Here is a 72089-nt window from a genome sequence, read left to right as displayed (position 1 = left end):
GCCACGACTGGGGCTGTGGGTTCATACCAGCTCTGCCCTCCACTGGGCACAGCCAGCATCCAACCAGCCCGCAGTGCCAACTGTCTGAGGGAAAAGCAAACCAGGAGACTGTGGCTATGAGCACATTTCTGCTCCCAACCTCAGGAGACCGCACCGTAAGGTGCAGCCTTGGGTCTTCTCAGCAGATGGATTGCTCCAGGCTCCACTAGTAACTGGCACTGGGAATAACGACCAGAATGACAAAAGGCTGACGATAGATTGGAGGTTTTAGACAGGATGAAATGAAAAGTCACAGTCCATACGTCTCAGGTCTTGCACTGGGTTAGTGTTGCTGTAATTGATTAAGGAATAAATTCACAGCTTCAGCAGGAGGTGGAGACACTTCTGGACTCACTGAAATTCTTCTCAGTTTTCAAGGCCTATTCGTGGTCCCATACAGAAATAAATAGACTGTAAGAGTTTGGCTTAGCTAGCAAAAAATCATTAGCAATATATGTTAAAGAAAATCAGAACACTTTATTTCGTACCTCTGAATAAAACTTTATTCACATATTACTAGCATGCTTTCTTACAAATAAAGGGTAGAAGCTGGTATTAGGCATGCATAAACAAAACTAGTGTTAAGAACACCATAGCCTTTGTGAAGATCAATGAAAGAAGCTTTTAAAGCCCAAGCAGTGTATTTAAGCACTTCCATTAACTGACTTTTTAATCTCTTTTTCCTGATTAGCTTTATTCATGTATGCAAAATTAGGGTATGAACAGCTACATGCAGCTTAAGATTTTTCCCTCCTTCTGAAATTCTTATGGGAAACTATTTGTCAAAGAGTTTTTTGCCTGACTGTTTGGTCTCCAGCATTTTCATAAGTGGCTTCTTGTTGGGATGTAGTATGCTACAACTGAGACCAACCAGGTGCAACCTGCTGTGAAGAAGAATTCAAAGCAACTGAATGAGTATAACGCTTAGAGTCATATTAACAGTGAGCATGTTTTTTTTGAATGGGAGCATTGCTTTCCATAAACTTCCTTTAAAATGCACTTAGTCCTTTTTTTTTTTTTCAGTGGTGTGCAGTAGACTGGTAGTGCTGTTGCTGCTGTAGCACTGAACCCAACCCTGTCAAGGAAGAAAACAGTTTCCTCCCTGTCCCAACGCTCCACATGTGCCACCGCACACAACTGCACCCAGGAGAGGCTGTACCCATCAGCGCGCTGCAGAAGTGAGTGGAAACGGGATACGAAGATGGGCAAATTCAGCTTCCTTTGCTCTTCAGGCAGTGGCTAGACAAACATATCTAGATTTAAAAAACTTTAGTAAGTTTACCTACACACAGCTCAAAACCCCACCTGCTGATTCATTTAAGCACAACAGAGAAGTGGGTGAGGGAAAGGAAGGTAAGGAGGAAACACAGGACACAGGGTAAATGCAGGTCAGCAGGAGAAACCCTCCGGTGCTCCAAGGAATTAGAGCAGGGTGAGCCGTAGCCCCAGGAGCATTGACCGGTACAGGAGTCACCTCTGGGGAATAGTAGACAACGCTGGCTACCCACTTACTTTATTAGCTGCTGAAGCTGAGAGGTATTTAAGCCTTGTTTGCACAAGTTATGGTAGAACTTTACATATTTTGATATAATTAACTGGGCACTATTCCCACCTTTCCCCCTAGCAGGGGTGCTGTTATATCGATAAAGCTTCATACGTAGTGAGGTATCTGGTGTGCCTAGTTTATCAACAGAGCTTGCACTGTCTGCCAAAGATATGGTTTTGCATCAGTAGAATTACAATGCTGTAAATCTGAGGGTAGAAACCATTTTGCTACTATACAAGTAGGTTTTATTGGTAATGATTTTCCTCAGATTAATCTGCACTGCTATTAATGCCTTTATAGCATAAACTGCTCATTGAAGAGATGATGCTGTTATTTCAAAAAAAGTCCTCCTCGTGACTGAAATAAATCTGTGTAGATTCGCTGTAGAAAAGTCTTGAAAACTTCTGTATAAAAATTGGATTTCATTTTGCATTAAAGTGAATAGCCTTGAAACTTCCCATGCGGTCAGGTTAAAGCCATTAAAACATCACACAGCTACACCAAGTACGCAGCCTGTAAATCACTTACCCTCTTCAGCTGCAAGTGCTTCTCTGCCTTCCCCCACAGCTGTCTTACCAGCACATGCATTCAGAAACACCCAAGGACAGAGCTCCTATTCACATTTTTCACAGTGCTACAAAACAAAAATGCAACAAACCTAAACCCAAACCAAACAACGGCATCTTTTGATGGGTGTTTGCAGTCTGACCTTACCTCTGCCTGCCTTATGCTTGAACGAGCTTGTGTGTGGAAATATTAACTGCCACTTAGCGAGACCACGTCCAACCAACATTACTTGTCAAGGGAGGTGACAATATAGAGCCACCAATGCAATCGGTGTTTCAAGCTGCCAGTTTCCTGCTTGAAGGAGAAAGGAGCGACGTGAATGGGGGTGCTGGGGGAGCCGAGTTTGGGGGTGACTCTGGTTTGGAAGGCAGAAATGCCCCTTGGTTCAAGCTGAATATCCTGCTCCGTGAGCCCCACCTCCTCCTCAGTCAGCTGAACATCACACATGCCCCTTTTTTCTAATTTGATCTAGCCTCTTTTGATGACTAAGGGAAGAGGAAGATTATAGTTTAAGTATATAATTTTCATTTGATGTGACAGGTTAAAGCTATGTGCATTTAGAGAAGGCTTAGATTATTTTAGTTCAATTACAACACTGATTTAGGCCCTGACTCACTCTTTGAGGCCTGACTTCATGTAGACATATGTTGACTTAGATTTACTGCTAATGAAATATAAGCATATGTTTACATTACTCTGCTTAAACGCTTTGCTGGTGTAGGGGCAGGCTTACACAGCAAGCGCAATCCTGAATCAGAGGTATAGAGAAGTTGATTTTGCACCTTGGTTTTTTTTCCAGCACAAAGGCTAGATATTTCAGGATTTATTTTTCTTCCTCTTCTGCCCCTCCCAGACCTTAGCCTGTGTAATCTCCAAGCGCAATGTGTGTTTTTCAGCGTGCAGTCCTGCCAGAGACCGAATGCCCTCAAGTCTCCCTGGCTTTACCGACAGCTGGGCAGGAGAAGAGCTGCAGAGAAGCAAACTGCTAAAACTCACAAAGCAAGCTGGGAGCGGTAACCTGTCACTGGCACGGCTGAAGGGAGCTGAAACAGGTTTTTTATGAAACGGCAACGCATTCCCATTTCAGTACGCTCTTTGGCTAGGACTGCCCCGAGGGCTGCCGGTGAGTGATGTGATGGGCAGCAGCTGTGCGGGTGGAGGTGCGAACTCCAGCCCTCTGCTGGTTTCCCATTTCTTATGGGAAAATGTCCCACGTCCAGCTGGAGGGCAGGAAATTTGGTTGCAGAAGCTTTTGTGTGTCCAGTATCTCTCGGACTTTGTAGGTCAGACTGTGACAAAGTTAGCAGTTTCCCAAAACTAAAGGAAAGGGGGTTTTAGGAACTTGGAGCGCTGGAGGTAGATAGTCATGCATGCAGATGGAGGCGCAGGCTTTCTAGGTGCTTTAGCTAATGCTTCCTCTTTAGAGGAAACTAAAGTTACCTGGGTTTGGTTTTTTGCCTTTAAAAAAAAAAAAAAGGCAACCCTCCATGCTTTTTTGGAGCAGTTATCTCTGCAGTAAATTTGGAAGTAGATCTGAACCTGTCTTCTTACTTGTATTTCTCCTGCAAAGTAGAACAAGCAAACAGCATTTTTTATGTCTCCTTCACTACATCTATCCATCTCTAGCCTTGGAGTGGAGGGGGAGGAGAAAGGGAGCTGCCAGCAACCCATAGTGATTGATTCCTCTCTTGTTTTTTATGCTGCGCTAGAACAACCTGTTTCAGAATGACAATGACAAATCAAAACGAATATTTCTTGCTAGAAATTCAAACTCCCTGAATTGTTAGTGGGTATTTTGCTATTAAAATGGGGTGCTTTACCCATAACATCTGTTTGGAAATATTCTTCTCTGTTTGAGCTTGCAGCCCTTAGGAGAGAAATGTGTTTCCCTGAAGTCGTTTCCTCCAATACTTGTTGTCATGTGAAACTGCCAGTGATTGCTATTACTGGGGGACAGTTTGCATATATACGAAGGTAAAAATGCTGCACTTCTCCACTTGCACCAAGAAGTATTGAAAGTGGCCCTGGAAAGGGATCGGACGTCTCGCCTGGACTCGGACCAGCCCTAAAGCAAAGGCTTGACTATGCCCGGGGCTGAGCCCCGTACTGAACCTGAGCTGGTGCCTGAACAGCAAAGTGTCAGGGATCAAGCAAAGACAGGGATCTGAGGAGAGGGGCGATGAAGTGGCCGGGCAGAAAGTGGAAACCGAGGACTGGGAAAAGGGTGCTGCCACCCTGCCGACGCTGCTGCGCGGGGGGCACGCGCAGGGTGGTATTTGCTCCCCTTTGCCCTTTTCACCAGATTGCCATTCCTCACCAGGGAAAATCCCGTGACTCCAAGGGTGCCTCAATGCAGCCTTTTTCGTAGAGGGAGATTCCTCTCCCACTGTGCAAATCAAGGCAGCGTCGCTTGTAATTGGGAGCGCGGAGCTGAACTTTCCCGGCGCTGGGAAGGGCTGGCTCTGCTCTGACACGATTTCCAGCTCCGTGAGCACCGCTCACGCGGCTGGGAGGCCATTGCCTTCCCCCCCTCCCATCCAAAATATTCAAAAGAAAAACATTTGCAGACAGCTCCTAACTTTCCCTTCCCTGCCGATGGAGCTGCGGCGGCACAGTTGGTCTGTTACCTACGGGAGAGAGGGAGGGAGGCAGAGAGAGGGAGGGAGAGAGGGAGGGAGGCGGGAGAGAGGGAAGAGACAGGCGGCGAGCTGAGCTCCGGTTACCGCTGCGGCATCGCTGCCTTCCCTCGCTTCTCGCTCAGGAGACACAGGCGATCAACGCACCGCTTCGCTCGGGATGGCCGGGCTGCGGGGGGATCGGGGGAGACTTCCCAAAGTGTAGCCGGTGCCCCCCGGTAGGAAGGGCAGCCCGCCCGCTCGCTGCAGCTCCCGTGCGACATGGCCAGAGCCGCCGGAGGAAGCGTTGCAGTGTCGGAGGTGAGGAGGTGCCCGTTCCTTTCCGTAACTCCAACCGCAGGTATGACCGCGGGCAGGGGACTCCGCTTGCCCACGGAGGCGCCCTTGGAGCCCCGTCGCCGACTTGCCGAAACTCGCTGACCGCCGCGGCGGGGTTAGGAGAATAAACTAAGAGGGGGCGGCAGGTGGGACAACCGGGATGGAGGTCCAGGAGGTCCAGACCTCCCTGCCCAGGGACGTCGCTCGCCCGAGCCGAGCAGCGTGCGGCCCCACGGCGCCTGGGGCTCGGCTGAGGGCTCCGCACCGCAACGCCCGTCCGCTGGTAAGACGGGCGACGAGGTGCATCGCGCTAATGGGCACGAGGGGTAGACTGATGTGATGGTAAGAAGGTGTATTAATAAGGAATCGCGTTTGCCAGAGGATTTGGTGTGTGCTTTATCACGGGGAAATGTTTTGGCAGCCTGTGAACCTGTCCCCAGATAAAGACCAGGATTTGTTAAGACAAACACAGGGCAGTGTTTTCCTCGCTGTCCTGCGTGTTTGTTGAGACCTTGGATAAAATACTTAAAAAGAAGAAGATCTATGAGGTACAAGTAAGGAATTAAAAAAACAGCCATTGGGCCTGATCCTGCAAACGTTACTGTGTATAATCAGCACTTTTAAAGCCAAGTAGTTTTTTACAAAGTATTTGCCAGCGCGAGGGCCCCACAGTGGGATTTCTGTTCCTCTGCTTTCTGCCTTAGTCCTGCTAATCAAAAGAGAAGCTGGACACCATCCCTCCTGGTTAGCATTTGGCACAGAGCCGGGGCGGTGAGGGGAGTCTGAGTGGCTGTCCCTGGGCTGTCTCTGCCCTGAGTGGAAACTATATGATGGCCAGGAACGTTATCCTCCTAAAGTACCAGACTGCTTCTTTAATAGACATGTAAATGCAATGACTTAGTTCAACTGTTGTATTGACAGGGGAAGAATAAAGCTGCAAACACTAAAAAATGAGTGTGCCAAGTGGCAGCATGAAACAAAAGGGCACCAGGCTTACCTACTCCGTGCAAGTGTTGCCCCAGCTTAAAATAGGGAAAAAAACATCTGAAAGGGAGTATCCTGACAAGTCCTTATCCTACAATGGTATTGGCAGGGCTGATCAGCACTGTCTTTATGAAAGATTTATGAGTGACGTTGGAATGTCTTTATTGGTAATTTTTTCCTGTTTTGAACACTTTTTGTACAATCTGCATAGCTATCTTGTCTCTGCAGTGCTCTTTTACTTCTTACTCCATGTATCTTGAGTTTGCTTCCGAGGGAGAAGAGCAAGACCCTCATCCTGTCTGAAATACTATTTTAAGGTTGATTTTTCTTTCTCATTAAGATAAAAAATCCAATGAGTAACACTACTTGTAAATGAGGGTGCAATAAATAATTTTCAGGGGACACACAGACATACAATTTCTGAAGAACGGTGCTTCTATAGCTCAGAGAAACAGGCTTTTGGAGTCCTAGCATTGACAGCAAGAGCTTAAAGCAGAATTTTTCTCATTGCTTTATTTGTTTATGAAGAGTGTGGCTGTGACCCGGATTTTTCTTCCTGTTCAGCACAATGAGCCATGGGTTTATATAGGGTAAAGTTGCTCTGATTCATCCCATCGTGGACAATTGCTCATCTTTGGTGAGATCTGGAGTTTGGAATATAGCAAGTAAAACAGTAACTAGTAAAATTGCTGATTCATGAGGCAATTCTTATAAAAGTTAAATATGCTCATTAGCATCAGTGATAAACAGGGGGAAGATTTTTATTGTAGGAATAGAGGGAGCATTAGAAGAAGCGAGTCTATTAGCATTGAAGGGAAACCCAGAAAGGGACGTTTGGTACACAGGGGGTGAAAGGAAGACAGAGACAGAAAGAGAAGACTTTTAGGCTGAATGTTTGGAAAAAGTGACTACCAAGACAAGGAAAGGTCCTTCTGGGAGAACAAGGAGGGAGCACCCCAGAGGCATTGCTCTTTTCTCTGCCTACGAGAGAGGGTGCCTCATTGCTGGTTGGCTGCCAGCTGTGTTTGGGTCGCCTGTAGAAGTGGATTAAGTCAAAACTGTCCAAATATGCTCCTAAAAAGGACAAAAAGCACCTGCACCGGGGGCTGGACTCTAATGGCTGTCCTGTACAGTTTCTCTGCATTGATAGTCTGAACTTTGCAACAGGGTGCCTAACAACCCCTATGGCAACCTCCACTGCAACATCTTTCTCATCTTTCTCCTTCCTGGAAAAGGGATCTGGCCTTACTACATATCCAAGCTGACATTTTGGTGGGCTTTCTAGGGCCAGGATTCATCAAGAGAATTTTGCAGGCAGCTTGGAAAAGCAAAATTATATTTTAAAATAGAAGTAAGCTTTCTTGACTTGGCTAAAGTCCCTGGAAATACATTTCTTTTTGACTCTTCAGATGCAGCACTTCTTTCCTGTGACATTATGGGACAACCTCACCTCCTGCCAAACGTTTTGCTGGTTTTCAGGGAAAAACTGCATTTTGGTCTGAGGGTGTTGTTTGGCTTTTTCAAATGGATGTAATGAGCAAGTGGTCATGGTTGGGTGGATGAGATCAAGGTGCATCGAGAGCTAATGGCTCTTGATAATTTTTTTAATAAAGAGGAAGATGCAGTCTCTGATTCAGAAGATCCCTATGCCATAAATGCCTTCCCTCTGTGAGAATACGCTCACCATGATCTTTATTCTCCTTTAGGCATTGGTGGCCTGGGTAGTCTCTGGCAGAACCCAGAGGCCATGTGGACCTCTGGTCTGGGCCATTGCAGCCATTTTAATAATGGAAATCTCCACACCTGAGGTGACACTTCTGTATCTGAACTGGAAAGACTGTGTTTTCCAGTGGATGAGACACACAAATCTTTGTTTCCCTTGTAATAATAACGGTGCACCCTTTAATGGGTGAGTGCTGCATGCAAAACCGCTTTTACACCTCTGCGTTACCTCTGAGAGAGCTGCCGTGTTAAGGTTATGTTTCTATGCATGTGCTGGCACTGTGGTTAACCACAAGTACATTACCCTCTGTAGTACAGAAAATGTGATTCAGAGAAGGAAATGGTGGAAACTTTTCTTTGAAGTGATAAGGTTAAGAAGTCACAGCGTGTCAGGTGGCTCTTCCAAAACTGCCTCTGTCATAGCGTGATGGGAGGAGATCTGGGGCGTGCAGGTGAACCTTTCAGGGACCTTTACTCAGTTACTGAATTTTAACTAGTTTATATTTTAAAGTCTCTTTTTTTTTTTTGGTCATGGTTTTTCTTTGATTGCTGGGAAAAAAGATTCTTTGCTTGTTATAAGTATACCAGTGTTAGGCTATGTTGGTCATGTTTTTTCCCCTAGAACTATTAAATTCACAGCTTGACTTGTTTCTACTTTTCATCTTTTTAAAAAAATTATTTCTTTTCTTTTCTTATTAAAATCTAAAGTAGTAAATAAAACCAGCACAACCTTCTACAAAAGAGATTCAATCTGCTGTTAAAGTTACAGGGTCAATCAGCGAAATGGGTATTAGTAACATAATGACAGAGCACAAGCCAGGCAACATAGTAGGATTTGCAAATCAGTAACAATAATGCTCCTTTTCTTTCTGTTGTCTAATTGATCGCTTAGGATTTGGAGACGGGGACTCCTGCTGTGGGTCTGTGACCGTGGGGGAATGGCTCACCCACTCCCCAGAGTCAACTCCCCGTCTGTAAAATATTGTGGCCTTTCTGGAGAGCCAGAGGCTTATTTTAAGCATCAAAAACACCCACTTCCCAGAGCACCCCTCCCCATGCACACCCCATCATGGCAGGCTGGGGGTAGCACAGAGGTGCCTGGGGAATTGCTGGGAAAGCTAACTCCCCAAGCAGCATTGCAAAAAAAAGTGACAAAAAACCCAAAGAGACAAAAAACGACACACCCCCCCAAAGGAAAAAAAAAAGAAAGAAGAAAAAGGAAAAAAAGAAAGAAAAAAAGGGAGAGGATTTGGCTGTAAATAAAGTGCATAGCAACTCAGTGATTAAATGATAGAAACTGGCATGTATGAAGCAGAGGAACAACGTCTTGCTTTGACTCACTGACAGACTGACAAGGAGAGACAATCCTGATAGCAGAGGCTGGTGGGAGGTAGCAGAGGGAAAAAGGTTTTCCATGGTCTGACAGTAAGGGCAGCAGAAAAAGTTTTTCCCTTGTCCTGTACCCTTTTTAGGTTTCCATCCCTCTTGCCTGCACATTTTGGCATTTGGTTTGGGCAAGGACATTAGCCTCATCACCTCGGTAGCTGTTGGCACGCAGTTCTTTCGGTTGGAAATGGCACCACCGGCTCGCAAGGCTCCGCGGGATGCTGCCACCGAGCGCATGGGACAGGAGGAGCCAGCCAGTGCTCCCAGAGGACGAGGCAGGGTCCGTCCTCGTATGACCCCTTATTTCAAGTAGAGGTTCACCACCACTGTTTTCGGTATTCCTGTGTGGGACCTGAGTGGGTGCTGCTGTTCCTGACAAGCGTCCTGCTCCAGGAGTGTGGGGACAGGCGAAAACTGGTGGGCCAGAGGCACCTGGTCATCCCTCCTTGAATTCCGAGCTTGGGCTAAGGGGGAAACCCAGCTACCCACGTGTCTCCCTGTAAAAACAGTGGCCCAGCCACTGCTGAACCCACCGCCTTGGCAGAGACGTCTGTGACAGTCTGACAAATTACAGTCAATGTCTCAAACATTCGTTAAAGAGCTTTGGTGGACAAGACGGCCTCTGTAAAAGTGCTGGAGTTGTGTGAACAGGAAAATGTGGCTGGAGGAGAGGGTCCCACGGAGGGTGGGACCACGCTTCTCCAAAGACGCAATTCCTTATCTTAAGCAACCATGAGAAGAAGCACAGCGTATGCGCCTGGAGGAGAAGACCCCACAGAGGATGGGACTGTGCTTCTGTCTTAAGCAGCCATGCCAGCAGGGAGAGAGTCAACTCCCCAATGACCCCCCCAGCTCCAGACCGATTCCAGAGAACCCCAGAAACGTGAACTGTGCATGTCGAGACCACCGACTATAAAAGAAGGGAGAATGAGTTCTCAGTGCACTCCCTCTGGAACTGGATCACTAGGCTGGCTGGACCAACACTGGACCCAGGACTGGTGAAATCCTTTTCCTCTTTCTTTCTTTCTCTTCCTTCCTTCCTCTCTCTTCCTTCCTTCCTTTTCTGTCTTTCTCTTTCTTTCTTTCTTTCCCTCCCTTCCTTCCTTCCTTCCTTCCTTCCTTCCTTCCTTCCTTCCTGCCTTCCTTCCTTCCTTCCTTCCTTCCTTCCTTCCTTCCTCTTTCTTTCTTTCTTCCTTCCTTCCTTTCTTTCTTCCTTTCTTCCTTTCTTCCTTTCTCTCTCTCTCTCTTCCACAGTCCCTACACCTCATCCTTTTAAACATAAACCGATGACCAAGTCTGAGACTAGGAGTCAATCCAGCCGCCCCGGGCTCCTCTTTGAGAAGGAGTCCAGAAAGCAAGGGGGTCTGCTCTGAACCTCCTGACTCAATGGGAGGGCTCTCCTTCTGACACAGTTTAATTTTCCTTTTTCTGCTTCTTTTTCTACACCTCCCTTCTCTTTTCAAACAGCAGCTTAATGACAAGATGCAAGGTTCATATTGATAAGTTCACTTGTACTTGGACAAGGTCAGCTAGGCTGAATGAATGTTGATTGTTGTTTAAACTTCCCTGGTGTCGTTTCACCTTAATTCTGACAAAGAAAAGCCATGAACCTGAGTCACTCTAACCTTGGGACACGATGACGTCATCTTTGAGAGCTCCAAGCTGGCTGCTGCTCCTCTGAAATGCTTGTATTTAGGAAAAAAATAAATGTTTCCTGCTGTACTTGACATTTTCTTATTATCTATGCATGTTTAATCCCTCTTTGTGTCCTGCTGAGCTTCTGAGAAAGCAATTTAGAGGCTTTATTCCAAGGAAAATCAAAAGTTAGCAGGTATAATTAGTACTTATACCAGGGCACATGTTACCTTTGATTATTAGGAAAGGAAAATGGGAATATCGCTGCTGACCTTAACTGTGCAGTATTTGAGGACATAACTCCTGTTTACGCACTTAGGTCACGCCTCTGCTTTTGGTCTGCCTTGTCGCAGCTGCTTGTGTCTCTGTTGACAAAGCAGCAACTCTTGCAGATGGTCAGAAGAACTTTGGTCATTGGCAGTTCACGTCCTTCCCTGGCTGATGTGTGTGACCTCAATGCAAAGCCAATGCCAATCGTCCACTGAACTCAGTGGCATGACTGTAGCTTTGCCCCAGAAAAATTAAGAAAACTTTATTTCTTTAAATTGATATTTTGAATCTGTTTCTCAGGGGGACTCTAGACCTACTTACCTCTCTCCGCCTCAGGCCAGATTGCTTTTCCTGATCTATGTGGCTTTATGGTCTTGATCTCTTGGTGTTGTTTAGATAATTATTAACAGACTTAAAGGAGGTGTCGGATGAATTTTGATGTAATAACTAGGCCTTGTCACAGGAGTTACCATGGCCCTACCACTGTGCGATATGAAGGAGTTACACAAGGGTCAGTGGTATGAACACAGACACTAGAGCCAATCTGCTTACCATGGCAGAACACAGGAGGAAGTTCATGCCACTGGTGGAAATAGGTACTTGCAAAGTAGAGGGCTGCAGTTCGACTGATTTGGATCACAGACCTTGACTACCTTCTTTTCTTCATGTGTTCTTTTCAGGCGTGTGTGAGAGGAGCACCAGGCTGCAGGCTCCTGTAGCCCACGTTGCTTGGGTCCCAGGCTTTTGTGTGAACTTCGTTTGGATCTGTGCAGAGCCATGAGTCACCGTGCCAGTCAGGTTAAACAAACCGCTCTCTAGGACACGAAGCAGGTAATTTTTTGGCAATGCCCTACATAAAATATTTTGCAGTTGGAACAATAGGAGATAGAAAAAGCTTTGAGATAATTACAAACTGCAATTTATGACTGAGATCAGAGAGAAAAATCAAGTATGCCATCATGCAAAAGGATTTTCTATAAAACCAGAAGATTTGTTTTGATGCAAAAATACAGGATGCTGTTCAAAATGACCTCTAGAAAAGTGATTGGTTGCTGGTAATTCTCCACTGCTTTCTGGACCACCTCCTGTAGACTTACTGTTCCCTCTGTATTAACATCTCCAGGACTGTTCCATGGAGATATGTGCATGCAGGCTGGAAATCTTGAATCACAAGATTGTTTGTCAGATGCAGGCAAAAGAGGAAAGATACAGTGACAGATAATTTAGAAACCACAGGCTTTTTGTCACACCTAACCTATGTTCATATCTGCTGTAGAGCAAGATACTTTAGGTTGGATGGTGATGGTTTTGCTAAATGCAGTCACAGCCATGTTGTCTTGTTGAAATATAACAGAAGCCTTTGTTTTCCATATGTACTTCATATATAGCAGTTCTCTCAGGCAGTAGGGGCAGGTAGAGAATTTGCTTCACCCAGGAATCTAAACCTGCTGTTTGCAGGTGAGGGGAGGGACGGGACAAGGGCTCAGTGTAAGTCCCTGGAGCAGGGTGCGGCATGTTATCTGGATGCCTCCCTCGTAACTGGGAACGCCCAAGGTGCTACTGGTGTGATCTGGGTCCTCGCAAGCCCCCCCCCCCCCCTCCAATCCCTTCCAAAAAATCTCTGTGGGTAATTGCAAATGTTTCATTTGAGAAAAAAAGAACACCATTCCTACCAGTTCCAGATAAGCCTGAATGTGCTTTTGGTGATCAAACCAATGACAAAAGCTACTATTTTCCAGCCTTCACGCTGTCAAAACCAAATGAGACTTTGCTCTGGCAAGTGTGTGTTTTTTATTAAGGCCACTGCCTACCGGCTGGTGGTAGGCAGGGACCTGCTGTGAAATGATACATGTACATATGTGTGATTTGCAAAATTTATAAAATATGTTTTACAATTTACATAAATTGTGTGTGTGTTTTTATATCTGTATAAAGTATGCTCCTTCATACATGGAGTGAAAAAGGAAGACATTCTGGCTCTGGATAGGCAGAATGGTAAACACGTGCCAGAACATTGGGAGGTTGCTCTCCCAGCCATCCAAAACAGGGACATTTTAAATTTTTTTTTTAGCTCTGTTACCAGTACAGAAACCCAGAAACAAGAAAGAAGTAAATATGGTCAAGTGACATCAGTCTGATTCTACTGAAATCTGGTAAAATGAGCATATTATGTTATGGTTTCTTGCTCTTAAGTATTTCTGGAAAGGTTTTAATACAAAATTGCTCTCAATTACTTTGTGACTTCAGTATTCGAAGGATTTCTGTTTGTACACGTTCTGGAATTCCTGTGACAGAGAAATGTCAGACCCTCAGACAGTCTTGTGAGAGCTGGTGACAGGAGCAAACCTCTTCTGCAGCTCTGTTGTCAACCTCAGAACATCAACCTTTCCTGAAAACACTATTTTCAGGATATTCATGTTCTTCCTCCCAGGCCACTGAAGAACATGAGAACAGATGCAGAGCAGATTTTTGTATAATCTTTTGCGTGTGTGTGTGTGTGTATATATATATGTATGCATATGTATATTCTCGCACAATTTTACATAGGTATTTAATTAAAGCAATTTTTTAGTTAATTGCAAGACTACTGTGAGCTATACATATGAGAAAAAACAGATCTGAGGAACACTCTATTTAAAGACAAAGTTAATTTAAATATAAATGGCAGAAGAAAGGTGAACTTTTGAAATATTTTCAAAAATCATTAGTGAATCATTGCAAAAATGCATTACACTGTGGGAGGAATTTCAGTAAACCAGGACTCCAGTTCTGTTTGTTTCATGCTTTTGAGAATAGCGACTGAAGTTAATGGGACTATTCTTGTGGGTAAAATGAGCTGGATTTGGTCCCAGGAACACCTGGCTGGACTTTAAAATGAACTTAAGCCTGCAACACAAAACCTTTTCATTGCTTGGAAAGGGCAATTTGAGCAAAAGGAGGGCACTAACGTGGTTTTGGGGAGTCTAGGCAGAACGTTCCTGGTCGGAAGGCAGAGATCAAATTTCCATGAAATCTACAGCTCTGGGGATTGTAAACTTGGTTTGCTGTATTTTTAGATGGGAAGCCAGATCCAGCTCTTCATTAAGAAAGGGGGAATGCCCTTCCCCCTGGTAAAAACTCCCCCATCCTAGTGCTCTAAAATAGTAGTTGGTGGGCCTGTGGGTTAATGGAATGAGTAACTGAAGATTTATAGTCTTCCCACCAGGTAAATTTATGGTGATGTGTAATTTTTTTGGCACTGTGACCTTTTTGGGTTTGCTTTGATAATTTTTCTCTCTCAAAATTTATACTAGATTTGTAACCAGATACGCAGCACATATAATCTGTTACAAGGATGAATGAATGAACATTGTTGTTATTGTTTGGATTTCTTTCACCTAGAAAGGAGAGGAGGGTACAGATAACCCCTTTCTCACCTCAGCATACCCTAGTGAGTCACCTAAACTCTGAAAAAGGTGAAACATCCAAATAATCTGGCCCACTGTTGTTTTTTTTTTCTGAGCAGCTAACCCAACGACAAATATGTGACTCATGGCCCCTCCAGCAAAAAGATCGGGAGAAGTTTCTGGGTTGCTGCAAGAGCCCCACAGGATGCAAAGAAGATGAAGATGGGAGGAACCTGGCTGGGTCTGCCAGCTGGAGAGCACTTGCTGGCTCTGGGACAGAGGCACTTTTCAAACAAATGGAGAAACATGGTATTTGAAAAAAACCCTCTTGCTGTTATTCTCTCTCATCTGATATGGGCACATACCTACTTCTTCTCCATTCTGGCTTGTGAGAGCCCTGGTGGGTCTAAGTCATGGTTTGTAAGATGCTGAAAATGGGGAGGAGGTCTGAGGCATCAGCCAGGGTAACCTGGTATCAGTGGACATGCTTGTGTGGATTTTTGAGGATATGCTGGCTTGGGGGGCAGATTCAAGTAAGCGTGAGTGTGGATTTGATTGCCAGCAGAACATCTTGTGGGAATGATACTAAGAGAAAGGCGTGTGGGCGAGTGCCCTGAAATAGGTAGCTTTCAATCAGAGATGACCTGCCTTTAAATCCCTACGCTGGGAGTTTTGTATACGGCACTGAAAGGAACGAGATTTTTTTTTTTTAAATGTGCTGTTCCTTCTTGTTTCTTTCAGATGGATTTCACAAAATTCAGGCTGTTTGTTTGCCTCATAGGACTCAGCTGTGCTAGCTTCTGGGTTTTTTACAACAATTTGACTGAATTCTGCATATTCTGTGAAAACAGCCAGGATTACATATTCCCCACAGAGACTTTTAGGAGAAACGGAGGAAACTTCTTGCAGCTCCCGGATATAGATTGCCAAAAGAACCCTCCTTTCCTCGTCCTGCTTGTGACATCCTCGTACCACAACCTTAATGCAAGGATGGCCATCCGGCAAACCTGGGGGAAGGAGAGAACAGTCGCCGGCAAGCGCCTGGTGACATACTTCCTCCTGGGAAGCACTGTGAATCTCAGCCAGCAGGCTGATATTGCTGCTGAAAGCCGGCAGTTTAAAGACATTATTCAAAAGAATTTTACTGACACGTATTACAATTTGACTTTGAAGACCATGATGGGAATTGAATGGATTCACAGATTTTGTTACCAGTCCAGCTTTGTGATGAAGACCGACACAGATGTGTTTGTCAATGTTTTTTACCTCACTGAGCTTCTTCTAAGGAAAAAAAGGACCACTAGGTTCTTCACAGGCTTTTTAAAACTGCATGAATACCCCATACGGACAAGAGGGAGTAAGTGGTATGTGAGTAGAGAAGAGTATCCAGAAAAGACCTACCCACCGTTTTGTTCCGGGACTGGCTATGTTTTATCCACCGATGTTGCTAGTCAGATCTATAATGTTTCAGAGAGTGTTTCGTTCATTAAACTGGAGGATGTATTCATAGGACTGTGCCTTGCCAAATTAAAAATTCGGCTGGAGGAGCTTCATTCAGAGCAGACGTTTTTTCCAGAAAAGATTAGGTTCTCTGTTTCTCGCTTTAAGAAAATTGTGATGTGCCATGAAGTAGAACCATCTGAGCAGCTGAGCTACTGGAATCACTTAGTGACAGAAAATCACGGAGGAAGGCTCTAGCACCTTCCCTGCTTGAAATAAAAAACTGAAATGCTCTGCATTTACAGGGCTGCCCTTGACTCCAGCAAAACTCCCAATTAACTGTAGATCCATCACATTAAAGACATTTTTAATGGTTATTTTAAACTCTATTTCTGCCCAAGAACATGCAAACCTCTTTTGCTCCCATTCACTCCCACCTCTTCGCGTCCCTTCTCTACATGTTGCAACTATTATTTTTATCTGAAAGTTGCAGGCCTGCAAACCTGCTCTCCAGATCTTGCTGTCACAGGACTGGGAACATTTCTGCGGTGCCAACCCAAAAGTGAAAGTACTTTTGTTCAGAGAAGAAAATTTGCACCACCTTCCTGGTCCCCTTCGGTAGATTACTGAATTTGCGCCCATCTGTGCAGGCATTCGAGAACAGGTAGCTGTCAGGATGTTCCCCTGCTGGCATAGGGAACTGCAGCCCTGCCCTTGCAGCCAGCTCTGTGTGGGCAGAACTGCGTACTGGCACAGATCCCTCCATCGGTCTACACAAATTTTTTTGCAGAGATGGAAGAATTTGCCCATGCAGAGCTCTTGGGACAACCTTTGGTACTGCAGGTCACCTGGTGAATGTGTGAGGCTACTGCAACTGTTTCCCTATATGTGCCTCCTGCTGAAAATGATATGTGGTAGAGCCAGATCCATGCTCAGTGGAGAGTGTCCTGGTCTTTCTTCTGAAATAGACCCCGGAGACATCTTTTACATTTGTGCCTCACTTTGATTGTTTGCAAGCTGCTGTAAATGGTTTGCCAAGGCTAAACAAGAGTCACTTACAGTGAGCTAAACAGTACATCTGATTTAGACATTTTTCCCTATGAGGAACTGGGTGTGTAAGGGAGAAGGCAGGAGGATTTTTCTCTTTTAAACAACACCTAGTGGGAAAATATACCCAAGTAATCATTCAGGCTCGGAGCCTCCTTTCTTATTACCAAGCAAAGACTCATGAAATCACTAGGATGTTTGTAGGTTTCAGAGATAAGGAATCAAGTCATTAGAGTAGATGCTGTTAAAAATACATTTGGGCTATGGGGAGGGAGAAAGGAGTTCATCAAATCATGCCTTATGCAATACTCCTATTTCATTTACTTTCACACAAAGAAAAGGCCAGTTTTATCAGGCAAGAAGTATTGAATGCCTATACTATGTGTGAAATGTATTTTTCAGAAAGCAGCAAAAGTGGGGCTGCTCCCTAGGGGAAGATAAGCCAGGAGCTGAGGGGATCCAGCGGCCGAGAGGGCTCAGCCCCAGACACTCATGCGAGGGAGCAGTTCAGACTGACAGATAGTGGCCACGTCCAACCAAGAGTCCCGATCATAAGGCAGTAACATGGTGATGAGGTAGGTTTGAGGTCAAGCCAGTGATGGCCGGGCCCTGGTGACGACAGATCGGGGTCAGGATCAGGCCCAGTGAGGGGACCCAGGGCCAGACACTGCACCGGGATAGCAGGGCAGGGCATTGGGGATGGGGACGTATACTGAATGTGGTAAAAACCACAGAGGAAAGACAGGGAAAGATATTCTATTACTTTGGGGTTATTTGTTTTTTGTTATTTCTTTTCTTTTTATTGAAGTTTGTGAGGACTGTCCAATGGTCTTTTTTTACTTGCCTGTGTCTGAAGAGCAGGATAAATATTTTCAGCAGGAATATGCCTCATCCTGAATAGTGTTTAATAATGGTAATAATATATTATTTATTTTCTTCTGATGTAGAGTAACCTGAGCTCATGCACTTATTTTTGAACAACTGATGATGAAAGAAATAATGTTTGTTTATTTGGTAATATAAGTTTCCCATTCAGAAAATAGCTGCGTATATGGTGTTTGCAGGGATATGGCTGTCCTGGTGGTCGGATGGGTAACCAAGGAGGTGTTTGCCTTTCCCTAGCGCATACCCTGTGCCAGGGGGTGGGCAGCCCAGCTCCGGGTTGAACAGCATCTTTCTGCCTCCCATGCAGGTGTATCTGCCCTTGGACTCAAAGCCCTGCTGTAGCACATCTGCTTTTGCCGCTGCCTTTGGTAGGTGCAATGGGTCAGACTGATAAAGCCTCGCAACAGCATTTTAATCACTATTCTTTCCAAGTAACCCCCAGAAATGTCTTTTTGCCATTCATTGCTATTGTACCCAAGGTGCAAGCTGGCTATTGCTTTAATTTATGGAAAGATGTTGAGCTTAAAGGAATGCTTCCTGGCCTCGTCTAGCTCCCTCTTTTGTGGGGTAGAGGGTCTCTGAGCTGGGACAGCATAATGCAGTGTAATGTTCATCCTCACTTCTTCTTGTTGTGAGAGAAATAATCCTGCGGTCCCTTGTGGGTCTCACTTCCACCTCTGTGCCTGATGCCAACCTTATCTCAGCTGGCAGGACCAGTCCAGCTGTGCAGTACCAGGGAACCTGTATCTCAGCAGAATAGCTATTCTTTTACATACAGATGTGTTGACTTGTTCACCTCCACTAGGTGTTGAAATCCAAGAAGTATGGTGGCACGTGGCTCCTGGGATGGTGCAGCTGCTGGTCTTCTGTCAGGCTGAGTTCGTGGCCAAAGGGTAAAGTCTCCCATCAGGAAACAGTATTTTGGGTTGCTTCCCTGAACAGTGGCTGCTTGTGAGTGGCACTAAAATATGTCTTACCTGAGCAATTTGTAGCTTTGTATCATCATAAAAAAAGTTACCCTTGAGGGGCAAGTTCTGCCAGACTTCCTGACTGTGGCTTTTATTTTAGGTCAGGAGTGTTCCTAATTACTTGGATATACCTACTGACTGGGAAGGTGGCACTATTCTTTGTTAATCACATTTGCAGATGCTACCACTATATTTTGGGGGCTAAATTCACAGCTACCATGGAATTGGGAATAAGTTCCTCAGGCATGTTTTAAGAAACCATCCCATTCTGGATACTGTTTCCAGGGAGTCTACTTGTAACTTCAAGTAGCTCATGCAAGATGCCTCTCTTTATTACTGTATTCGAAATATTTTGTCCCCACTGAATATATGTTGTTAAGCGTCTAATGGCCTGCCTATCATCTGAAGCATTTGGCTTAACACTGCTAAATCTCTGATGAGGAGGAAATAAGTACAGCTTGAAATGTTATGGATTCAGATAGACTGTTCCTCTCCTTTTTTGCAAATTAGCTTCCCAAGTGAATGCTTTAGCTTGCTGCACATTATTTTCCTCAACATATGATTTTCTTTGTGCTCACATGAATTAGAAATTGATTTCATAATTCTCTCCATTCAGTAGGCTGCTCTGAATAAGAATATAGTAAATGAATAATTAATTACTTAAAATATAAAGTTATCCTGCTGGAAAAGGTGATTTAAGAAAAGTAGATGATTGCATGTAAGGCAAATTCATTTATTTAAACAAAGCCACTGTGCTAATGAGTTTATATGTATCAGCTAAATGAAATTAGCTTTTGCAGCTTAGGCCTCAGATCATGACTTTTAACACAATCAAAAGATATTAGTGGCCTTTTGCCAAATTATGTGTATTTTCATACAAAAGACCATCACAAAAAGATTGGAAATATAACTACAACTGTAAACACAATACTGCAGCGTACATATACTTATTTTTAAAATTTTGTATAGGCTAATAAAAGAATTTAGGTAATTTGGGGGCAGTTTATCTGTAAAAGTAGTGCACTATCCTACATTTTTATGTTTTCTGGGTCAGATGATCATTATATCAGTTTTTTATGAATAGCTTTGAAAAGTTACTCTGAAAAGTTACTACATTGCTTCTCATTTAGTAGGAAGGAGTGTGAAAATCAGCAGAGCTGATAGTGTCTTAGAGCTGGTTAGAGTTGTGCATTTCAGCATACTCTTTCTTCCAACACAAGGTCAGTTTTTGAATATAGAAAAATGAATGCATTTTTCACAACTCTAACTCATCAACTAACATATTCTTAGTTTAGGTTAGGATTTTCAAAAATGTCCATGAAGGATTTGGTCACACATCTCATCTGGTTCGGTATTACTGAGGAGGTATAACCCTTCTAGGCACTTTCGAGAATACAGACTTTTGTAACGAAACATTTGCCTTACGTAAAAGCTGAATGGAATACAAGGGCTAACTGTCTGCAATGGATCTGTCAGGAATGCTGCTCTTCTTGGATTTTTGCGGGTTACTATATAATGTAAATATAAAATGCGTGACAATATTTGCATTATTTGCATAGAACATGAGAATGTTGAGCTAGCTATTCAATGTATGGTATTTTAGTAAACTATTTTGTTACCACAGTTTTGTGTGCTCACTTATCTTTTTGGTTGTGAATGTATTAACATTATGGGATGTAGGCAAGTTAGGAGGCTTGCTCTTTCTCCAGTTAAAATGAATAGAATCATAGAATCATTTAGGCTGGAAAAGATCTTTAAGATTATTGAGTGCAACCGCAAACCTAACACTGCCAAGTCCACCACTAAACCATGTCCCTAAGTGCCATGTGTGCACATCTTTTAAATACCTCCAGGGATGGTGACTCAACCACTTTCCTGGACAACCTGTTCCAGTGCTGGACAACACTTTTGGTGAAGAAATTTTTCCTAATATCCAACCTAAACCTCCCCTGGTGCAACTTGAGGCCATTTCTTATCCTATCACTCATTACTTGGGAAAAGAGACCGATACCTACCTTGCTACAACCTCCTTTCAGGTAGTTGTAGAGAGCGATAAAGTCTCCCCTCAGCCTCCTTTTCTCCAGGCTAAACAACCCCTGTTCCCTCAGCCGCTCCTCATAAGACTTGTTCTCGAGAACCTTCACCAGCTTTGTTGCTCTTCTTTGGACACACTCCAGCACCTTAGTGTCTTTCTTGTAGTGAGGGGCCTGAACCTGAACACAGTATTCAAGGTGCAGCCTCACCAGTGCCGAGTACAGGGGGACAATCACTTCCCTAGTCCTGCTGGCCACACTATTTCTGATAAAAGCCAGGATGCCGTTGGCCTTCTTGGCCACCTGGGCACACTGCCGGCCCATATTCAGCCGGCTGCTGACCAACACCCCCAGGTACTTTTCTGCCAGGCAGCTTTCCAGCCACTCTTCCCCAAACATGTAGCATTGCATGGGGTTGTTGTGACTCAAATGCAGGACCTGGCACTTAACCTTGTTGAATCTGAATCTGAATCTGTTGAATATTCTCCCCTTCTCTAAAATGCCTTAGTATGTGCATCCTAAAATGACTGGTTGGTTCCTCTTCCTAAGGCAAATATTAATTCCCATATAAAAGAAAGGGATTAGGAATGGGAGTGCTTTCCCAAGTATTAAGCATGCAATCTTGCCACATTAGTCACTCTTGCCATTAACGGTCTACACATGGTACACCTTTAAGTCAAATGCACCTTACAACAAAACCTTATAAACAGGCTGTGATCTGAATTCAGAGCTCTTTTTCCAAATGACAACAGTGTCAAGTGCAAGATTGCTAAAACCATAACAAGGCAATTGATAAAAGGCAAATTTAACCACAGTTGATACCTTTTGGAAGATCAAGATCCAACCTGAAATGGTTTTGCCTGTGTCACCATAGCCAGCACGATTTGACTGTGGCTGACTGGCATGCTCCTTGGGACCTGGAAGCACAGTGCTGTTCCCCTATCACTGAAAAGGGAAATGTCAAATAACTGAAGGTCATCAGATTGTTTGCCAGGTACAAGCAGTTATGCACTAAACACTGTAACTAGAACAGGTCTCCCTTACTACCTTTATCTTTTACCTTTTTTCCTCGCTTAACTTTCTGCTGTATTTTGCTTGTTTGTTTGTAGCTGGACTTAAATTCATTAGTTCACTCCATCAATATAATTCCAGAAGTATCTATAAATATTATCACACTGGATAGAGGAAACCATCTGAGTCACAGGACTTAGATATATGCAGTACATAGAAGATCCAGCCTGAAAAAACAGACTTGAATTTGCATATGTTCTGGCTGAGCAAATAGAGATTTTTTCAAAGCCCAGTAATATAGTGGTTTTAAGGCTATCCTAAAAAGTTCACTCAAGTACATTTTCACTGAAAAATATAATTGGACAATTTCAATGGTTGAGAAATAGCCTTATGAAAGAGAAACAGCCTTGTTGCCTTATGTTTCACATATTCAAAAATGCATTATTTTTGTGGGGAAAAAAAATCCAAGTCCCTTCTTAGAATCTCTGCAACTGAACCATGTACACAACATCCCTTGCGTTCTGCTACTGACCTAACCTGACCTCATTCAATTTATGACTTTGGGTGCAGGGATAGAGGCCTGTGTAATGAGTTTCCTATTCTTTTGTCACCAAAAGCACTTAGAAATCACAGCCGCCCTTACACTTACAATCCGTCAGCATACAGCTGTAGGCACAGAACGTCATAAATTAGTTATGTGGTGTGATTTACACCTCCAGCTTGTAGATCTTCCAGGCAGCTCTTTTCCCTTCATGTTTAATTTAATTGTTATTGCTGGAACAGCAGTTGTAAGTAAATGTTTGACTCCAGTACATGAAGGAACCTGCAGCTTTTACATGTGCTTCTGCTAGTAAAGGTTCAATGAGGGAATGAAAAAGAAGAGTGAGCTGAGCTGTGAGGCAGGAGTGGGAGTGAGCTGCAGTGTAAGTGAGTAACGCAGCTTGCTCCTGCTGGGGATGAGGAGGCAGCAGAATAGCAGCACTTGTTGCTGGCGGGGAGAGCTCGCTGCTGCGGGCAAGGGTGTGCGATTCACCTCTGTACTCACCCACCTCCCCAGTCCATTTTGGGGATCCCATCCCCTTATGCTGAGGTCAAACCCCGCATGCCTTGCAGGTATAACTCAAGTGACAGGAGGTTTGCTGCCGGAGGACACTGTAACTGAGTGGTACTGCCTTCTCCAACTTTGCTGAAAAAGGTGCTGCATGGGAGAGGGGACTAGAAACTTTACCCTATAAACAGGTCAGTCTTTACTATATTCTTGAGATCTTTCAGTACTCACCAGTTCCCTAAGTTTTTAGGGAATCTTATTTTATATACAAATGTTGCAAAGGAAATGGCCGAATATCAAAGTAATTACTGCTCCTCTATAAGAGAAAGCCAAAATACAGCAGTGATCACAAGCACTTCCATTACTCCACCACATAAAGAGAAATTGAGTATCTGAAACCATCTCTGCCAGGGACTTACGTTCTCTTACTGCAAAAGGGCAACTTTCAGTCACAGACTCGGCATCACAGGTACAGTGCACAGGAGACATTTATTTCTAAGAAAAAACCCCTGCCATTTCTACTTGGTGATCTTAAATGAATGCCCAAAGGGAGCAGTAACATATCAGTCATAAGGATGTATTTCATGAAAATGCAAAAAAGACACAGCTCTTCCAATATAATGCCTACTTTTATGGTGATAATCTGCACTCTCATCATTGCAGTGTCAGTTTGGATCATGCCTGCAGGTCACTTAGGGAATACTCATTAATATTCTATTTTCAGAGGTATTAACATTTCTCATAACTGGCAACCTTGCAAAATCATCAGGAAAGAAAGAAAAGGGGTAGAGTTTCATACTCCCATGGTAGTTTTCCAGATATTGTCAGGGAAGTCCTGTGGGATTTGGAGCCCTGGGCATAGTGCTTGTGTGTGCATATCACTGAAAAGGCTTGTGCACTGTTCATCTGACATGTCCAGAGCTGGACTTAGCGTGCACTGACTGATAGGTGTTGAGCACACTAGTTTTAAAGGAGCTCTAGATAGATTTGCACTTTGTCTGAACTCCTTGAAGAATCCGGCTGCACATATAAAGCTCAGGAGGGAGTCTAAAATCATGACCCTAAGCAATAATGAAAAATGTAATAGTGACTATAATGAGTGTAGAGAATGATGTTTACATTTTCTTGGCACGCTATTGTACATTGAAAAGTTCCTTAGAATAAACTGAGCGATAACCAGAGCAATTAAGCCAACTGTTTGGACCAGTGACAAAACATTTCTAAAGCTAAAGAAAATGTTGCCAAGGGAACTGATATATGAGACAGCACTAAAAATTTCCTTCTTAGAAGTACACTCCTCCTAACAGCACCAAAGCTGCATCTTCTTTCATTCTGTGATAAACTTTCTTACTTGCTGTTGTTGCCTGGACTCCATGATGAATGCCTTCATCTACATTCCCTGAATTATGACATTTTTATTTTACCAGCTTCAACTCATCACTGATTTCAGTGCTGGAGAGGAAGGATGCACCTGCCAAAGGGGAGACATGGAATGCAGTTCAGGAGTGCTAGCAGGAAAGTACTGGAGAACTACATTCTAGTTGCGCAGATTTGTTAATGCCAAATAAAAGCTGCAAGGATATTCACACAAATACAGTGTTTAATCCTGTGGCCTCCTGTGTATGAAAGTCTGGAATTTTATATCCAAAGCTTTCCTCATTAAGGGCCCACAACAATTCTGCACAGAGCTACAGCTTTATAATAACCAGCAAGAGAACACTGAAGAAAAAAATCTGAACAAAAAAAAATCAGATGAGCTATATTGGTGTTATGAGGTTTTTGAGGATTTACCCAGGCCTCAATTCACTATAGCATCACTTCATGAATCTTTAGGTCAAGACAAAGATGACCTACCTTCCTAGGAAGGAGATAAAACAGGATTCCTCAGGTCACCATGAAACATCTGTTGGTGGGACTGGTCTCAGCTAACTTTTGCAGCCTAAACCAGCATGTCCAGTCCAACCCAGTCTTTCAGACTACTCTGTAGTCAAAATAATAAGGCAAGCCTAACCAAAGGGTGACATATCTCGTCTGCCTTAGACCCTTGTATCAGGATAGGTGAAGCATTATCTGGTAGTGCTTTTATATCTTTAATGACTACAGAAAAAATGCTTGATAAATAGTTTAGGATAGATGCCTGTGCCTTAGCTGGCTAGCAGTAACTGAGGAGGGGGTCCTGATTGCTGTGTATGGTCACTTGTTTTCATAAGGATTGCAGCTCCTCTGGAAGTGTGCCCACAGCCCCACTTTGTCAGCTATTCAATGGGGATGTCACAGGATACCATCCATATTTTTCACATAATTAATGTATCTGTCAAGTAATTCTTTTTTGTTCACTCAGCAAACAATTTTTTACAAACTGAGGTTTCTTTTAAAATATGGAGACAAACATTACACTATTGTTTGTGCAACAGAGGGACATGTGGGGTATCCTAATTTTTCACCTAAATATATATGTAGTAGACAGCAAAGATCCCAGCTTGCACTGAGTCTTCACTGTGCTTGATGTTGAAAGCAGAAATGGGTCTCTGGAGTTCTCATACCCTACAAAGTGGAAACAAGATGGGGGAAAATGCATCTCAACAGTCACATAGGTAATAGAAAGAAGAAATGGCACAACCTTGTTATTTCTAGAGCTTTTCCTCTAGTGCATTTGGGTCCTGATTAAGGAGAAATGTGAATCAAAGCTTAAAACTGTGATGCGTCTTCAATGTATTAACAGGTTAACAAAAAGATTTTAAAACTAAAGCTTGTGAGAGAGGGATCTGTGTATCTTACTTGACTTCTACAGCTAGCACTAATAAAATCTGTTTTGAATGAGAAACACGCTTTTCAGAGCACCAAATATTTTGGCAAACAGTAGAGGAAAAGAGCATAGAAAGAGGAAAACAAAGGAGGCAGAGTTGGAAAAGTTATGGCTTAGCATCTCTTTGGCCTGATTTGCTAATAGAGGGAAGTGTCCTGTAGGCATCAAGATAGACACAGCTAATTCAGTTACTAGGGCAGCTTGTCTCCTACCTTAGTCTTTTCTAGATGTTTCAATTCTCCTGTTCTTTATTAGAGAAAATAACATTTATTTTTTAAGAGGGAGCCATTTCTCAAAGCCTTTGTAATGTTCAAAACCTTTTTCAAGCCAGTTTCAATGGGAAAATGAAGAATTTTATTCCCGTTTCTAGCAATAACCTCAAATCAGCTTTAATGTTGTATTTGTAAGTGCCTCTTCCCTGTTATTTTAATGCTCACATCCTCTGATCATATTTTCTTTGACTCAGCTAAATAAGCCAAGATGCAGCATGGAAGTGTAGGGACTGGTGATTTCCCCTGCTGCGTTCTTGCTCATTAGAAGTAATTTACAAATGAAGGTGTCGAAATGCTCTTCATTTTCCATCATGACAATTTGTCCAGTTTTCCTGTGAGAAAAAAGATTACACTTATGGCCCTGATGACAATGACAGAAGGCTTCTCTAAGTGACTCTCAGAAAGTCCATTTCACTTAGAGCTTCTTGCGTGGGTTTGCACAGCAAGCTGTATAGACATATGTTTCAGACTAACACACCCCGGAACAAAAAATGTTGAGGGTTGCTCCAGCAGTTTACACAGTCTACACACCATACAGAAGAAATAGTATGGTGCACAAAAAAGAGTTTGGAAGGGTTGGGGGAAAAAAACCAGGCAAAAATCCTCCTACTCACAGGCAGAAGAAAAAGGAAGAATTGGAAAGAAGTGTCTAGAGAAACTGGAGTGGGAGATAGGAATCTGCCTGGTATGCAGGCTGATGATTCACAAAATTATTTTCCATTTGCATCAGACTGGCAAACTTAGGACCTGGTCTTTCACTCATGAGCATGGATAGTCTTGTATGTGCACGATGTTCTCAGCAGTTGCAGATTCGGACACTTTACCATGCTGTGTAATGTCTTATCCCACGCACATCCTAATCAGTGCCAATGGTTGTATTCATCACGATATCACGGTTAATTAGGAAAGTCAAAGTACAGAAGGAACTAACAAGGGCAGTGAGAAATACTTAATAAAATATTAATACATGCGTTTGTTGTCTGAGCAGCCTCAGGGAAAACAAAGGACATTTGAATCCAGTCACTGCGCACCAGATTCACCCAGGAGGATTTCAGCCTGATGAGGCCAAGCCAGCAAGTATGTGGGAGGAGGTGACAGGTGCTCTCCTGATGACTGCTACTGGGGTCAGATCCAGAGCAGGACATAAACGCAGTGGATGCTCTAGGCTACAACGCACCCAGTTCCCAACCAGTCCTCTCTACGTTGAGGAGATGGGAAAGAAATGCCTGCAATGGGGGCCAGCAGAGTGGTGTATGCATCTTTATGGGAGTACACATTTAAGGACATGGCTAATCTGCAGACCATGACAGACCTCAGTGTGGTAAAGAGATAGCTGATCAGCCTGTGATTAGCTAGTGTTATAATGACAGCTGTGGCACAGGTGCAGCAACATGACATCCAAATGGACCTTGATAAGCTTGAGGACTGGTCCAACAGAAACATCATGAAATCCAGCATGGAGAAGCACAAAGTTCTGCACATCAGGTGCAACAGCCTTGAGGTATAGCCTGCAGTGGTACCACCTAAGTAACAGTGGATAGAAAACTTGATGAAGAGAGCTGGGTGAAATGAACATCAGAGTAAATACAAACCAACAACGCCCTCTCACCACAAATATGGCAAACCATGTACTAGGCCACATTCAGAGAAGTGTTGCCAGCAAATTCAGAGAAACTATTATTCTCCTCTACTACACAAATCTGGAAGTCTGTGTGCAGTTTTGTGCCCCTCAGTTCAAGTAGCATGTAGAGAAGCTAAACAGGGTCTAGTGGCAAGACATGAAGTGGACAAGGGTCTAGAGCACAGCACTGGTGAGGAGATGCTGAGGGAGCAAGGCTTTAGTCAGGCAGAGAAGAGGTTAAGGGGTGATCTAAAAACAGCTTAAATCTACCTGAAGAGCAATTACAAAGATGACAGAGCCAATCTCTTCTCGGTAGTGCCAAATGATAGTTTTGTAAGAGTTTTAAAACCAGCTATTATCCTTTCCAAAGCACTTTTACAAAGAGTTATCTTTGTTAAATCAAGGTGGAAATCCAGTCAATCCATTTTAACTTTCTGCACTTTTCCTACTTAGACAACTAGAGATGGAATCTGCTTATTAGATGTTTTCCCTTTTCTTCCCCTAGCTTTATTTGGATGGAAATCAAACTACACATAGTAGGTATTTCAAGAATACTGTTACAAAATTAGGGCTGCTGGTTTAACAAGAGTGAGATTTTAGACTTAAAAAAAAGAGGTGTTTGGAAAAGCAAGGAAGCAAAAAGAAAAAATTATAACTGGTCAAAAAACTTCCTGCAGGTTTCATAGTTTCTTTTTTTTATTATTTTTAACAAGTAAGGGTGATATTTTTCCTAATAAAGCACAGTTTTTGAAATTTAATTTTGGAAATTGATCCAAATTCTCCAAACCAACTGTTTCTTTTCCCTTTGCTGAACTGAACCTTTTCATTTTGAGTCAGTGTGGCATTAATTTCTACTTGCTAGAACTGTTACTGTGCTTAGTAGGAAATACAGTTCAGGAAAGTCGTATGTCCCTTCTTCATGATTTAAGCTTCCCAGGAGATGGACTCATCATAAAAATCTCCTGATGTGTCACATCAGCTCAAGTCACTGACCAATGATGGTGTAATGCGAAGGATGCTGTTCAGCTCTAAGAGGAAAACGAAGGCTGCTGCCATTGAAAGAGCATCTCTCATGAGGCAGCATGGCAGCTTTGGTGAACGCACACAACCTTCAAAGAAGCAGGAAAAGGTGTGATTTAACTGAGCAAACAAACACAAAATATTTCAGAATTAAATGAAATGTTTTAACGAACATTTTTTTGACATGGCACAAAAAATTCCCCAAAATAAAAACTGAAAGGAACATGAAAATAGAAAAGGAAAAAAAAAATATCTCTTGGAGCCTGTATTTTCCATTGAAAAATGGAAAACCAACTCAGTTTTCTCACCAGCTGCTTGCAACTTTGCACTTCACAGCAAGAGCCCATTTTGCTGGGGCCCCGAGGGCACCAGCCGGCCTGACCCTCCCTTGTCAGTCCCCCCGGGGCTCTCCGACCCTGCCCACGGCCCAGGGCAGCACGTCAGCCCCCCGGGGCCATCACCCCCTGCCCCAGTGACACCGCAGCCCGCACCACCCCTGCGCCTGGCCCCGTTCCCTGGGTGGGCCCCTTGGCGCCATGTTGTGGCCTTGTCTCCAGCCCTGGCCCTGGCCCCAGCCCCATCTCCTTCAGTTCCCGACTGAACCTCCTGGGTGTACCCTGGCTCTGGCTCACCCCCTCGCCCTGTCAGGGGCTGCCGACGGACCCCGACACCCCCGGCTGTGGGTGACAGCACCCGCTGGTGAGGGCGCAGCTGGTGCAGAGCCCACAGGCGGGCGCTTCTGCTCTCTGCCATGTCGCCTGCAGCTCTGTAATGGCGGGACGAGCTCCAGCCTCGACGCAGGGCACCGGCGCGCTCACCTGCGCGGTTATAAACCGGGGAAAATAAACCCTGCGCTTCCCACCGTGCCCCACGTCACGTCCCAGCAAGGCGGCGTGGCCGTTCCTCCGCCGAGATGTCAGGCGGCAGCGCCCATCCAGCTGTGCGGGTTGGGCCGGCCTGAAGTTTGCTCCCTTCTGTGTGTGTGTGCCTTACTTCCTCCTGCAGGACCGGTTAAATATTAACACAGCCATACACGTATTTGGGCGGGGGGGAAGGGGAGAGGCCATCCTTACCTCACCGTATCGCAGGGACAGTGTCAGGGCGGGCTCCTGCCCCCGGGGCCCGGCAGCTGAGAGGCAGCAGAGGTCGGTGCTCCTTCCCCGCGGCGCCTCGGGCGGCCGCCCTGCCGCCTGAGGGAGGTTTCCCCCGGGGCGAGGAGGTGAGGGCTGGCCTGGGGCCCCTCGCTTGGAACGCCGCCGGCCTCCTCCTGCGTCCCCCAGGTGCAGGGGGTGAGCGCGGCTCATCGTCAAAGGGAAAGCGGGCAGAGACACCCTCTCGGCGCGCCCGGGGAAGCAATCCAGGTAACCCCTCCGGAGCCATTATTCACTGAAAGATAATTTAACCCTCTCCCCTGCTCCTGCCACAGCGGGGAAGCCAGCCCTGGGCCGGTGGCGGTGGGGTGAGGAGGGGCGTTTGGCGACACCCATCTTGTGCTGTGCTCCCCGGTCTTCAGGGCGGGTGTGCACAAAGCATCCGAGCCCCGCTCTGTGCCAGGCCGGATCCGGCTGCCACTCCTTTACGGCGATATTATGGATATAATCCCCTTGCCTCCGGCGTGGATGTGGGAGGGAATAGGCTCAGAGCCACGCACAGCAGCGCTGACAATGCGAGTCACCCCAGTCACCTGTGGAGAAGGTAAAAAGCAGTTCAGGCCAAACCCCAGGTATTTAATTAATCGCCGGCCCAAATATCCTGTTTCATCTGGGGATCGGGTAATCTTTCCTTTCCCTTCCTCTTCAAAAGTCTGATTTGAAACAAAGCAAAACAAAACTTTATAGATCCCTTCATTTCCCTTCTCGCTTTATTTCACCCCAAGTTATTTACTGATTTTGGCCTGAATTTAGCCATAAGATTCTAGCAAGTTTATTCTTCTCCATAGAACTTTGCTCAGCTCAGCTTGTGTTGGTGCAACCGGATTTGTAAGTGGAGGTATGAAGGCTGCTGCCCAGGCTGGCAGGGTCCTCTCCAGACCTATAGGTCCTGTGCGGGATCATAGCTTCCTAAAAAAGGACACAGCACCGACTTTTGGATTTGTTTCGCGGTGCTTTACTTGGGCCATTTCACTTCATATGACAGATAATACTAACTCTTAAAAAATACTGACGGGTTTGTGTACATGCTAAGTGACAGAGCAAGGAGAAATCCCTCCGAGCCATCCATGGTGACCCTCCTGTCACAGCTTCCCGCTGCGGACTCCTCCACACACGAAACATGGAAATGAGAAAAGAACAAAACCTTTGAAAATGCACTGGGCAAACCCAAACCAGCCTACAAACTAGCCCCCCTCCCAACATGCAGGTGAAGAAATCAGCCCACAGGTTTGGCTAAAATGATGATTAGTTGACAGGGCTGTCCCTTAAGTTCGCAAGGTAAACTGAAAGCTTGCAAAATGGGAAAACGCGGAGCAAACTGCCCACTGAGCTGGTTAGGTCACAACTGCTGCAGTAAACTCAGTGAGACTACCCTGCTTAAAGCACTGAGCAGTGAACAGAATTCTGGTATAGCTTGATGCTGCAGGTGACCATGTTTGGAAAGACAGCAAAAATGTTTTTTGTTGGTTGCAGTGGTGCAGTGGTCAGGGAAGGTCTGGGCATGGGACATTCCTGCTACACGGGCACTCCATGAGAGGCACTGCCACCCACTCCTGTGCCATCCCGCCACCGCTGCTTTCACAAAAGCCTTGCTGGGAATTAATGGAGGGTCTTCGCACAAAACTGCAAAATGAACAGCTGGGCCAGGGCTTTTATGTTTTGTGCCTTGGAGTGGTTTTGGCTTTAGCAAAAGTGTGGTTAAAAAAGTATGGTTGTTACAGGAAACTAAAGGTGTCTCTGTGGTGATACTAATATTTATGCATTGCACAGAGCTGCCACAATGAACACCCCTGAAAAGAAAACCACTTTCCTAACAAGAAATTTGGGCTGGCCACAAAACCACATCCTCTGGCCCATGTCCCTTTCATTAAGGCAAGCTTCAATTTCCCAGCTGATAAGTTAGTAAACCAAGCAGCACAGTCAAACTCTCTCCCACATATTTTGAGGGGGAGGAGAATAATATCACACAAATGAATCACAAACACTGGAAAAGCAGAAAATGCAGAAGGTGATGGCTCCCACCCAAGCCCTGTATTTTATCTCTGACCACGGTGGAGAGCTGGTGGTGTTTTATTTCAAGGTGTAAGAGGCACTCTTAAGTTCAGAGAAATAATTCTGGGGACCCTCTTTACACTAGCAGCCTTTCTGAATGCTCAGTCTGGGGACCTGGGAAGAGATTTGGTGTTTCTCATCCTTGCCCCAAGGGAGGTGCGATGGAGAGCCCAGGGTGGCAGGAGCTGTTGCTCCTGGCTCGGGTGGCCCCTGTGTGGCGAGGGCCTGACGGGACTGCCACAGAAATGATGGTACCAGGCTTTCACTGGAAATGTATGAATAGGAATCCTAGTTTTGGAGTAAAGCACACAGGAAAACATGAAACCAAACTTTTTGGATTTAGCGGCACATTGGGATATATTCCCACTTCCTCTCCCGAAGGCTGCCTGGTGCAGGAGGCATCAGTTTCCCAAGGGGGTTGCGGGGGGAACAAACTCTCCGAATGGAGGTCTGTGCCCCTCCAACCCCAGGGAAGCAGCTGGCGCCCTGCACAGTTGCCCTGCATGACAGTAAGTGATGGAGCACAGGGTTCATTAGTCTGCCAGGACGCCGCTGGTGGCATGGACAGCGCACCCACAATACACTTGCAATTGCAGGAAGCTTAGAGAATTATTTTTCCCAGCTGCTCACGATTAACTTTAATGATGCAGATGGAGCTCCCCTGACACAGTCAATCCTGAAGCAGTAGTGTTGTAATAGCCAGGAGGGACTAAGGGAGCAAGAGATGCAAGGTCTGTAGGGGGAGGTTTCTCTGCCGAAGAAAGCTCCTCTACTTCTTTTGAAACAGTTGTTTTGAAAAGAGGTACTCCTCTCCTTCCAAACCCTCTCTCATTTAGTCTTCTCTCCTTGTTGGTAATACAGGTCACATAAAGTCACATTTTATCACAAGACGCAAAGCAGCAGCTCATTACCGAGTTTCTCGATAAGTTCTGTCCTTCAGCTTCTGCTCAAGTATGCAGTGACCGCTGGTGGCTTTCTGCCTTAGGCACCAGGGGAGAATGCTCCAATGGAGAGGTTCCAGAAGCTCATTTTAATTCCTCTCATCTTAACTGCCTCGCTACCAGGTAGGACACATTCATAACCCGTGAAATGAGCCAGTGTGGACAAAATGAACTAATTTTAAAGTTAAAGTGTGAACTAATTTTAAAGCTGTGTAAATGACAGTTACTGGCGATATCAGATCGAACAGTCAGTTGCAGAGGGGGATTATTTAAACTGTTTGAAATGGTTAAGTTTGCATTTTAAGCCTGAATGGTCTGATGGCTTAGAGTAGGCTTCAGTATGCAGAAGTGAGCATGGATGGGATAGGGGGGAGATGGGGAGGCTGCCCTCTCTCACTTCCAGTGAGCAGGGATGTCCCACTTATTTGTCCCTCTCCTTTCGTTCATCCTCCTCCTGCCTGTTTGGGACTGCTTTTGAGGGGACATCTGTAGAGAGCTCAATATCAGCAGCTGATTTTGCTCCCAGAAATATGTGCAAATTATCATTTTGCTAGTTTGCCTCCAATTTACATTTCACATGCCTGAGTTTCAAAGTGAATTCAGATAAAAGATATCTTGGTGGCAGAGCTTTAAAGAAAATGTGAATATAAAGTGACTAGTTGGTTAATGGAGACAAGGCTGGTTTTTTTCATTATAGTCTAGCTGGGGTTTTAACAGGCTCTGAAAGGAGGGAGCTGCAGCAGGATGAGAGGGAAGGTATTGTCATGGCTTAATAACTGGTGAAAGGAAACACAATGCAGGAATAATGTTGAGTTTTCTGAGCAGAGTGGTGTTCCCGGTGGAGTTGCACAGGGATATGTGGTATTCAAGAAGCACTGTGAGGTGGCAGACTTTGCAGGTGGTGCAGAATTACTTAGGGGAGCCAAATCCAAAAAGAGACTAGGAAGATTTGCCAGAAAATGTCATGATGCCAAGGAGCAGAAAACATTTGATGCAAAGCATCACTTAACTGAAGATGTCTAGTGGAGTAAGAGAGTAGATAACTTGGAAAAAGAGTAAATTGCTGAAAAAGAGAGAAAATTTCACTGCTTAGTGTCTTCAGCAAGGGAAATAAAATGAAACCCGGCATTATATAAGTCCGCAGACAGCTTATATATTAAATAATGGATGTTTTGTTAGCCTTTCCATTTTAAAAATGACAGCATAGGCCTGAGAAAGGTGTAAAGTGTGACAGAGGTGATCAAAGGTATGAGGAGGTCTTCATTAGATTGGGATATTTTACTGCTTGCGAAAAAGAAGAAATAGCAAACATTTATTAAAACAATTAATTATATGGAGGTGAATGGTGAAATGGTTATTCACAATTTCTAATAACAAAAAGAGCTAGTGGCAAGCAGCAAAACTACCAGAAAGAAGATTTAAGGCAAACCAAAGAATGTACTTTTCCTCACAGTGCGTAATTGAATAGTAAAGCCCATGGTCACTGGATATGGGGAATACCAAATTATAAATAGGCTGAAAAAAGCTAGAAACAAATATCGTGGAGGGTAGATCCATAGATGCAGATGCAATCATTGGCTCAGGAAGTCCCTAGGTCTCCTATTTATGGACACAGATGTTATAACAAGAAAGCCTCAATTTTTATTTGTTCTGCTTCTTGCACTGTCTTCCTAAGCATCCAGAGCAGAATACTACGTGTTTTAGAGGATTGCTATTAACCTTCACTAATGCTTTTAGTTCAAGCATGCCTTCAATGGGTGTTTTATTGCCCCACCTGGAAGCTGTACTGGGGTAGCAGGCATCGCCCACACTGTGCGGTGCAGCCGCGGGAGCACACCCCAAAGCAGAGAGAAAATTGTATTGCACAAAGGCAAGTGTTGCTCTTGAAAGAAATATTGCTGCTCTTGGGATGTCGGGAGTTGCAAGGCTGGGCGGTGTGGCTAGGCTGCCGAGATGGCTGCATGGCACAGCTGGTTTGAGCATCCCCCTGGGTGAGCACGGCATGCCCTTTGGCAGCGATAGCATTGCAGACCACAGGACCTCCATGCAGCCCCAGCCTGCTGCCGGCATATTGGTGGTGGTGCTGTGGTGTTCCCAGCCTGGGCACCCTCATCACTGGAGATAGGAGACAGCGCAGGAGGAGAGGAGTAGTCCAGCAGCAGAGCCAGGAGAGGCTGCAAGGAACAGCTGTCAAACGGTGAGTGAGAGAAGAGATGAGAAGGCACACTTGGGGGCTGTGGAGAGGTTTGTGTGCAGGTGGGTGGAAATATGTGTTGCTGAGTACGAGTAGACCAGTATTACTTGACAGAAACTTCCTATAAGCATTTAAAAAGTCTTGTTAACATAAGCAAACAAGCTAGTCCTTCTCTGCAGGCTTTGACAAGCTCTAATCTATTTTGGTTTTCAAAAAGCTCAGATGCAGGGCTGTTAGCTTTTGAAATAAACTTAAGATGTGCTGAAGAAAAATCTTACCAAATCCAAAACAATTTACTGCAGAGCTGTTGCTGGAGTGGTGAGCCAGTGATGAGGCAGGGAAGGCAGAAGACAAGGTAGAGTGAGCAAGAGACTAAAGAAAGAGTGAAAAGAAAAAGAAATTAAAACAGACTGAAAGGAAAAAAAATGTAGACATTCAAACAGAAATAGCAGAGAAGGAGTGGAGGAAGACAGAGACTAGATGTAAAAGCTGCAGCATGAAAGGCAGTGTTTATGGAAGGGCAATATGGGTATAGAGGGGGAGATTATTCTGAAATACAATAATGAGGCTGAAAAAAAAGGAATCATTATGGCAAAAGGCTAAGCCCATCCTTCACCGCACTGCATCCAAATAGGTCACTTATAAAAGAGGAAAGACAGAGTCAGCAGAGGAGAGGAGGGAAGGAAAAGAAGGTAGCCACATCTCAATGCCCTTGTCGCTGAATCCTTCAGCGTGTAAAAGTGGTCCTCTAGAGTTAGTTCAAGCGTGGAAGAAAAAACATTGGTGACAAAGGGCAAGGGTGGTTCTTTGGCAGATGATGTTCCCTCAGTGCAGGCATCATCCAGGGAATAAGATGCATTTTTTTTTCTTCAAAACCTGCAATGATGTGACAGTGGCTTTGTGTGACACAGGAGGAAATAAACAGCTCATGAAGGAGTTGGCGTATACTCTGCATGCTGTTGGGAAGGACTGAGCAACTGAAATACCATAAATACTTAGCAGTTTAAGCAAACTTTCACCACTGGTGACTGCTTTATAGACATTTAGTGACGTGCCTCAAAGAAGGAGTCCTAACTCAGCTTTGTTCTTCAAAAGTCACGGGATAATGCAATACCATGAAGACAGCCTAACATTTCCCTATTGCAAAGATAATATTTGCCTGGGTGGGATTTCTTATTGGTTGTGTGTGGGGAAGCAGATGTTAAACCAGCTGTTAAGAGCTGAACACAAAAATCCTGTAAAGTGCAATGACAATCTAGCCTGAGGCCTTAATTTGTCTAAAAGCAACCATATGCAAGATATTTTTTAAGCAGTATGTAAGTGAAACTAGCACTAAAGTTTTCTCCTTAGTGCGAGAAGCAAGGTCCAGCAAAAGGACTTATAGCACTGGCTTAAAGCACTGGTAACTGGGTTTAGATCCCATTTCTGTCATGAATGTCCTCTTTGACCTTACACAAGCTACTTTATCAATGTTTGTACATGAGTTGGACAATGGAACACCCTGTTGGTTCAGGACTCCACGTGCTATTGCAGGATTAAAAAAAAAAAAAGCTAAAAGATAAAGAGGCAAAGTTAAAACCACCAAAAATGTTTTGGCAGCAGGTGGAGAAGGCTCATGAAGCTGCTTTTTCAGTGGGGCTTTACTGAGATCTAAATGGAGGCAAGGTTGAGCTACGTCCCACTCCTCAGTCCTTCTGCCACCCATAGTATCCCCATACAGGGCTTATGGACCTGTTCCATAGCTCACGGAAGTCAGTGAAAGACCATCTATTTCTCCAGCAGATATGATTGGTGGAAGAAGTAGATCCTACCATACCTATGGACTGATAAAAAATGATTATATTATCTTAGATAAATGAAAGAATAACTCATTCCTATCTGCTTATACTGTCCTGAGTGTCTGAAGAAAACAAAAGCAATATTAGCCATGTATTTTTAAAGCCGATGATTACTGATTATTCACATTTAGGGATAAATTTGCAGACTATAATGGAAATCAGACATGATCTCATAGCAAATGATTAATTAACAGCTATGAGTGTACTGAAAGTCGCATCATTTATTCAGAGCCATGGCAAACCACGACTCCTTAAAAAAGTAAAGCATTTGCACAGGCATGGAAATAAATTAAAAATGCACAGAGATCAGTTTGCATTAAGAGGAGCAGTGTGGGTAAGTACTGCAGCTCCTGTTTCATGAGCAACTAAATGTATTTTGGTGTTAACTCTAAGGAAGTTTGTTCGTGGCTGTGTCTATGATCATGGTAGCTGTTTATGTCCACTTCAACCAGTCAGAAGGACTTCAAATAAAGCGTAAAAATCAAAAAACTCAGCACATGAACATGTTATAGACATCATAGGTGTACAGGGAGTAGTATTGTAAAGCCTGGCTACAATACGAGTCAAGAAAGAACAGATAATTCAAAGACACGTTTGAGCTTAGGACAGCGTCTCAACCCTGGCAATATAAGTTATGAATAGAAATCATGACAACTGGATGTTGAGTATCAGGGAAGAGGGCCATATTACATGACAAATGGTCTCACTGGAATGCACTTCATCAGTGCACGTTCATTAGAAAACCCGTAGCTCTGTAAATGATGCCATCCACAGACATGTGGCCAATCCCTAACATTCAGAAAGTGACAAATAGAAAAGAGAGGAAATGGCTTTTAGGCATTTTATTGGGTTAACTGTAAAGCCACTTACTAAGGTATGCACATAGATTTGATTGCTGAGTTTGTCTTCAAGTTGTTTCACATTTTAAAGCATTTCAGTTCACCTTTACAAGTCTGAAGAGAGCTTTGAATAAATGCTACAGGAAAAAATGAGCCATCTAAGTTGAACAGAAATATGTTTTAATGTATCTTATCTGGCTTTATTAACTATCAGTGGAAGTGAAGTTTGCTTTTCATTTAATGTTTTATCGCTCACACACAGATATACTTCGGAGAATGAGGTGCATGGCAGAGGTAACATAACCCAGGAGGGTGGAAAATTTTTGTAAAGGTTTTTGTAAACATGAGAGAACTCAGAGTCAATCATACAAAGAACCGGGGAGAGCTAGGTTTGTATAATCCTGCAAAACAAAGAATGAAAAAGCTCTTGTCTGTAAATACATGAGGCTGGTGGGAGGAAAGAGAGGAGCTATTTATATTAAAGAACAATTCTTGGCACAAACCTGCTTAGATATACACTGCTTAAGATTAAATGTGAACTGGGAATTAGAAAATGATATTGACATTGGAGCGATGAGATTACAGACCCTATGCCCTAGGTGCATTCACCGAGGCTCTGGTTACAACCAGCGTAACTGAGATTGGGCTCTGGTTCCATTTGTACAACTATCAAACATCTCTTTTGTGTGAAACAATACAGCATATTCTCCCTTACTCATGCCAGCTATTGATTGAATGAAAAATGAATTTTTCAATAATTTATAATTAACCCATTAATGAATAAACTACCTAAAATGTACTAAACCTGTGTTGAATGAAACCGTTAAAAATCACTTCATTGTCCTGAATACTCTTAGCAAGAGAGTAATGGCCATTTCAGGCTTTCTTTCTCCTGGAAAATAATTGAACACTTATTCTCAGGCCAAATTTGCAGACACGGGGTTTTAATTAGACTGCTATGGACTGTAGTATCTAATTGCTGTAATTATGCAGACTACAGCCTGAATCGTTAGGGGTAGCACTGGCAGTCTTGGTGCTTCCTCAGCATGAATGTTTCCCAGTAAGTGATGAAGAACTCACTGGTGAGGTAGATCTCACTGGCAGGACTGCTTGGTCTGCAGGGACCTTGTGAAATCTCCATCCTTGGAGATATTCAAAATTTGATGTGACAAGGCCCTGTGCAAATGGCCTAACTGTGAAGTTAGCTCTGCTGGGAGCAGAGGTTTGGGCTAGAAGATATCCTGAGGTCCCTTGCCACCGAAACCTTTCAATGCCCCTATCAAAGAGCAACTCTGTCACAGTGAAGTGCAGGTGAGCACTAGGCCAAAAGGGAACAGATCTGAGCTTAGAGGCAGGTGAGGAGATGATAGCAGCCGCGGGGGATGAGGAAGAGCTGTGCCCAGTGGGATGCATGCAGAGCACGGGCAGGCCCCCGGGACGAACCTCGGCGACAGCAGAGCCTGCCGTGGCAGTCCTCTCCTCCTCCACTCCACCCGCAGCCAGCAGGGCTGTGAGTGGCAGTGGCTTAGTAAAGTGACTGGCTTATGAGAGCCTACCATTTTGGGCTCCCCAGAATGGGAAGGACGTTGGTAAGCTGCTCTCTCAAGTCCTGCTCCCTAAGACACCAACCAAATAATCTGGGATGTTCTTACAGTGTGAAGGTTTGACCCTCCTGAAGACTAGGGTATATGATGTTCTCTCTCTGAGCAATGCTTTAAGATTTGCCCACCTTCAAAACGGCACCGTTGCCCCTGGCTGTTTCAGGGACTGAAGTCACAGCTGCTGCTTTGAAAAAGAGGGTGTCTGCCTTCATTCTTCCTTCACTTTCTGCGTGGTAGAAACAAGTGCTTCTGCCTTCCCACACGCAGGGGATCCACCATCTGCCTGGGCAACAGCTGCACCTTCATTCCTCTGAGGGCAATGGGAGGCCCTGGATCTGTTGAGGAGGAAAGGAAAACGAAATGGCTTCCTTAGAAAGGAGCTTTCAGTTCTGGAAAATAGTAGACAAAATTCATACTACCTTTTAAGGAGGAAAAACTTGTGAATAACAGCAGCTTTGGTTTACAGAAAGCCTGAGAAGGTGGATAAGTATGTTTGTGATGCATGCATGAGAAATAAGGGAAGAGGCAGATGAATAGGAGAAGGAGCATAAAAGGACATATGCTGGGGCTGCAAAAAATCAGTGGCAATCTGAGGTATGGAAAAGGGACCAGTTACATACTCCTTTATTTATTTAAAATCTAGAGAACTCATGTACTTTCCTATTTAAAAGTGGAACTTCTTTCTTTCAGCAAAATGATAAGTCAGCTTTTTAGTGAATCACTGAATAGAGACAGGTGATTTTGGAGTGGGAGGAGGAGAGACAAAAAAAGCAAATGCATCTTTAAAGAAAACCATTTAATCTAAGCTGGAGCTGAAAGATTAGATTGTACATCTCCATCTCTGACCTGGTTAAGATCTTTTAAACTATATAAGTATGTACTTAACGTTTGTAATGATTGGCTTGGGGATCCATTATAACAACGTAGCATTTTACCACTGCTTACTGCTGTGGGATTAACATTACTCAGTTGAAATTTCAGTTCACCATATATATCTTTAGCAACTTACTGACAGACATTATAGGAAATGAGACAATTATCTTTTCCTAAAAGTCTCAGGTACTCTGATGACCCTCAGAGGTGAAGTGCCAGCTCAGCTGAATCAACAGCCTTTCCTGACACGTGACTAAGTGCTTAATATTCCAGTGCTCCTAGTGAATAATACTGTTTGAACCAGGGTGCCTGGCTTTTTAGCCTTAAATTGCTGGCAGTAAAAATTAAGTCAAAGGCCTTTGGTGGTGGTGTTGTATACGTATTTACAGACTGTGTTTTTTTCTTCCTTCCAGGTCTTGGCTTTTGTTACTCTATTATAAATGGCCCTGCTAATGCAACAGTCCTTGCTGGTTCAGAAGCCCGGTTTAATTGCACTGTGTCGGTAGGATGGGTAATTCTCATTTGGCTGTCCAATGGAAATCCTGTCCTCACTGTCATCAATTCTCAAGGAGCTGTTGAAACATCAGACCGCTTCACCTCTCAGAATTATACCAGTAGCAATTCATTTACCTCAGAGCTGATCATCCACAACACCCAGCTGAGTGACTCTGGAAAAATTGAATGCAGCATTCAGCAACATAGTGAGAATAGCTTTGCGTTTCTTTCTGTTCAAGGTGCGTATAGCCACCAATAGAAAGCTATTTTATTACACTGCACTTAAAGGAATACTCTGATGAATTGCTCGAATTATCCCTGTGAAGGACTACATGCTCTCATTTACCATCCTTTGCCACCTGTCCTCCTTGTCTTAATTTTACTGTCAAAGCAGGTTTCAGAGTCACATTCAGAGTGCCATTAACAAAGGTTATAACTGCCCTTGTTTTTTCCTTTCCTTCTCTTATTCTTTATTGGAATTTATTAAAGTGCCTGAAGGCTATATCAGGCCCACCAGCATTCAGTCTAAAATTATCTTTTGGCTAGAAACAGTATGGATTACCCCTATGCACATCTTTGTACACAAACCTTCTGCTGTCTTTAGGGCAGATCTCCCTCCTGCTTTCTGACTCAGAAATCAGTCCTTATCCAACTTATTTAAGTTTGATTTAATGGCATGTAGAAGTAAAGCCCTTGAAACACAAGGTGATACTCTTCATATGATTGCTGCTGCAATCTACCATTTCCAAGGAATAAAAAGTTCCTGCATTTCAAGCCCCTGTATATGAGACCTCTTCCTCCTCTCTCAAGCATCAGTAGTGACAGAATGCAGCCAGTAAAGCAAGATCTAACCACCAGACACTAGCCATTTGTCAAAGAGGTGCTTCATGCAAGGAGAACATCTCATCATCTACCCGTAAACATTTCCTGATAAAACCCGAGCATACTTAAAACTTAGAGACAAACACTGTTATTTCATTATGTTGTCCTTCAGCTGGAAATATATCAGGATGGCTAAAAAGTATAATTTCCTGCTTTTTATTGGAAAGTTACCGAAAGCTGAGACTTGTGCTTTAGACATAATGGACAATGTGTCCGTGAAGTTGCAATATCTGCATGTTTATATCATGCATATGGTATATCTGTGTTAATAATGATTGTTTTTGACTTCATATCTCAAGGCATAGCTATTTCTCGGTAGCAGATAAGATTTGAAACTATCAGCAGGAAAGCAATGCAGCCAAATATTCTGAAGGAACAAAACATCTTTTCCCTCCTACAGTTAATGGATCTTTATTCATCAAAAATAGCACCTTAACAGTAAAAGAGAACAAAACAATCGAAATTGTTTGTGAAGCCTTAGGATGGGCTCCAGCTCCAGACATTACCTGGATGACAAATGACTCTTTCATTGATAAGTCAAGGTATGTTACCGAGCACAGTCAAGGATCTAATGGCCTCCACAATGCCCTGAGCATCCTAACTTTGACTCCGACGGACACTGAGATTTTGACTTGTTTAGCTGACATAGGAGCACTCCCTAACCCTCAGAATGCAACTGTAACTGTTATTTTTGTCAACTCTACTCTAGGTAAGTGAATATTTGTTGTACTTTGCCTATACTGTAGTACCTGTACTGTACTGCCCATACTCAGAACTGTGATTTTTGTTTTGTTTTGCTTTTATTTTGAAACGTCTTTTACTTGCAAATGGAAAACTATGATATATGCAAAGGTAATAAAATTAAGACCCAGTAGTCACAATCTGATACATAGGTAGGGTTAAATTCACATCTGTGAGAGGACTGGTACCACAAATGAACCACAAAGTCCAATTTAGGATTGAGCAAGACAAAAAAAAGCAGTACATCTGCCACTGACTCCTACTATGGATTCACTGCTAACAAAACCAGCCTTTCCTCCTTGACCAAGTAAACATCTATTGAATTTAGATCTTATATATCCTTGATTAGACCATGCCTGCCATATTAACATAATTTGTTAGACCTCATTTACTCAAAGCCACACCCTCAGGTGAAATTGTTCTCCATAATATTCAATACCAGTTTTACCACTGACTTGGAAGAAACCCATGGATTTTATTCCCAGTTTCTGCACACAACCCCAAATAGATTCTGTACTAGCACTTCAGGTGCAAATAGAAAGTTCTCCACATGAGCAGTGACCAGATGTGATGCAGCTGTTGTAGTATGGTGGTAACATTCCCAGGGCTGCACTGAGGCTGGCACCTAATTGCAGATGGTAGCATTTATATGTAGGAACTTCTATAGTGTATACCTATCACCAATCTGCTATAAGAAAGTCTTTGTACGTGATATATTCACCCATTACAGAAGAAGAATTAGGTCATCAAGAGAAGCTACATATTCATGGGCCTTATCCCAAAGTCTACTTAGATCACAGACCATTGGGCCTGCTTTCCTCTTCCTGGCATGGTGCCTTTCACATCTTAGAGGAAGGTAAAAAATGTTCAGCAGCAACATATGTGGAGTTCTTCGGATGGTGCATTTAGTTGCTTTTTATTGCCTTTTATTTAAGGAAATTCAAGGTCACTTTAATCCAAGCATGGATGTTGGGCAAATCTCTCAAAAACAGTTAGCAAGACCTTTGATAACCTTAAATATCTTTGCTAAGGTTATCAGCATTTTCTGTAATGCTGCTGGTCTTTGGCCTCACTGACATGCTATGAAAATAAAATTCTGTCATTTAACACATTTACAGTACTAGGATATTCATCAGGAAAGGGTGACTTTATCTGGTCTGTGCTGCCAGTGTGGAACAAAGCAAGTGGGACTATCACTACAGATCTGCCTCACAATCTAACAGAATGCTATGAAAAATGTTTTTCTTTTCCAAACCATAACACAATAAGAGCAAGTAAGAAGAAGTGTCTCCCTGTGGGTTAGCAGTGTTTAATTCAGATGAGGGAGACAATACCAAACCATCTTTAGGAGCATTTCTCTGTTGGGACTAGCCAAATATCTCAACTGTCAGGTAAAGGAGTCTCAAGGCAAACTAAACTTGAAGCACTAGTTGCATGGCAGGGAGCTGAGGTTACTGGGCATTGTGGTTTAACCCCATCTGGCAACTAAGCACCACCCAGCTCCTCGCTCACTCCCCTGGCAGTGGGATGGGGGACACAATTGGAAGAGTAAAAGTGAGAAAACTTGTGGGTTGAGATAAAGACAGGTTAATAGGTAAACCAAAAGCCATGCATGCAAGGAAAGCAAAACAAGGAATTCATTCACCACTTCCCATTGGCAGGCAGGTGTTAAGCCATCCCCAGGAAAGCAGGGCTCTATCATGTGTACTGGTTATTTGGGAAGACAAACACCATCACTCCAAACGTCCCCCCCTTCCTTCTTTTCCCCCAGCTTTATATGCTGAGCATGATGTCCTATGGTCTGGAATATCCCTTGGGTCAGTTGGGGTCAGCTGTCCCAGCTGTGTCCCCTTCCAACTCCTTGTGCCGCCCCAGCTTCCTTGCTGGTGGGGTGGGCTGAGAAGCAGAAAAGGCCTTGACTCTGGGTAAGCACTGCTCAGCAGTAACTAAAACATCCCTGAATTATCATCAACACTGTTTTCAGCACAAATCCAAAACATAGCCCCATACTAGCTACTGTGAAGAAAATTAAGTCTAGCCCAGCCAAAACCAGCACACTGGGTATAGGCACACTGTCTCCTACGGTGACACAGTCCACCCTACAGTGACATCCCTTTTATGAGCCTTATCCTGCGGTACAGGTAATGCATAGATTACATGGAGTTTTTTGCAGTGGGACTATGCATCCCCAGCTGTTTTCTGTACAGAGTAGGGCCTCGAATCTGTGTTTCTTTTTATGATGTGCTGAGCATTGTGAACTTCTATAATCATGCTGACAGCTTCTCTTGGTGAAATGATTCTTCTGTAATGGGTGAACACAGCACATACAAAGACATTCTTATAGTGGATTGATGAGGGGTTTGATATAGAAGCTTCGACATATTAACAACTGAGGAGGTGTAAGTAACTGTGCCTTTTATTTTAAGTATGAGTCATTATTAGCAAGCCTTTTTCAGAGGTACTTGCTTTGTAATGCAGTTGAAAAAGGTCATTTCACCATTCTTAATATGACTTTTTTGTAGTCACATTGATCCTAATTACTGACTAAGCAAAATAGAACTATCCTGAGGAAATTAATAAATTCCCCTGCCTACTCATTTGTAAAGTACAGAGGTATCCACCCTCAGTTTCCATAGCTACTCATTGTAAATCAGAAGAGGAGAAAAACAGATGTCATGAAGCACAGTTAGTGTATAATTAGTGATTGTACAGGACCATCATTCATTTCTCTTTGGAAAAATTTGTCAGGATACGAGAATATGAAGTCTTTAAATTATTAGAATGAAATAAAGATGTGGCATTTATGACAGAGGAAGATATATAATGTATATATCACACTTGAAATCTCAGAGCTTGTCTAACTTTTCTTATACAGATGCAGCCTTAGCTAGCTGGTCTCAGGAAAGAATACGACTAGCTTCAAACATCTAAGGAGTCCTTCCCAAAACTACTGTAATATCTATTTTAGCTTTCACTTGAAAGCTTGTGGAATCAAATTCCTCCATGTTCCTCACAAGCAATACCTGTCCATTCACAAGAACAGCAACCAAAAATCTGAGCCCTCTTCAGCCAGCCATCCCCTGGTCAATGAATGTCCTGGCCTCCTGCACCTCTAGATCAGTCTTAATCTCGGACCTTTCCATACAAGGTGATGCATTTTTATGTCAGTCACTCCTCCTCCAGAGTTACCTCACTTACAGTGGTGTTTGGCTGAGCACCAAATTTGGGAACTCCTATGGAGTTATCCCAGCCGATGCATTCACAGAGCTGTTATTGGGAAATGGGGTCCATGGCAGAGTCCCTTAGCTGGGCCCAAGGTCTCTTTGGCTTCAGTGTTGACTTCATGTCGTCTTTGACCTGCAGAAGACGAAGACAGGGAATCTGCCATAAGCCTGATCCTCCTTTGCTTTTTAAGTTAGCCAGAAAGTTGTCCAAGAAGCAATGTGCAGCTTTTTCTGGTCTCTCATTTCTCCTTGGTCACCAGCATGTGCCAGTGAAAATCCCCTTTTCTGCAGATACTTTGCCCAAGTAAATTTTTGGGCAGCTTTGGGAGGAGCCAGAGGTCTGGATAGCAGTAGAAGATGGGCCCTATAGAATGAGGAAGTGGCTTTGTCCACACTAAGCACCTCATGTAAATCGGTGTGGATTTACTAATGGGGCTAAAAGGGGTTTAATGCCCTCATGCCTCAGTGCCCCTCTGCAACCCTACTTGCATGTTGAGGTGGCAGCTCCTGCATTCATACCTGCTGGTCCCAGCTCCAGTTTCTTTCTGGATCCTCCAAAACTGGGGTGAAACTACAATGCTGAAGTGCCGGGAGTGTTTGTGTTGTATCCTGTTCTTGCTTCAACTCCATAGATTCTGTTTGGGCATGTAACCTGAACCTGACAGGGAGTGAAATACCTTGGTGTGGCAGCCAGCCTGGAGGTATGGGCCAGTGCAGGTGTGTTTAGCTCCTCCCTTCACACTAAGGTTAAGCTTTCCCCTATAGCTAAATAGCTGTCTTCATATTTTAGGCATCTTGAAATCCCTGTGGCATGCTTTATGGAAAAAAATATGATAAAATATAAATATTTGTTGCAGTACTTTTAGATAAAAAAATATTATGAAAAAGTTCATCATCAATTGTAATCACAACTGATTACAGCCTACAGAATTAACTACTAGTTTGCAGGTTACTGAGTGCTTGTTTTCTCTAACAGTCAGAAGAAATTCAAAACATGCCAATTGAGCATTATGATTAGAGAAGACTGGAACAAATTTCTTAATCATAATGACCTGAGCTTTGGAGAATGCAGACTCCTAAAAGAGGTTCAAGCTTCGTAGGAGGCTCTGGTCTTGTATCTTTGCAGTCTGAAACCTCCAAACCCCAAACATATATCCAGGCAAATTTGTAGATAGAAAGGATTTACTTTATTCCCTGCCATAGGCAAACCAGCAGACATTGTGGTTCACACATCAGGGGAATAGCCCTGACACTGTGCAGCTACCAATCACCTACATTGCTGTAGTACCTTTTCCAGAGGCTGTCAGCTAAATGTGGCCATGCAAGTGTTAACTGGGACCTCTAATGAGGAAATGACAATCATAAACCCAGTGTGACAGAATGTGTTTTGTCAAGTTTGGATGTGTCTCACACCTGTAATTTGGATTGGAATCTTGTTTCTAAAGAACTCTCAAAATTATTTGGGGGCTGCTTTTCAAAGGGTAGCCAAATCAGAGGTGCTTCTGAAATATTTGGTCAAAACCAAAGGGCAGGATGATGTGAAAATCAGAACTGACATCTTCCTTGTGCATCCAGCTATGTAAGAAATATGAGGTATTTTTAAAATTCTCGGCACGTGGGAGCTTTGTAGGAAAACTGTTTGGTCATAGCAACCGATTTCAGCAAGGCACTGAATTATCTTTAAATCACCTCATTTAACTCTGTAGATTACAGCAAAGAAAAAGGAGTAAGTTAACGTTGTGAGAATGCTGGTGGAGAAGATGGGTTAGTAGCTGCATATGCCAAAATGGTGCTACTCTTTACAGGTTTTGCTCTTTGCTGCTCTTTAAGTGGATAACGGATGCCCTACCAAGTATGTCCCAAAATCAAAGACCTGCTGAAATCAGTGAAAGAAATCCCAAGATGGAGTTAATCAGAAAATCATATCTACAGGCTCGATCTCCTTCTGTAGTAGTCACCTAAGACCATTGCTGTGGTCTGTGGGGAGAAATGGACATTCTTCAGAGTTGTTCATCTTATCGAAAGGGGCACATACACATTTGGCCAAATGAATTGTAACCCAAAATACCTATGTTCTCTCCACTGACAAGAGCAGCTAGGCAAGATGCTTAATATGTGCAATATAGACATCTAAATTGAATCTTAACGCCTCTCCCAACCCCAAATGTCTCCAAAGGATGCTGGAAGGCCCAGCATATCTATGAAATAAAGTTTAGGTTGGAAGATTGCAACCCTGTGTTTTTCAGAAGAGAAGCGGCAGTGGGAGAAGTTACAATTGCAATAAAGAATTTGCATTTGGAAACATTTTAAATTCTAGGGCACCATCCATAAATACAGAGTCTGTCACTTGGAAAACACAGGATCCTTGCTAAATAATCAACAAGCAGTTAATAACTTCTCACAGAAAAGGTAAATATTCTAAAAAGGGTGTTTTGAGGCTCTGATAGTACAATGTTTCTCCATTTAATTTAACAGAAAATTATTACAGTGAAGAGAGCAGAAGCACATGGGTCATTGTACTTGCAGTCGTGCTTTCACTTGTTGGTATTATTCTTCTGATCATTATTATTGTGGTTGTTGTACGCTGCTGCTGCCTAAAGAAGAAAGGTAAGTGGACCTTCATAACTGGTCTATACATTAAAAAGTATCTTAAGTTAGATATAAATCTCCTAGTTATGTCAGCTCTAGTGTAGAGCAAAGACCTGCAAGCAGAAGTGTGAGCAGACAGATCCTGCTCTTAACCGTGATCTGGTTAAGATGCTCCTTACTTTCATCTTGCTGTTTCCTCTATAAATTGGTTCCAAAGTAATCAGTGACCCACTAGTTTTGCCATTCACATTAACTACAAGGGGGTAGTGTTTTTCAGGAGTATGTTAACTTTGAATGACGTTTAGTTCCTATGCTGAGGTACTTTGTTGAAGCATACCTTCAGTGCTGTGTGCCTAATTTCCAGTTTCTGTGTAAGCTGTTCTACAGGGATATTGCACAGTTTTGTAACAGAGAGATGCCCCTGTGGTAGCTGGAACACAGTGTATGCTCCAAGAGGAGCTCTCTAGTAGGTCACATTTTACTTTCCTGCATTTTAAACACATTCCCTTTTTTATTTCTCTCTCTCTTCCTCCCCCCCGCAGGATCTACGTATCAAAATGAAATAAGGTAAGCTGGATGAGGTACGATAATTTTTCCTTTTAACTGAACACTTCTGGGCTGCTGCAGGATGGTGAGAGGGATGTGCCCGTTCCCATGCCCCATGGCCCAGCACTCCCGGGACGCTTGGGTGCTGCCTTCTGTGTGACCTTGACCATTTCTGTGCACACAGCAGAGGAGGGGGAGGCAGTGCTCAGGGAAGGGGACTGACCTGAGGGGCGAAAAGCGAGGGCCGCAGCTCGCAGCGGGTTGTGGACTCCATTCCCACAATAAACTAGGTGAAAAGAATCAAAACCCTGCCAAGGCTACCTCTCTGATTCAGCCAGCACAGGCATTACAAACTGCAGATAGACTCCTGCTGAAGCTGACGGGCAAAGCAAACCCTTAAAAATTGGCTATAGCCCCCGGAGAAGGCAGGGTCGGTGCCGATTGCCCGCTCCGCCACAGGAGGTCACTGCGAGCCCGGCAGCGCTGCGGGGCTGCCGCGGCGGGGGGGGGACACGTCCCGGACCTTCGGAGAGAGCCTTGCCGCAAGCTAATTGGGATAGATTGGCAGGCAAATTAGACGGCCTCCCCGGCGCTTTTAAGGTTCGTTAGCGTTAGACTGATAAAAATTAAATGAATAAATAAAGCTGCCCCGGTGATGGGTGTCGACACTTAATCAAGTGATTATCTGATGGACTTGAGTACAAAGCTGTTGGTGCATTACTGCATTGAGTTGGAACATCTTAGAAATCATGAGCTAGTGGTTATCAGCCTTAAGATCCTGTTTATCGGCGCCAGTGCGGCTGTGACAGCAACGTCAGTGAGGTTATTTGGAGTTATTTTTTCTAAGCTTCTAGGGAGCATTGTAAATTCATACTCTGCCTACGCTTGTGGGGCTTTTAACTCCCCATCTCTTAATGAGTTTATGAAACGTTACGCCGCGTTGCCTCACACTTCGGTAACACCTAGCTTCATTAAAGGCCTCTTGTGGGGAAATTTTGTGAAGGTCTGTTGACAGATTTCCATTTATAGAGCACTTTATTGATACAAAACAAAATAAGGAAATAGGTAAACACTATTGTGTCCTGAGGAAATGATGCTAATTATGCCATGCCACACCAGTAAAATTCCACGTAATTTCTTAGTTTATGAAGCTAAATTGATCATTTTACCAACTGCAGCTATATTAATAGGGCAGGAGTAAATCAGCAGGGAATAGGAGGCCAAAAGCAGGTACAACTTGCATATAGGTTTTGCTATGAATAAAGTCCTACAAAGCCTTTTTGCTTGGATTCTGACTTGGTTCTGCCAAAAGCCTTCCGCAAAGGTCAACCCTATAAGGCAAAATCAATTGAACACACAGGGAGGCATCTGCCCAGCAGTGAGGACTGGTATGGCCAGGTCCATGTCATTCCCAGGGCCCTACCTCGCTTACACGGGTCTGCACAGTGCGTCCTTTCAGACAACCTGAACAGGTCCAGAATAGGGCAAAACATTACTTTCCCATATGTCTTTGAATCTGGTCTGGGCAAATACAATTCTATCTTCATGACAGAATGTGTGGTTTTTAGATCTGAGTAGTAAAGTTCCTATTTTCCTATTAACTTTAAACATGAGTTGTTGTACTGACTTCATAAATGTTGCTTACACTTAGAAAGTTAAGCAAATGCTTAAGCAAAAACTTAAGCACTGGGATGAGTCCAGGCTCTGTGGCTCAGCTTGGACTTAGAAACTCAGTGTTGACAGTTGTGTAAAGTTTTAGCATGTCTAAACAATGACACTGAAATCACAGGAATTACTTACAATCACTTACAGATTTTTAGGTTAGGTGTTTTTTTTTCTTGGGGGGGAACCTACCTGCAGTAAAAAGAATGATGATTGTCCAGATTTTGGAAGCTGTGTTGTAGTAGTAGCAACGAAGTGGTAAGACCAAAGATATATTGCTTTGCTTCCCACATTTATTTTTAACTTGGCTGGCTATCTTGCTGTACTTCCCACATGCTTTTGTAGCTGCTTTTGATTTGGCTACTACACTGAGTTTGTTGAGATCTAAGGATCAGATAAAATAGACAGTACAGTATCATGTAACACGTTGAGGTGGTATTCCTAAACAATTGCTCTTGTCTTCTAGAACCATGACAGGTTTCTTAGTGGTATCTAACTTGTTTACCTCCTAAAAAAAACATATAGTCATAGCTGGCTTGTCAGATTTACATGTGCATCAATAATGCTCATCTGAAGATCTATGGGCCTGCAAAGTAATTCCCCCTAAACTTATAAAAGTAAATGCAGCAGTTTCCACAAATATTGCTAACCAGGAATATTTCCCCCTTTCCCCACAAATCCCTGGATTGTCATAGTCCTGCCATCAGTTTGTGCTTGCCACACCAGAAACCTAGGCAAAGATGGACCTGGGACTATCCTGGAGAGGAGTCCATGGTAGGAACAAATGAATAGTAGCATCTCTTCTAGCAAAAGAGTTTTGAGTAAAAAGGCAGTCTTTTCTCGCTGTGCAGCTACGCAGGTCACCGTTCTGCAAATTCAGAGATGTGTAACTTTAACAGAGGGATTTCTGTCAACTTCACTCTGGCTACGCTTACTTGTAAAGAAAATTTCAAAATGAAAGATTAACTTTGGAGTGTGCAGACAAATCACTTGGGAGCTAATTGTGGTGATGTGAGATAACATGCTTTGTTTTTGCAATTGGGGGGGGCTCAAATCACAAAAATTATGAGCTGCCATAAGTGACCTAGCTGGTGTTTCATTATTGGGCCACTGAATATCCTGTAATTCAGAAATAAAGATCAAAATTAATTTCCTACAAAACCTATGATCTGGAACAGAGTCTTCACTCTTTGAAGATTGCTCACTTTGTTTTCCTGCTTTCTGATAATGCAGCTGATGGAAACTTTCTAAACAGAATTTCACAGGTAATACTTCTATGGGAAAAGATTTGTACTAGTTAATTACTTGGAAGGTGCAGATATGTTTTACATCTATTTTTTCAGAAGTAAGACATAATTTTTTCTCTGTAGCCTACTACCCAAGAATTCGCATATCATAATGAAGTTCTAATGACAGGCCTTTTTGTTCTAGAAAAGTTTCAGCTGAGAAGAAAAAAGATGGTGATTTGGAAAACAGGCAAAGGCATGGTAGCGAAAATCAAGGATACATTCCAGAGGAACCGTGGAACAAAGAACAAATCCCAAGTGAGTCTAAGCTGGTGAATCAAATATTGTCAAACTGCTTCTAAACATAGGCATTTTGGACAACGTGTCAAGCAATTACATTACAAGATTTCACAATACTTTGTGAAGGACTTGTGCTTGGCCTGAACCTCTTCAGAACATCTTGGATTTTCTAGAGTATGCTCCTTCAAAAGTATTGAGAAAACATCAAAGTTCTTTGCAGTTGAATTTAGTTTTAGTCCTGGGTTTGTTTTTTTTAAATGCTTTGTTCTTCCAAATATTTTCTGGGGCCAGAGGTGGGAGTACTGGATTCCCATACAATAATCAATTTAAGCAATATTTTGCAGTTGGTCTGTAAAAACAAAAAAAATCCACCACCACCACCAGAAAGGAACAACAAAGACAAAGAAAGAAAGAAAGAAAAAAAGGCAGTTAGTGAACTATGATTTTACTGATAAATGACTCAGGCATTATAAATTCTAGTCCTTAAGCACAAAGACTCTTCAAAAGCAAATGTAAATCTCCACCAAATCGTTACCCACCACTTGCATTTATAAGCACATTATTATCAAAACGTTTAATCAAACACTTAATGACATAAAATTATTGTGCAGAGTCTATAATCCAGGCATACATCCTTTTCTCTCTAACAAATTGTGAAGAAATAAGTGCAGTGAAAAGATTTCAAGAGCATGTGTTATTGTAAAATGTAGCAGTTATAAAAAATAAAAGGAAAACCTGGACAAGTTGATTCTACTGGATCCTAGATGGCCTCCTTTCATATTTGTTAGTGTGCTGGGTTGACCTTGGCTGGCCACCAAGTGCTCACCAAGTCGCTCTATCGCTTCCCCTTCTCAACAGGACGGGAAGAAAATAAAATGGAAAAGCTTGTGGGTCAAGATAAGGATGGGGAGATCACTCACCAGTTACTGTTACAGGCAAAGCAGACTCCACTTGGGGAAGATTAATTTAATTTATTGCCAATTAATAACAGAGTAGGATAGTGAGAAAGAAAAACAGAACTAAAAACATCCACCCTCCCCCCCACAAGCAGAGCAGGGGACGGGGAATGGGGGCTGTGGTCAGTCCATAACACATCATCTCTGCCGCTCGTTCCTCTTCACGCTCTTCCCTTGCTCAAGCATGGGTCCTTCCCACAGGCTGCAGTTCTTCAAGAACTGCTTAAGCATGGGTCCTTTCCATGGTATAGTCCTTCAGGAATGGACTGCTCCAGCATGGGTCCCCCATGGAGTCACAAGTCCTGCCAGAAAACCTGCTCCTCCATGGGCTCCTCTCCAGGGAGCCACAGCTCCTGCCAGGAACCTGCTCCAGTGTGGGCTTTCCACAGGCTGTATCTTTTTCCTCAGGGCATATACACCTGCTCCGGCGTGGGGTCCTCCCCGAGCTGCAGGTGGAGATCTGCTCTGCCGTGGACCTCCCTGGGCTGCAGGGGGACAGCCTGCCTCACCATGGTCTTCCCCATGGGCTGCAGGGGAATCTCTGCTCCGGCGCTTGGAGCATCTCCTCCCCCTCCTTTTTCACTGACCTTGATGTCTGCAGGGTTGTTTCTCTCATGTATTCTCACTCTTCTTTCCCAGCTCCTGCTGTGCAGCATTTATTACCCTTTCTTAAATATGTTATCACAGAGGTGCCACCAGTGTCGCTGATGGGCTCACCTTTGGCCAGCAGTAGGACCATCCTGGAGCTGGCTTTGTCCAACATGGGGGCAGCTCCTGGTGTCTTCTCACAGAAGTCACCCCTGCAAGCTTCCCCACCACCACAAAAACCTTGCCATGTTAGCCCAACAAGTTAGCTAGAGTTTGGCTCACAATATTAAATCATATTTAGCTGTATGCCTGAATGGCTTGTGGTTCACGCCATGGTGGACACCGAATAACGGTAATCTTATATATTCTTGTTACAGGAATTTCCTCTCTTCCCCCAATGTCTTCAAAGTTCACTGCCCCTGATGCAGATTTACAGAACAGTTCTGTATCAAAGGTAATTGTAATGCTGTTATCTTGACCTTTTTTTCACACAGTGTGTATCATACTACATCCAAACATAGATTTTGGGTGGAGGTAGACATTTATAAGTCAATTACAGCTGTAACTGGGTAAGTGGAATGTCCCTTCAGCATTCCTGAATGTTTGATTTATAAGCCTAAGTGCCCTGGGTATTAGCCTTGGATTTAGACTGATTTGGGGGAGTGGCGGGGCAGGGGGGAGGTGAGGGAGAAACAACCACTCCTGATATTTGGAAGAAATGTCTAATAAAGCTTTTGTCACATATATTCCCCTCAGCACTCTGCTACATCTTCCTCCCCACCTCCCAGGCTAAAGTTACGAAGTCACAGATTTCCCCTCATAGAATCATAGAATATCTCAAGTTGGAAGGGACCCATAAGGATCACCGAGTCCAACTCCCTGCTCCTTGCAGGACTACCTAAAACTAAACCATATGACTAAGAACATCATCCAGACATTCCTTGAACTCTGACAGGCATTTGTCAGTGTCTGCTCTTTCCTTTCCATTGCTTTTGATATCTTTCCTCCTCCAAATGTCAGCTAGACCTTTCTGCTGGCCATCATGGTGGATAGCCCTGGCTGGGACAGACTTCCCATAGGTAAAGCCAATTGTCTTTTCCTTATTCCTGGGATTAAAAAGTCTCGTCATGTCTCTCCACAAGCCCAATTACTACGATTAATTAATCCTTTCAGCCTTGCCAGCTGGAGTAACTCTGGCTTGGCTTTTGAGAATTTACCTCTGTGAATATTATACATTAAACCATTATAATGTGGAGGTTTGCTTTGCTCTGGGCATGTAATAATTCTGGACAGCTGTTATATAGGTGCCTTTGACAAAGTGGAGGTCTGCAATGATTTTGTTGTTCTTCCCAGTTGCCAGGCTGGAGGAGATGTAAGGTGGAGGCACTGTTGTAGGTGAGGTTTGGGGTTCCTTTGCAAACAAAATCCAGTGCAGATGATACAGTAAATAAATGTGCATTTTCTCTGGATCATTTCTTGATTGTATTTTCCAATTACACTTGCACATTGCAGAAGTTGCTTCAGTCAGGAACTTTACACTGATCTTAGAGACCTTTGGTATCTCAACAGTAAATGACAGAAGGGAAAGCATGCGGCTAACACCCAGTCCACCCTAGAGCTTTGCCTCTTTCCATGTGGCTAACATGTAAAGAAGCAGAGCTCAGTGTTTATTCCTCTACTTGTTCTGTTCTCTGCTGCCTCCGTTCTGAAGGGTGGTGCTGGGCTCTCTTAGCTTTTAGCACAACAGCAACATGGATCTTAATTTATGCCATATATTTGTAAAATACATTTAGCACCTCCATGATGGTTTTTGCCAATATTCTCTTGGGAATGTGGCAGTGACGTGGTACCAAGTTCCCTCCTCAACACAGTGATAACTCATTTATTTTTGAAAAGCTGTTTCAACATGTACAATGCAGAAATCTGTCTTGGGATGACATTGCATATAAATCATAGCAGAGTGTGTCTAGTTCTTTTGGCGCACAGTGTAATTTAGGAAGTACTCAATCAAGGATTAAAACAATGATCAAAACAATAACAGTAAAAATAATAGCAATGATACTGATGTATTTGTGGCTGGTAGTTATTATGTTTGACATTAACTACTTGTCAAACAAAATACTATTAAAGTAAAGTTGAAAAGCATGTACAAAACAGCTGAGGGTTCAGTGTGAATCTATAACCCTGAGCAACAGTTTCAGACAGTGTTCAATACACTTATGAACAGGATTATGAGGCACTGGTTATGTTTACATGCGCAAGGCATGAGGCACGTTACGGTCTGCTCTGAGAAGCAAAGGAGCTTGTGCTGAGGACCTTGTATCCACCCTATTCACATTTCAAGGGGAGGCAGTAACCACAGTTAGCTGTAGCCACTTCCTAGTGACTGGGTGCTCATTAATGGTTGATATGCACTGGTTGTGCACTGGGGTGCTGTTAAGCCATTTGGTGTCATCTGAAAGGTATCCAGTTTGGGTGCTCTCAGACAGCTCCACAGTGAGAATGATAGTGTTGTGAGTGGGGACCATCAGGAGACTGGATTCACAAGCGTTGGATTCATGATCCCGATTCAAACAAACACAAATGCGGGTGCAGCCCTCCATGTCAAATGCTAGATTAGATGGTCTAGGAGGTCCCTTGCAGCCCAGTGGCTAAGGAAACGTTTAAATCCCTCACAGGCACACAGCATAAAGTTGAACTGTTTCTGTTAAACCAGTTGTCCCTGGACAATATTTGGTACAAGTCTGTTATGGTGGCTTCCAGCTGCATCAGTAAACGCACACACATTTTTGAAAAATATCAAGAGATAATCTAGAGGTGGAAATTATTTATAACTGTTTTCCATATGTTGGAGGAATATTTAGCAATCTAAAAATGATTTGTGAGGACAAACTCTTTCTCAGTTTGAACAGGTCTTCTCAGTATATTGTGATGGTCCCATCTTGTATAAGCAGGAGCTGATAAAGATTGATGAAGGTTTACCTTAAATTGTGGATTTGCAGTCTGTGATTTAAGTTATGGCATTACATACAAACATAGTGAAACATTTCCCAGACAAAAAAAGGTTTTTCTTTTATATCCGTAACCTTCCCTGTTAACTACATAATAGAGGTTTTCTGACAAAAAGTGTTACTGGATGCATTCTGATAAAGTTCAGTCACCACTGTTGCCCATATATTGCATAATAAACATTGTAGTGCTCTTTAATTGTATTTCTTGTCAAGTAGGAGAAATCATATGGCAAGCCATTTAACTGTTTGCTGATTAGTGCTGAATCAAACCATTTCTTCAGAAACCACCTGCCTTCCTGCCATTGCATTTTCTAAGCACAGAAAGTTGCATTTCTCATTTGGCTTTCCCTGCCTGGATACTGGAAACATTCCCAAAGGTTTTTAATCTTTACTCTTCTGGACTTTCTAATGAGAAATAGGGGCTAAAAACCCAGGAGGAATAGAAGTTATCCAGAGAATTTTTTCCATAGTGAAGGAGGTCATAAAGGGGTGAACTCCAGCAAATTGCCTCTCTCTCCCTGGGTAATCAAGAAAAATGAGCAAACGTCCTTGCAGTACTTCTATGGAGGTCAGGAAGAAGGAGTGAAGAACCTAAGTCCTCCCTCAGGAGCCGGGTGGGGAAGGAACGAGGAGCCCATCTGCTGATGGAAAGAGTCACAGAGACTGAAGACCTGAAGCCTTGTCTCTCTACCTCTGCAAGGTGAAAGAAGTTAAGATTTCTGTGATTGGCTTCCTTGTCACCTTATGGGAGCAGGATTAATCACAGCAACAAGGCTAGAAAATAGGTCCATATGGGCAAAGTTTAAACAGAGAGTTTTAAAATTAAAAGAAGCTCATGGATGTGGTGACAAGATGAAAAGCAGGGCAATCGCAGTGAATGAAGATTTTTCAAGTTAGCATTTTGACTAGACAGAGGTGGTTGTACCTGCTGCACAGCCCATTCCTCCCACTCCCAGGAGAAAACTGGATGGAAAGTTTCAGCACAGGCCAGAGGCATTAGGCAGTCTCCCTGCATCTCTGAGGGTATCAGCTTCAAATTTGATCGCTTCTGTTCCATATGTAAAAAGTTACAACTTTAAATTATTTGAGAGATTAAGGGAGACTTTGTATCACAGGTTTTGTTTCCTCAGAAGTCCTTGCACATGGACCCAACCAGATACAAAGTCTGAAATACCTGGTGGGTCTCATTGTAAAAGGTGACAACAGAAAAATCACTGAGGTCAGCTATTGTCCATTGAAACTCTTTGAATCAGAAAGTAATGCAAAATGTTCACAGAAGATAAATGTTGCCCAGCAATTGCACTGATCAATTCACAGCATGAACAAAAGATTTGGCAAATCATCTTAGGGAAAAGTAATACCACAGCGAAGAAGAAGGGGAAAAAAAAGGTGTGCAAGACATTTAAAAAATGATGAATATTGAACTAAATTATTGAGCTGAGGAAAAAATTACCAGCCGCTGGTAGAGGAGGCCAGGAGCATCAGTCAGGGGTGCTGGAAGGTCTTCATTCTGATTACATTAGCCAAGAAAAGGTCAAATGGAGAGTAGAATTAGAGGCTTCTGTTTAATTGCATATTTTGTAACTGTCAGCGATGGGAGGAGAGTCATTCTTGCTCCTAGTCCAAGGGCTGAGCTGCAGGCCAAAGGGGTGTTAGGGACCAAGGTCCCATCTGAGGGGCTGTTTCTCATGCCCTGACCCATTGCACAGAGCTCCTTCCAAAACCCAAGTGCAATCAGCCCTTACCTTGGCTCCAGCAGATTTTGGGGCAGTCCCACAGATGATTTTGGCTTGAACAAGGGCCATAGGGCCAGTTCTACCAGGTCCTGAGTGCCACCTCCAAGGAACTGCATTTTTTCAAGTCCCACTGGTACAAAAGGAGCTCTAAGGACTCAGCATCCTGCAGGACTGGACAGTCTCCTACACAAGCCTCATAATTAGTCCATTTAATATTCCATAAATGTCTCTATGATAAATCAGAAGACCATTTCATAAGAGGGAGTGAGTGCTCATTTATAGTGGGCCAGATTCCTCTCTGGTGTAATTCAGCTGACTTCAGCACAGCTACAGTATGCTTGTGCTTGCCACCACAGCCACACTCTTCCTCTCCAATCCAGAGTGAGTCATGGCTCCGTTAATGGGGAAGGATCTATTTTTCTTCTTAACTACTCCAAATGACACTCTATAAACTGGAAATATTATTTAGTTGTGGTTGTGGTTTTATACTGGGAAGGAAATGAATGATGAATTGTAGCTCCATTTATTGCACTGTATATAACTGCTCTGACTGAGGATTGTTTGAAAAGAAAAATTAAGCTATCAAAATCAAATTAAAAGGTCAATAAAATAGAAATATAAACCAATGACAGAAAATAATTTTACCCCTACTGATGAAATGTGCTATAGAGTATGTCATGTTATGATATTCATTGGTCAGCATATCTTGATTAAGAGAGTAATAAATATTGATGATACAGATATAGAAAAGGCAGGTGCAGTTTATAGTGTAATTTCCCCAAGCGTCTGTGGAAGAAGGGGAGAAGTGAAATTATGTGGGTGGGATTAACTCACAAAGAAATGAGAAGGAATTTCCAGGCTGTATGTCTATTGATGGACAGGGAAATGTGCTGAGTGCACGACAAGTTGATGGAACTGGTTTGCTATTTGAAGCAATAGTGTATCTGAATTATTTTGAGGGTATCCAGAACTTTGGGATGGGTGTTTTCCTGTAAATGAAGTTAATTTGCAATAAGAATTAAAAACTGAGGGCAGGGGGAAAAGTAACCTTTAGAAACAGAAAGCTGTGCTTCCCTGATTTTTTGTTCTAACAGTTAGCCAAATGTGTGATGCACACAGACACATTTGGAAGTACTCCTACCACATTAATTTCAGCAATTTGTTCTAATGCAGTTAGACTTGGGTTTTTTTGGCTGGCTAATAGCAGGCAAAGCCTTCAGTTTATCACACATTTCCACAGCACCAGTGTCTGAGGAGCCGCCATCTGTCAAATCAATTTAAAGATCAGAGCCCTGTTTCATAATGCCAGATGTGTGTTCATCATTCATATCACTGATGTCATATGGGTTGCAGAAATGACTACAACATGCTTGTAATAGCAAAGTCCTTCTTTCATTGACTGAAGATTGGTATTCAAAACATCACTGAAGGATTTAACCCTGAAATCAGCTGATACACACACTCATTTTGCCTGCTGATTCATCCATGTATTGCTAGCTCTCTTTTTGTCTGGCTGAAGAGCTGGGAGAGATGGGAAGGTTTGGGCATCTCTTTCCCCAACCAAACCAACAAACTATGCAAGGCTTTTCCCAGTATAATGTTCTCTTTATAGTAATCCCTATAAAAAGGCATCCAGGGCAGATAAGTCAACAGGCAGGCTTTGAAACATGTGACTGTCAAATATCTATGGTTAACTGGATGCCACGCTGACAGTACAAAGAGATTTCAAACTATGTAAAAGAAATGCTGACGATATTGCATCCTTACTGATAGAGGGGACTTACAAACTCACTCCTGTAATGCTGGGCTGTGCAGTGAACCACTAGAGCTGTCTTTTTTCCCTTCGATGTGTAGGATGTAATGAATGATGAAACCGTTTTTTCTCAGACTAGGACTGACAGGACTAGTAGAGCACTGAATTAATCTGAAGAAGAAACAACTCTGAAATCAAACCAAGCAGAGGCTTTAGCAGCTGTAGGCTATCAGGGTCTAAATATGAAATGGTTGTTGTGGTCCTACTCCTCTGCATTTTGTATTTGTAATGTGTTGTATGAGTTCTTCCACAGAATCAGAAAATGAGTTTTAGGTCACTGACCAGCAGCCAGCAGCCTCCATTTCAGTGAAGTTATATCCAGGGAACTGCAACATTAGTGAGGCTGTGCTACTTCAGAGAAAGCTCCACAGAAAATGGGCCAGTACACAGTGTGAGTTGATTGAAATTCATGAAATTATTCATTAATTGATATCAGAGCACAGTGAGAGTAAAATACAAGTAACCCAGGACATTTGCTCTAAAGCAAATGACTATGAAGGATGCAGCTGGGCAGAGGCGAGCCATCATGGGCACAGTCCCCACCCCAGGACCAAACTTGCTGCTCAGTTCCTCCTTTGATGGGGAGGAGAAATGGCATGACAAGACAGGGGCTGGATGGCTCATGCTCACAGATGAGGTTTTTAAAGCAAAAGAGGCATGCTTGGGTTACATTTTCCCCAGTGCTGTCATGGAAGAATCCAGCTCGTGCAAGTCCTCTGACTCCCTCCTATTCAAAATCACATGCAAACCAAAATCTTCTGTACTATTGCCAACTAATGGCCATAAAACCTGCCCCTCTCAAACAACATTACTTGATGAACTTTCTGATTAATATCTTTTTTCCTTTAGTAAATCTAGGTGTAATACAGTATTTTTGTGCAACACATTCTGGGAAATATTCCCACTCCAGTATTTTGCTAAACATGGCATTCAAATAAAGACGTATTTCAGGAAGTTTCAGAGACAGTGTTCAATGAGGTGCTTTTGGACCCCCTCTGAAGTTTTCTGGTTATTCAGTATGCTAACTAGTTCAGTATACTTTATATTCAAAGGACGGTCCACAGTATCTGGGAATACTTGCTTTCCACAAACATAACATTTGCCTTCAGCTTTTTTCAGATTTTTTTTTTCCATTCTACTTGTAAATTTGTTATTTTGGGGGGGGAGCAGTAGTAGAGAGCTTCTCAAAACTCCTATTTTCTCAAAACTAGTGAGAAGGCCTGCCGTAACAGACCTGTAATTGATCAATCAGGAAATATCTAATAACTGTTCTGCCACAAATGGAGCAAATCTCATCTATATTAATCTCTAGGCTAACACAGACCAGAGGAAACTTCTGATGTGCTCTAGAAATGAATGAGTGATGTCTCTGTTGAGCACCAGTAAAGGTCTTTGGGCTGAACTGCAAGGAATTAAGTGCAGCAGAGAGATCTTGGAAAAGGTCTCTTAAGCAGAGACAGGCAATCCTGTTACTTCCCAGAGCACCTCTCCTCTCTGCAGAAATAAACAGTAAAGAAGGTTAAATTTAGAAAACAGTGATATGTTCTAGCAACAAAAAAAAAAGGGGGGGGGGGCACAGGAAGAGAGTTGTGTGTAAAACAGAAGGCAGCTGTATTGTGAAATGTTTCTAGGATAGTTATATTTATCCCATGGTTTTCCTTGAGGTGCTGGGACTCATTAAATACCAGAGACATGTTGTCCACATTTGTTATCTAACATTTTCTTCTATGGCTTACTCAATAATGTATATGTACCAAATGCATTATTTAAGATGTTTAATACTGGAAGAATACCAAGGCAATACAGACTGTACATGACTAATGTTCCAGAAACAAACCACAAGAAGATTGGTCCATGGTAGGAACCAGCTTTGGCTTGATAAAAAATTCTACTGGGAAGAACAGCGACATTTCCATTAATTTCCAAGGGCTTGAGACCCTGTGGCGGGGAATTTGCAAGGAACAGTAGCCACCAGATAGCATCTACCTGGAGGTAGATAAAACCAACACAGGGGCTGGCTGCAGCAAACCATTCAACTGTAGTGTTTCATTTAGGAAGCTCTGTGAAGATGCATGTTTATAACTTCAGAAGAAATTTTCATTCCTTAGAGCTACTTTGTAATTATCTATGTGAGGTCTCACCACCATATGTAAATATCCAAAGTGTATGTTTCTTGGATGCATTTGAGAATGAATTTTTCTTTGTCTTCTCCTCTGCAATGATATTTTGTAAAAGTGTGTAAGTAATTAGGACTGGAAATCCACTGCACTGATTTCAAACGAGGATAGAGTTTTCAAAACTGCTGTGCATTTGCCCTGCACTGATCCCACTGGGGTCAGTTTGAAAACAGGCTGCAGTCGGTGGAAGTGCAATCATGCCAGTCATGGGAACTTTAAAAAAAAGGCTATTTTGAATAAACACTGAGATGTTGAGAGTGGTCTTTCAGATACATGGAATACCGGCATGCTTATTGTAGTAATTTCTAATGTATTTGGAAAACAGTGTCAGATGTTAAGTTTTTCTTACAGCTTAACAGGTAGTTTCTTTAAGAGAACCAGAGGAGGAACGCCCAACATCGTGTTTTGCTTAAAAGAATACAGACTGCAGAGTCCACAAGAAGTTCTCAGGTAGCATAAGACCAGTTAATGAATTCCCAGAACTGCCATCAGTGTGTTGGATGTGAAGGTTTTTTTTGTTCTGCTGTTCATCCTTTCCCTTGTATTTAGATTTTGAGTGGGTTGCTGATGATAGATTTCATTTTGGTATGATGCTTTGGGGTGAGGGTTTGGCAGGTAAATTCCTGAGGACCTTTGCGGGACTGCTTTTCTAGGATTTCTTTTAGTTCTATAACTGCTTTTACTCTCCCATAGGTGCGACCTCAAAGACGTACTGATTATCTGATCAGCCCAAAGAAAATTAGAAACGTGACACTTGTTTAGGATGTACTTCTCCAGGAAATTTCTCTATCAGTTGCATTTTGCACATTTGGATGGCGTCCTGCAACACAGAAAGGTTAACACCAGTTCTCTCAGTTTAAGCTATAAGTTATTTTTCTTTTTTTCCTCTTGTAATGAAATAAAATTGCAACCTTTACAATGTAGCATATGATATCTCAGCAAAATAACAGACATAAATGACAGCCTTAACTTGAGAGACAATGAATCTGATGTGACTTTACAAGAACAAGAATCCATGCTTTGGATCCCAAGGGAATCAGCAAAACTCCTATCAGACAGAAATGTTAGGTTATCCACAGCAAGATTAGGGACTGGAACTGCAAGAGATATATTAGTTCAGAAGAACTGGTTAATAATAATAATAATAATAATAATAATGTTTAATACAATATCTACTGCTTTTTTAATGTACTTTATGTACAGCTGATCATCTTGGGCTTATAGATCAACAACATATTTTAATTTCTGCTGTGTAATAAAACTAAGGGAAGTTTTCATGAGGGCTGTTTCAAAATTTCTAACAAAACTAATTAATTAATTTGTTTCATTTCAATACATTTTTTTGTTAAAGCTATTTGTATTAAATCTGATGTTCCAGTTTTAAATAAAAAACAATCACCTGCGTGCCAAAAAATCCTATTTTGATTGAAATGCAAAAATCTTAAGCTGAAAAATGTGGATTTGAAACTCCTGACATTTAGAGTTGTTGCTTGAATGCTTTATGTCTCTGTTCTACTTGTGGGCCATGTTTGGCAGTCAAATGACTTGGGTCACAGCATAGGGTGGCTGCTGGTATTCATGCTGAGCCCTGTCATTTCATCAGGGATAGAGCTGATAATGACCATGGGAAATGCACTTTGGGTAGGCAACCTTGTCAGTAGAGCAGATCTGGCATATGGACCCTGTGTGTACATTCCCAATCTAAAAATTATGATTTCTAGCTGAAATGTTTTGTCTGAAGTTTTGTATTTCATAATAAAAAGTTCAAGCTTATTAGTTTTTTACGAAAAGGCAAACTTCATCCAGAAAAAACAAGTTATTTTCAGTGTACTTATCTCTCTACCCACTCAAAGCATTCTGAATTATTCAGTGTTTTGCATGTTAATCTTTTGTATGAACCAATGCAGGTGCTCTTTAAGTGCTGAAAAAAGCCACCACATAGAATTACTTAGAGTGATAATCTGTGCAACAAAAATAAGAAATTTGAAACCTGATCTCAGGAAAAAGTTGTTTCGCATGTTTAGCATATGGCATCTCATTAAATTGTGACAGATTTTTGCACTGCTAGTTGTATTTTCAGTCAGTCTGTCGGAACAAGTGCTGAGACCAATTCACGGTCTGCCATGTGCCATTGTATACAAAGCTGTTTCAAATTCTGACCATCTTTCTGTCTTGTTTGGTTAAGGAAGAGCTTTGAAATGCATTCCCATCGAATGCAATTGTACCAACAGCATGGTACATAAATAGCTATAGTGCTATACAGAGAAAATGTAAGCAATTTACATTGTGGAATAGCTGGGTTTTTTCCTCGAAATAACCATGTGCTGAGAGAAATATCTTCCTTATTCTGATACAAGTATTGCTATTGCTGACATCTCCTGGCTGCTACTGTAGCTTAAAGCAACCTAAACACAAGGAAAAATCCTCTTTATTAGAGGAATGTCCACTGCATGGGAGAGATAGGCGCAGGGTAACACCAGCCTGTGAGTCGGGTATAAAAACCACGGACCTTTGGCTTTCTGTGCACGTGCATGGTTAGCAAGCCTTCTGGTTGCCAGAAAAGTAGTCCTGCAGTACAAAAATGAAAACTGCATGGAGGCAGTAGTTTCCCAGCAAAAAAAGTTGATTTGTTAGAATGTATTTTGAAAAGGAATCTAACTATACTGTGTTGTTTATCTCAAAGCCCTTGATTTCAAGCTTAGTTTTGATATTATTTGGTATCATACTAAAGCAGCCAACCTAGAACTGAAGAAAACCTTTTCTCCAATTAATCTATATCCTTCCACATTAATCAAAAACATTGTTGTGCTGAGGCCATGGGCAAGAGGACACATGCTCTGAGCCAAAAGACAGATTCCTGTGTCAGCAATCTGGTGCCTTCCATGCTGGGGAGTCCTCACTGAGATTTCCACGTGATGCTACCTGGTGCTCGAGGCTCTTCAGAGGACACCAGCAGTGCTTCCCAAATTGGTTTTTGGGCTGTGCCTGGACAAGAGCACCTCCCAGCACTCCTGCTGAATGAACGGGCTGATGTGAGACCCCTAATCCGGGAAGGGTGTGGGAGCCCCCCTTTCCTGCTGACAGCTCCAGGCTGTTGCAGTCAGACAACAGGGGAGCGCAGCCAGGTCACCCTCCAGCTGTGCATCTTGCCTGGGAGCTGGAAAGTGCTCCAGCGTGACACGCTTACCCTGGGGGACCCCTTGCCGGCAGACGATTGCCAGCGGACAACACACAGCAGCAGTAGGAATTACACCCCACTGACTGCACATCCTACTGGCTCCAACAAACAAAAGGGTTTTCACACAAATGGGTGCCACAACCATGGAAACGTGCACATTAACCAGAGTCTGGAGCTATTTTCCTTCCTGCCAGCTACAAGAATGCATCCCACACAGCTATAGTATACTCTTAACAGCATTAGCAAAAGGTTAAAAATTCTTATGGTGTCCTTGAAATTTATAGTTAAGGGCATTTTTAAGCTTCCAGATTTGTTTTCTTCAGGTATGTTATACAGCCTGTATATCATTTCCAGTACTAGCTGTTACTTACGTTTGCACATAGAGCTCCACAAACAACAATACATAAAATACAGAGACAATTTTTAGCACACAGGGAATATAAAATATGCAGGCACTTTCAGAAGACACAGCATACTAAAAATATTGAATTTCAGGCACTTTATGGAGACACCAATCTTTTGTACACATCCATATTGATTTATAATTATGACTTGAGGGACATTCTAGTAATCTAGAAGTATCTAGCTTCTTGCTACTCCCAGACTGTGCACAGTCTGACAGTATAAAACCCTTCCATGTTTCTTTACAAAACATTCTGATTTTAATTCCATACATGTATGTGCAGGCAAAAATGCATTGGAGATAAACAGTATTTCATTCTACAGTAAGGTTTCCCAAAGTTGTCTCATCAGTTGTTTTTTTTTTTTTTTTATTTCACAGAAAAATTCAGGTTACCTTTAATACAAAGCCACTTAAAAATAAACCTGGCTTCATGCGGAGGTTTCTTTTTACAATAAAAAAGCACCTCAGGTTTGTGTGGGCTGAGCAGAATCAACAGGTGAACTCTTACAAAAGGGTACTCACAATATTGACTAAACATTTGATTTCTTACTGATTTGATAGAACAGAACCTCTATTTTCAATATCTGTTTGGTAGAATATATACCATGTGGTGCTGCTAACCTAAAATACATCATTCTCAAGTATTTGGACCTCCCAGTGACAGAGATGGGAACTCTTTGGTTACTGGCCTCACTATCTCTTTCCTCAAAAGGATCCTGCATGAGGCAGGAAGGACACAGCTTCCTACAAGCTTCTCCAGCAGAAGATCCTGGAAAACCAGAGGATGGTCCCCTCAAAGTGTTGCAGATAACTCATCTTATTACCCTTCCCTCTCCACCCAAATAGACCTTACCTGTCTAAAATGGGGCCCACCCCCAACTCTCCCTCCCTGAATTTCTCTAAATCTCACACCTACATACCCAGAAATACAATAAAATTAATCCAGTGGCCTCACGGTAACTGTGTAAGTAAAATTAAGCAATCAGTATAGACCAAAATTGTCTGATGTGGTCAAGCTATAATAAAAAATAACCCCCCTAGCTGCCAATAGGATAACACTGCTCCCAAAACACCTTTGTCATCTTAGTACTCTTTTTCCAAACAACCTCCAAAAACCCTTCTAAAGATGAAGTTGAGAATTGAAATTCATAAAGCCACTTGATATGGAGGAGCACGCTCTCAGTAGATGCGACTTTTATGATTAGATTCTCCTCCTACTCACCACGATCGACTCTTGTTCCCCAGGCTATAAACTACCTGTCTCTTCTTCCCCCTAGGTGACAAGCAGCTTCATTTAACTTTAACTTTCTGTCTCTCACTTTCCTCTCTCTTTACCATCCTTTCTTCTCCACAGCTACCAAATACCTTTTCTTTAAAGAAAGGCCTAATTGATACATACCTAATTAACATCTGAGCATTTGTTCTCAGCTTGTATCGAGCCCTGAAAATTGCTGCTTCTATTTCAGACCTGAATAAGGGCTTGCATATCTGAAAGTTTGCCTAATATTTCCAGCAATACCAGCTGATCCAATAAAACATACTACCTCTACCTGGAAACTTTCTCTGGCCTGTCCCACCCACTGGGACTCCAGGAGGACACTATGCAAATCTCAACTGACCTTCCTGAACTGTTGTTGGGAAAAACTGGAGAAAGAAAGAGAAGCCAAGCCTGGTCCGCACTAACATGTCTGCACCAAAATTCCTCAGCCAGTAGCAAAGTTAGTCGTGTTGTTGTGAAGGTAGGATTTGAGAGGAGCGCTCTTCATTGCTGCAGTCTGTAGCTCTGAACGAGGTTCCTGCCCTTCTGCCCTGGGGAATTGAGTTTCCTCTTACCTATTCCTCACTGCTCTCTGTTCTTTGGGAGGTGCAGGTTGGTAACAACTCCTTTACATTATCCTAGAAATCATGGATTATTTATGCTAGATTAGAACAGATAGTTATTTAAATGAATATGGATATTTGCTGGCTCAGAGGAATATTGCAATAGGCTATTCCTTTTCAGCTCAGAGAATTAATGTCTGGGAGCTTCCAGTGTCATTTGGCATTAGCTCTCATAGCAGAACTCACGTCACACAGATGTTATTTATATTGTTTATTTTCTACTGTGGTATGATCACTCCCTCAAATGAGGCTTACACTAAGTGCTTTTTTTTTTTTTTTTTAAATCATATTCCGCAAAACCCTTTGTTTGTTTTTGTTTTGGGGAAAGAATGCCAAAATCCAGGGAAAACAATACTGAGATGTTTTTATTAGAGAAGCCAACCAGATCCATCTCAGCTCTGCTTCCAACTCATTAGCTTCCCGTCACAAAAAGCCCAGGGGCTGCTCTGACCTTGGAATGGCTCATCTCTGCTATTGATCCCCTTAGTCCCAATGACTTTCCAGTCAGATACTGATGCTGTGGTCTCACTTGCACCGTGTGTTCATGCACCCTGGGCCTCTCTGCTGCAAACACCAGTGTTGCTACCACCCGTTTTAGACCTGCTGTGAAAGGACAAAGGGAGACCCGTGGGTCATATCTCCTGCCCCATGGCTGACAGTCTTTCAGAGATGGTGGCAAACTATTTTCCTTTCCCAGCGGAGTAAGAATTCACAAGGTGCTACAAGCTGCCAGATGCTTGTCTGTCTTCAGAGACACAGAGTGGCATTTAGATGTTACCCTACTGTCCTTCCAAAGGACAGGCAACGAATCCCCCTTGATGAGGCAATACATTTATTTGGTTTTACTACAGAGCCATACAATTTGTTAAAAAGAACACTATGCCATTTAGGTTTGTCTCAGCACTTCTCTTGCATGTTGCAGCACCTATGCAGAAGCCAGTAATCTTCATGATGATTGCTGGTCCACACCGAAAGAGTGGTGGGGCAGCAATTCCTGCTTGAAAGTTAGCCTGAGGTACTCTGGATTGCATTATTTTTTGGTATAGAGCAGTTAGACACACTCAAACCATGCAAAACAGAGACTGATTAAAATACAAGAAAATTTAGCAGCCATTTTTGTGGAGATCTGTGTCTTGGAAATTTGCAAGGCTGCTCCCTGACCCTCTAAAGACATCTACATTAAGATCTACATTATCAGCCAAGCCCTTTGATGCTGCCAGTGAGGAGGCAGTACCTCAGCCTGAGCTCAGAAAAGACTTTAATTTTGATCACCGCTTCATAGTCTCCATTTGTGAAATAAATAACTCAAAGAGGACAGAGAGATGCAGTGTCTATGCCGAGCCATCAAAATTCATTGCGGAGGCATCCAAGCTGGCAGAGGAACAGTTACTTTCCCCTACTGCTTTTATCCATTGCCAGAGCTGGGGACAATCACAGAAGAGTGACAAGGATGGGACTGCTGTCACCAGGCGTCCTCACACTTGGTGGCGGGGCAGTGTGCCACTCCCCGAGTGGATGGAGCAATATACTTCGAAGAAGAGCTTTAACTGCAAAACAGGTTAAAATAAAATTAATCCTTTTCCCCCTAAAATTATATAAGATGGTTACATCATGGATTCTGTCATACTGGGGTTATAGCTGAATTGTGCAATGCTTTAAAACATGAGGCAAGGTTTTGCTACGGCACTGTGCTCCTGTGGCACAGTGTCATAGTGTTTTGGTGAAGAAACATGACCTGAGTATAATCCACTGAAATATCAGCAATATGAACACAAGACCTAATTATTGACTACCTTTCACCTTAAGATCCTGAAAATAATTGTGACGTTCTATATTGTATTGTGCAACCAAATTTGAGGAAATTTTATAACTTTGTATCAAATCACAAGCCAAGATTCTGTTCCCTTTGTTCATGCAAAATCTTTGCTGATTTCAGTGGGGTAAGTCTATTTTAAAATTAAAAGACCTTTCTTACTTGGTAAGACTGTCCAGAGTTACAAATAAATATATTCCTTCCAAGGCTTCCATATTTTACTTTTTTTTCCCCAACATACAAAGATTAGCTGTGTGTACTAAATGTGTTTACAAGATGCATGTACTGAAGAAGATGGAACATTGGGAGGTGCAAGGGCTGGAAAGTGCAAGGTAAAGGAGGAGGCGGCTGTGGTAGCACACATGTATTTCCACTGCTCTGAGCTGATACTTAATAGCTGAGGTCTTGGGAGATCTAATGAAAAGAGTGCACCAACAGCCTCCGTCGCCGTCTGTCTCTCTGTCGTCCTCTGCTGCAGCCTCTTCCACCCCACACATCCACGGGTTTAGTTGCCTGTGTTTGAGGTCTGCTCTAACATGGTGATGCTGCATAACCTTCCATCACACTCGTGTGAAAACAGCCAAGCTGTCGGAAAGAGCAGAGAGAAGCCTCATCCGGGGTCTCTGCCCACCACCCCGCGCTCCCTGGCTCGGGAGCTCCGTCACGCAGCCCCTGCCCCTCGCTGGCCCTGCCCCGGCTTCACTCGCTGCCTGGACCTTGAACTTGCCTGGGCTTTTGGCCACCTGGGCTTTTGGCTGACCTGGTGACGGTCACTGGAGCTGCTCTCATTTTCCCTCATGGGGATGTGCCCCTCACCACGAGGATCGGGCCCCTGCTTGCCCCCCTGTCCCCTGGCGGGGCAGCCCCACGCTGCTGCCTCTGATGCCGTGTGCTGCTGCCGGCCCCGTTCCGAGCTGCCTGCAAGTTCTCAGTCTCCGGGCAAAGAGCTGTAGGGCTTCCTCAGGTTGTAAAAAAGATAATGTTGAGGGCAGATTTAAAAGTTGTTTTTACAGACAGCACAAACTAAGCGGCTAGTACACCTGCTGCAGTTTCCCGCTGGTTGCACGTTACCACAAGGAGCCCCTGTCCACCCATTTAGGAACAGAGTTACTTCCAGATTTAAGTGCAATCCTGCCACGAGGCAGTGAGGCACAGCATCTCCCTCGGGCGCTCCTGCTGCAGGGGCTCTTTCTGTAACCACCACAGCGCTGCTGCTGCCCCACATCGCTCCCAGGACACAGGAGCGGGCATCCTTCACCCAAACGGAGAAGCCAGGCAGCCGCTCACTTTGCCACATAACATGGGAGCACAAATAGTCTACCAAGTGGTCGTACAAGGAAGGGGGAGACAAGCCATTTGTCGTTATTCATCTGTGCTCACTGAGCGACCTGTGCATATCAGTGCAGGAAGGCCGGAGTCACTCACTCCTGTCGCACCGTGGTACTGCCCCAAGCAGGTGCCTAAAGAAAATTGCTTCTGTGTCCAGCAAACTTTCAGTGCAATTGCTTTCCTGCTGAGTAGCTGCGACAAAGTCACCTCTCAACTATGCGTACCCAAGCTGCGCTACTGCAGATAATGTTTTATTTCCCTCCAGAAAAGTTTTTTCCCCTCCTTCTTTGCAGATGCTTCTTTTGTCCCCCTCTGCCCTCAGTCTGTTGTCACCTCTCACCTTCTCAGCTGGCCGTGAAGCTCTGCGAACAGCCACATGGCACTGCAGAAATAATAAGGAAGGAAATCTATATCCCTTTACCCTCAGTGGCCAGACTGCTGACAAATTTTGCCCTGCATTGCAGATGCGATTCAATTATTGCAACGAACCCAATCAGAAATAATTAATGAAGACTTTCTAATGTATATTGGGAAGATCATCCACCAAATCAGGGAGGTTTTCCTTCTTCTCTTGCTGTATTGCTACACTCAGCATCTTCATAGCTAAGAAGTTACAAAGCCTTAGTTTCCTTAACTTCAACTGCTAATCCCTTTTGACAGGTAGATACAATTAATGTCAGATGATTATGAAGTCATTGATGGTGCTCTGAAATGGAAACTGTAAGAAGAGCCATGAGCTATGGTTACCAATGCTACATTACTTAAGTCACTCCTTTGCTTGTATTTGTTAATTTTGCTGCGGGTAAGGTTTGCCTAGCAGACACCTATGTCCTTTGTCCCCTTTGTAGCTGCTTAATGACAAAAGTTCACGGTGGGCAAGTGAGTGACAATGCATGCCATCTCTCATTTTCTGTGCGTATATCTTTCAGGGCAGCACTGCCTTCAGACACACTCGTGGGTCATCGACCAAGTTAATTCAAAACATCAACTGAATAGCCTGTAATTGCAACAATTTACATGTAAGTGCTAGGCTGTAACTACACTGGTTTTCCTACCGCAGGTGCACAGTGCAGAGTATTCAGCTCACGCTGCCTGAGTTGATGTTATGCTGGAGACCTCATAGGTAAGAGTTCATTGAACTCAGTTTGCTCTGTTTGCTGTGTTTTCTGCTTTGCAAACACAGTTGTCAAATTAATATAATTGCTAGCACAGGGTTGTTGGTTTTTTCCTGTCAAGGAGCAAGAGGACTTTATGAAGGCTTAAAGATCTAACTAAAAGGTCAATTGGCATAATCAACAATTTAAGTAATAAATCTATTATCGCACTTTCAATTTCATTACCCAATTAATGATTCCTTCCCCTGGGTTAGAATTGGCATTTCAGTGCGCAGAGCATGGTGACTCTCAATAG

General features: G+C 43.2%; 2 protein-coding genes across 2 annotated transcripts; both read left to right on the top strand.

The window, feature by feature from the left end:
• Nucleotides 1-5003: 5003 nt before the first annotated feature.
• On the top strand, nt 5004-16354 carry B3GALT5 (beta-1,3-galactosyltransferase 5). Its single transcript, XM_075034713.1, has 4 exons — nt 5004-5088; nt 11784-11934; nt 14609-14798; nt 15231-16354. Exons 3-4 carry the CDS (start codon nt 14706-14708, stop codon nt 16185-16187), a joined length of 1050 nt encoding a protein of 349 aa, XP_074890814.1. The 5' UTR covers nt 5004-5088; nt 11784-11934; nt 14609-14705; the 3' UTR covers nt 16188-16354.
• A 16495-nt stretch (nt 16355-32849) lies between these two features.
• IGSF5 (immunoglobulin superfamily member 5) lies at nt 32850-62837 on the top strand. The gene is made up of 8 exons (XM_075034712.1): nt 32850-32907; nt 40543-40863; nt 41907-42215; nt 47947-48078; nt 48603-48627; nt 51700-51812; nt 53716-53792; nt 62769-62837. Exons 1-8 carry the CDS (start codon nt 32850-32852, stop codon nt 62835-62837), a joined length of 1104 nt encoding a protein of 367 aa, XP_074890813.1.
• The last annotated feature ends 9252 nt before the right edge of the window (nt 62838-72089 follow it).

Source organism: Buteo buteo, chromosome 8, assembly GCF_964188355.1.
Source record: "Buteo buteo chromosome 8, bButBut1.hap1.1, whole genome shotgun sequence".
NCBI classification, from domain to species: Eukaryota; Metazoa; Chordata; class Aves; order Accipitriformes; family Accipitridae; genus Buteo; species Buteo buteo.
Note: the sequence above shows the minus strand (reverse complement) of the source record. Positions and strands in the feature narration are given on the sequence as shown.

Coding starts and splice junctions, on each gene's coding strand:
- IGSF5 (XM_075034712.1), top strand. CDS start 32,850: ATGGAGAGGTTCCAGAAGCTCATTTTAATTCCTCTCATCTTAACTGCC. Junction 42,216..47,946: donor TTTTGTCAACTCTACTCTAG/GTAAGTGAATAT, acceptor TTAATTTAACAG/AAAATTATTACAGTGAAGAG. Junction 48,628..51,699: donor ACGTATCAAAATGAAATAAG/GTAAGCTGGATG, acceptor TTTTTGTTCTAG/AAAAGTTTCAGCTGAGAAGA.
- B3GALT5 (XM_075034713.1), top strand. CDS start 14,706: ATGAAGATGGGAGGAACCTGGCTGGGTCTGCCAGCTGGAGAGCACTTG. Junction 14,799..15,230: donor CAAACAAATGGAGAAACATG/GTATTTGAAAAA, acceptor TGTTTCTTTCAG/ATGGATTTCACAAAATTCAG.